The 68,993-nt window shown below is 51.4% G+C and overlaps 4 protein-coding genes and 3 long non-coding RNA genes across 8 annotated transcripts; 3 read left to right on the forward strand and 4 right to left on the reverse strand.

Moving 5' to 3' along the window:
* Positions 1-2,361: 2,361 nt before the first annotated feature.
* Positions 2,362-3,736, reverse strand: LOC109280997 (uncharacterized). The gene is made up of 2 exons (XR_009455703.1): positions 3,522-3,736; positions 2,362-2,791 (listed from the first exon to the last, which is right to left on the reverse strand). It is a non-coding gene; the product is annotated as an uncharacterized LOC109280997 (long non-coding RNA).
* Positions 3,737-3,813: 77 nt separating this feature from the next.
* On the forward strand, positions 3,814-5,679 carry LOC106737987 (uncharacterized). 2 transcript variants are annotated; one of them, XM_014600616.3, is made up of 2 exons: positions 3,814-3,901; positions 4,453-5,679. In XM_014600616.3, exons 1-2 carry the CDS (start codon positions 3,814-3,816, stop codon positions 5,418-5,420), a joined length of 1,056 nt encoding a protein of 351 aa, XP_014456102.2. In that variant the 3' UTR covers positions 5,421-5,679. The 2 variants fall into 2 exon arrangements, with proteins under 2 accessions (XP_014456102.2, XP_059571074.1); XM_059715091.1 differs by lacking the exon at positions 3,814-3,901 and adding an exon at positions 4,110-4,198.
* Positions 5,680-18,979: 13,300 nt separating this feature from the next.
* LOC132244096 (uncharacterized) lies at positions 18,980-24,225 on the reverse strand. Its single transcript, XR_009455704.1, has 2 exons — positions 23,992-24,225; positions 18,980-19,413 (listed from the first exon to the last, which is right to left on the reverse strand). It is a non-coding gene; the product is annotated as an uncharacterized LOC132244096 (long non-coding RNA).
* A 58-nt stretch (positions 24,226-24,283) lies between these two features.
* On the forward strand, positions 24,284-28,188 carry LOC132244095 (uncharacterized). Its single transcript, XM_059715092.1, has 2 exons — positions 24,284-24,371; positions 24,923-28,188. The coding sequence occupies exons 1-2, from the start codon at positions 24,284-24,286 to the stop codon at positions 25,888-25,890; spliced, it is 1,056 nt and encodes a 351-aa protein (XP_059571075.1). The 3' UTR covers positions 25,891-28,188.
* A 1,214-nt stretch (positions 28,189-29,402) lies between these two features.
* LOC109280998 (uncharacterized) lies at positions 29,403-32,415 on the reverse strand. Its single transcript, XR_002087506.2, has 2 exons — positions 32,325-32,415; positions 29,403-29,819 (listed from the first exon to the last, which is right to left on the reverse strand). It is a non-coding gene; the product is annotated as an uncharacterized LOC109280998 (long non-coding RNA).
* Positions 32,416-33,362: 947 nt separating this feature from the next.
* LOC102564998 (acetylcholinesterase) lies at positions 33,363-48,661 on the forward strand. The gene is made up of 4 exons (XM_014600615.3): positions 33,363-34,858; positions 42,970-43,135; positions 43,703-43,780; positions 48,345-48,661. Exons 1-3 carry the CDS (start codon positions 33,363-33,365, stop codon positions 43,760-43,762), a joined length of 1,722 nt encoding a protein of 573 aa, XP_014456101.2. The 3' UTR covers positions 43,763-43,780; positions 48,345-48,661.
* A 955-nt stretch (positions 48,662-49,616) lies between these two features.
* Positions 49,617-58,802, reverse strand: LOC102565229 (zinc finger protein CKR1). The gene is made up of 4 exons (XM_014600610.3): positions 58,637-58,802; positions 57,567-57,687; positions 54,306-54,419; positions 49,617-53,757 (listed from the first exon to the last, which is right to left on the reverse strand). Exons 2-4 carry the CDS (start codon positions 57,652-57,654, stop codon positions 51,785-51,787), a joined length of 2,175 nt encoding a protein of 724 aa, XP_014456096.2. The 5' UTR covers positions 57,655-57,687; positions 58,637-58,802; the 3' UTR covers positions 49,617-51,784.
* Positions 58,803-68,993: the final 10,191 nt, after the last annotated feature.

A 68,993-nucleotide genomic window follows, 5' to 3' on the forward strand; every position in this document is an offset into this window, starting at 1 on the left:
AGACTAACTGGCCTATAGTTTCCTGGTTTGTCCCTCCTCCCCTTCTTGAAAATAGGGACCACACTGGCCCTTTTCCAGTCCTCTGGGACCTGATCTGAGCACCTTGAGTGCTCGAACAGCCATACCAGTGGCTCTGCTATGACACTGGCCAATTCCTTCAGCACCCTTGGATGAAGTTCATCCAGGGCTGCTTATCTGACCACATCCAGCCCCTCTAAGTGCCCCTTCACTAAGTCTGCACTAACAGTTGGTGGGCTGGTGTCCATCCTGTGTCTATCTATGATCCAAGTGGGAGATTTGTCTTGGTCTGTGTCTAGGAATACAGACGCAAAGAACTCATTAAAGAGCTCAGCTTTGTCCCCTCTCTCTGCAATTGCCCTAGTTTGTCCTGCAGGGGTCCTATGCTACCCTGTGCCTTCCTTTTGCTCCCTATATACCTGAAGAAGGACTTCTTGTTGTCCTTAAGTTTTGTCGACAGCCTAAATTCTAATCCTGCTTTGTCCTTCCTGACTGATTCCCTGCAAGTGCGAGCCAGGAAGATATATTCCTCCTTGGTAGCTACCCCGTTTCCACAGCCTGTATATCTCTTTCTTTGCCCTTGGGCTTTCCTGGACTTCCCTGTTTAGCCAAGAGGGCTTCTTGGCCCCTTTGTCCCCTTTTATGTGCAATGGGATTGTCTCCTTCTGCGCCCATAGGATCACTCCCTTGAGGAATGACCACCCTTCCTGGACCCCCATTTCACCCATGCTCTTGAGCTTTAACACCTCACTAACTAATCTCCTGAGCACACTGAAGTTAGACTTTCTGAAGTCTAGCACTTCAGCCCTGCTGGTTAGTTTACCCGCCCTTTGCCAGACAGTGAATTCAATCAATCAATGGTCACTATCCCCTAGTTACCTTGTACCTGCAGATCCTGCCCCAGGTCATCCCCTGTAGCTAATACCAAGTCCAGCAAGGCTTTTCCCCTAGTGGGATCGTATACCTCCTGTGTTAGGTGGAGATCCTGTACGCAGGTTATGAATCTACATGAGTGGTTAGATTTGGCTGACTGCTCCTCCCAGCACGTCAGGGTAGTTGAGGTCACCCACGACAACCATATCTCTCAACCGTACGGCCTCTGAGAGCTGTCTGGAGAATTGCAGGTCTAGCTCATCCTCCTGGTGTGGCGGTCTATAGTAGACCCCCACTACCAAGTCCCTTTCCCCCCAACCCCCTTGTATCCTGACCCACAGTACCTCAGTTTGGCCCTCCTCTGATCAATCCAGGAGTGGTCCTGGTGGGGCTGCCCTTAGCATCACTTAACTTACTCAACTGGACCTTGGTCCTATTCATCACCACACCTTCAGTTCACTAATAACAACTATTTTGCTCCCTTCTGGCCCTTCTGGCACCACTCATGCCATGCTAGCACTAGGCTAGGCTTATGGACACCAGTTTGGCCCTAATCACCATAGAGGCACTAATCATGGCTTCCAGCCTCCCCCATAGCCACCCCCATGCCTCATGGGTCTTACTCTAATTCCATTCACTTGCTCAGGCATCAGCCCCTCACTTCCAGCCCCTCCACTTGGGCATCGGCCCCTTGGTCCCTAGCCCTTGCAGGGCTGCTTCCTCGCTCCTGGGTTTAATCCTCATTTCTAAGAAAGAGCAGGGTCTAATGAATCAGGGTACCACTGGGTTTCTCCCAGACTTATTTCTCTTCCCAGCCCTCTTTACCATTCCTTACTTCTGCCCTCCCTGCTTGGATGGGGACTGGTCTATAAATGCTATTTGGCCACCTGACATAGGACCCTCCAGATCCTAGCAGAGAGAAACCATCAGAGGAGAGTTTATCCGGAAGCAGCGTGCCTTTTCTCCTTCCCTTCAATATGCCTGCTCTGATGTAATTACAGGCTAATCTGAGTAGGAAACAGGGCAAAGAGCTGAACCCAGACCGGGCCCTCTCTGGGAAGCTTCTGAGAGAACAAAGACTCCATGGCTAGTGTGGCTTAATGCACAAGTGGACGGTGCTCAAATACAATGGTGATGAGCACAGACTCAAGCCTGATGCAGAACAGAAGTTTAAATTAGAGTAAGATGCGTGGGTCAGGATGCATCTCCACATATTCTGTGATAGCTCATGTTTCTCAAGCTGATGCTAGGGAGTGCTGTGCAGCAGGGAATGGGCTGGAGGTATCAGATGCGGAGTGCTCACAACAGTGCCCCTGTGCAGTATTAGAGGGTGCTGTGCGTGAAGATGAGTGGGGCTCAGTAGAGAGCCCTCTCCCCTCACCATCAGTGCTGACCTCAATGCCAGGGCATGGTGCTGGGGGGGGGGGGGGCTGCAGGGAGCCCCACGACTAAACACCACCAAGAAACAGATTGTAATTTGTAGCCATCAGAGGCATTTATTTGGGGAGGGACTGAGATGTCGGGGGACATCCATTACATTCACCTCTCTTTCCAAAATGGGGTGGAGACGTTAGCTTCCTTCTTGTTCTGGTCATACCACACCAGCACTGTGATACTGGCAGCTCCTGCTCTGAACTCTAGCCAGCACCCATCGGCCTGGACAACAAGCTGGATATTCTCTAAGTGCCTGTACATTGTGATGTCCTTCTTGAAGTCCACCACCAGCTCCAGGGCCCGGCAAATGGTGATGGCCAGGCCTTCAGTCAGCATCCCAGTCCTCTCTAGCTCATTCTTCTTTCCCAGGACATCAATTGGCCTCAGCTCATTCTTGCACTGCACAGTCTCTTCCATGCTGAGGCCAGAGGGTTATTTATGATCTGTCTGGGAGTTCTCAGAGCACCTGTTTGGACCCACAAAATGAAATCAGCATGAAGAAAGAAGAGGAAGGTGTTTGTGGGATGGGGGAAACAGGACATTGCTGTGGTTCAGAATCTCAGTTCACATCCAAAACAAAACTAAGGTTCATCCAAAACAAAACGCGGGGGCTCTGGGACCTCGGGTCAGGGAGGAGCAGGTCAGGAGTGAGGGGCACTGGGTTGGGACTGGCCAGCTATCTTTACAAATGGGTCCTGGTACAAAAAGTTGAGAAGCACTGATCTAGAGGCCCTTTGATTGCAGCACCACCCATGGGGCAGCTTCTGTGTCTCCCAGCAGTAGGTGCTGGGGAAGGGGCTTGGGGAACCCAGAGGGGGCTGATGCAGCCCCAGTGCAGTCACAGGTGCTGATTTATTTTTGCAGTGGGCCCCGGGATAGTGGGGGGAGGTAAAATGCACATGCACGGGGCCTCTTGCATCCTGCCCCCAAGAATTGCAAGAAGTCCCTAGCAGGCTGGAGCACTGCCCTCCTGCAAGGGGGAACCTGCCGCTTCCCCATCCCTGCACGATGCTGCAACTCCAGGACAAATCCTGTCCCGCAGTCATGCACCCCGGGACCGAGACTTGAGGTTCCCATTGTGGGACTGTCCCACCCACTAGGGTGGGCCTCTCCAAAAACCCACCCTAGTGCCCACACATGCCCAACTCTCTGCGAGTGCATCCAGTGGCAGGAGCCGTTCTCCCTGATAGACTTACCTGCAGGCAGCTGGGCCCTAGCTTGCAGACCTCTTCTATTCTGTTTGTCTTTCTCCCTCTTTCTTGCCCAGTTCAGGCCTCAAATTTGCTGTCCCCAGCCCCTGGGTGAAGCTGGGAGCTGATTCAGAAAGGGCAGCAGCTTCAGCACACATAAGGGAGCATGCCCAGCTCCCTGCCTTCAGCCTTAGCTCACTTGCTCCCAAAGGGCTCTCCCCCCTCCCACAGCAAAGAACTGAGAACCGAAACAGAACAGCCTGGAGTCCCTCCCCTTCTGGGTGTGTTTCGGAGAAGGATGTCCATCAGTTTTCAGTCTCTTGTCAGGCTGCTGCACGGATCAGAGGTCCAGGCAGCCCACATGCAGCTCATGGGCAGAGGCAGGGGTAAGCAGCAGCCCCCCAGCCATGCTGGAGCTCCCCAACCCACTGCCCTCCCCTCTCTGCGCTGCCCGTGCCTCCCTCCCAGCCTGTCGTGCTTTCAGCACAGCAGAGCGCAGCTGTTGTTGGCGCCAGAGACAGGCCGGGAGTGCAGCGCTGCAGAGACCCAACAGCCATTAGAGGAAGGAGCTGGGCTCTCGGCCTGGCTTGGGAGGGAAGGGGAAGGGAGCGCAGTGAGCTAGTGCTGCTTGTCGGGACTCCTGGGGTGTCTCCCCCAGGCAAATTGCAGGGCCACCCGACCTGGTAAGAACTGGGGTGTTTGCAGGGAGCCTAGGCACAGGGGTCTGCCTGCCTGCGCTCTGCTTTAGCAGGAGGGCTTGCCCTGCAGTTCTGGGTTAGGTGTCCAGCCGAACCCCAGAGAAACACCCGCGACTCCTGCGCTACCCAGGTGGCAAATATAAGCTTGGAGGTGGGAGGAGAGTGTGGCAGGTTAGGTGTGGGAGCCCCGGTTCGTTGTCACCCTACCTGCACTCCTCACTCCCCCTCTTCTCTCCCAGCTCTCGCCAGGATGAAGGACGACGAGAGCCTGTCAGAGCCCCTGCTGGTGCCTGGGCAGGAGGGTGGTCCCTGTGGAAACTCCTCCAAAGAGAAGCACACAGGAGTCTTTGGGAGAGTCAGGGGAGCCTGGGCATCCTGTTGCCAGGTGTCTGCAGCACCGACGTGGGTCCGAGGCCTGGCTCCTCTCACTTGGCAATGCTCTGTAAGGAAAAGCAAGCCCTCAGATGGTGTGTGGCTTCTGTTTTGCATTCTCCTGATCATCATGTTGGCTCTGCTTGATCAGGCATGGTTCTCGTCAAGCCTGTACAGGCACCAGAGCACAATGGTCATGGGGCGCTGTGGGCAGACCACGCCCTGCAGGCACCCAGAGCCGCCCCATCCCCAGGAGCTGAGTGTCGGGAGCCTGCTGAGAGCCCGGAGCCAGGCCCAGCGCCCGGGGGCTTACCGGGACTGCCTGGACGTGGCGCTGCGCGAGTTCCGCCGGGAGCCGGCCGTGGTGCAGAGCAACGCCCGGCTGATGCTGGACTGTAATGGGACAGCCCAGGCTTTCCAGTCTGGGAAGAGGCAGGCCCAGATCCAGGTGGCCTGGATCGCTGGCAAGGCAAAGTACAACATTCAAGTCAACAGCACTGAGGCCTATGTGTCCAGGCTGAAGCTCAGACAGTTCCCCCTCAATCTCACCAGCCTGCTAAGTGTGCAGCAGGACCTCACCTTCCGTAGGGCCCCGGAGCTGGTGGGACAGTGCCTGGAGCGGGCAGTGCAGGAGGTCTCACGGGTGCTGGAGTGCCTGCTGTGGGACGCTCAGCTGGTGGTGACGTGTGGGGGCGCCGAACTGACCTTCGTCTCTGGGGAGGGGCACAGAAAGATGAATGTGTATGCAGATGGCAATGGGACGGTCCAGTACTGGGAGCAGCCGGTCGGGTGGCTAGTGCGGTTTGCCCAGCTACTGAACGTGAACTGGTGCTGAGTGTCAGGCTAGGAGTGACAGAGCAGGGTGGGGAACTGGAGTAGGGTTGGCATTTGGCGTCATGGGGCCAGATCCCCACTGTGGTGAATTTGCTGTGGCTCTATCAGAGCCACTGGGACCAAATTCCCAGGTGGTGCAGGACAGGCTGTGCCCACTGGGCTCTCCCCTTGCACTGATGTAAACCAGGTAGCCACACAGTTAGAGTGTGTGGGCCCAGATCAGGTCGATCCCATCATGGTGGGCACAGCAGGTGTAGAAGTACAAAGCTAGCACTTCTGGCTGCATCTTTCCTATACCGGGCTTAGGAGGCAGGTGCTGGACTCAGGGTACTCCTGGGTTATGTTCCAGGCTCTGCCATTTTGGGTAGAGGTGCACTGATCCATTGTTCTGATATCAGATCGGCATCGGTATAAAGAAAATTTTCTGTATCAGTAATCAGCCCAATGCAGGTGATAATCTGTACGATCAATGCCCATGCATGTGCGCAGCCGCAGCGCAGCACGTAGGCAGTGAGGAACACGGCTAGCAGTGTGGAGAGCTGCCTGCACGTAGTAAGTCTGGTGTTGTGGAAGGGGAGGGAAATGGCACTGGGGGGAGGTCAAGGTCCCTGTAGTGAGGGAGGGTGTGGGGCGGGGCAGGGGCAGTCTAGCCAGGGTGGGGCAGGTGTGGAACAGAACCGTGGCTTGTCCAGGGGAGTGGGGGAAGAGGGGGGTGGGGGGTGGCTGCTGTGCTCTGCTAGTCCGGGAGGGCATGTTGGGGGGGGGGGGGGGGGATCTGCCCAGCTGGGTAGAGCCCGGCACAGCCTGGCCCCAGACCTCCTGGTGCAGATCCAGGGACACACACTCCCCACATGCCCTCCTGCATGAGTGGTGGGAGCAGTGGCGGGAGCCCCCTCCCCACCCCCTTTGCTTTCCAGGCATGCCCCAGCCCTGACCCCAACCCCCAACCCCACCCCGGATGGCATAGATCCAGAGGCTAGACGCCTCCCTGCCCCCAGACCAGCCACTTGCGGCTCTATCCTGTGCCCCTTCCCGCCCTGGCTGGGCAGCTCCTGCCCCAGCCTCAGCCCACCCCAACCCTTACCTCAGGGGCCTTGATATGCTTCCCTCCCAGCCCCCACACCCGCCACCCCCAGACTTACCACCTGCACACAGCTGTATTGGAAATTGGATTGGTATCAGCCAATATGTTCCCTGAAAAATCAGTTATCAGTCTTGGCCCCAAAAATCTCTATCGGTGTACCCCTAATTGCAGGCAACTGATTTTTCGTCTGATTCTCTTTTCATTGGATTCATTTAGACCAGTGGTGCTCGACCTTCTGGGCCTTCAGGCTGGGGGAGTGACATGGGGTCAATCCTTGGCTGGATCCAGCATGGCATCCACACACACGGGTAGTTCATGGGTGCAATCCAGCACTCTGGCCTGGCCCTGTGTGTTGGGTCATGCTGTGGAATGACACTGCGTGCCAAATTCGGCTACAGGTCAACTGTGCACACCGATATGGTCTGGCAGGAAGGGCCATGTCCCTAGCCAATGGGACTCCCCGTGGGGTAAGAAATTTGTCAGTGGGGCCTTGGTGGCAGGATTAATTGCTGTGAATCTGGGAGCAATTCATGCTACCACCACTCTTGCCCCACCAACATGTCATATTGAATGTAATAGTTTGAATGTTTGTAATAGTTGCCCATTAGCAAGTTTAGAAAAAGACAAGATTTATCTTCTTATCTAGGCCATTGTTTTGGTCTACAAATGGAAGGTCTTGACTTTGCTCAAAGTCTTAACTCTTGAATTTTATCTTTAGAGGCCTTTAACAAAGTTAACATAAAAATGACCCTTAAGCAAATATCCCAAATTCCGGAGATCAAACCCTAGGGCCTTTTGACAAGATTGGAAATAAAAAATCAATTCAGTGATATGGAAATTCCCTAAAGTAATTAGAATAGTCAAGAAAGAAACTGATTACCAAGCAAAAGAATCTGTTGAGTAAGATCTGAGCCCAAATTTGGGAGTAGTGACAGGTTTGGGTAGGAGGGGCCCAAGACGGCAACTCACTCAAAAAAAACTGTAACCTACTGTCCCAATTTGGAGGTAACCTCACTTGCAGAGCATCAAAGGAAGAATCGCAAGTGTAGGCTGGATCAGATTGATCACCTGAACCACCCTCTCCGTGAACACAAACCTCTTAGTTCACGCTGAAGCTGCGGAGCGCCCGAAAGGGACTGAAGGAAGGGGACTTGTTCCTTTCACTGCTGAGGCGAGCCCATTGAACCGTACTACTGAGGCCAACCCATTAAATTGTACTACTGAGTGTAGTGCGCAGGTTTGTTATTACCCTGAAATAGAATAGTTTTCTGATAGCATACTGTTAGGTTAACAATAATTTGGATTATTAAGAAGTATTAGCTTTACAGCTGAATACAAGGCATAACCTGTGGCCTAGCAATGCAGCTGACCACAAGGCAGAATGATAGCTAAGCCTTTGCTTGTGTCAAGTAATCATTTTAACTGTATGAAGCATTTTCTGAGTTAAAAAGTGGATCTGTGTCTGTGTGCTGAAAAATCAGCTACAGCAAGAAGCAAGATAAGACAGGGAAGCCATTGTTCTGGGTGCAGTGGATGTGTCCTTGAGAAGTATCTACTACTGTGTAAGGTTTTGCTAACATATTATAATGTTACTGTTACTTAACTTTTAGCTTTTAAAAAGTGCTAGTTCAGCTTAATAGAAATATGCTGTTACAAAGATTTGTAAAGCACCGCCCAAGTATTGCTTTTGTTAACCCTGTAAGTCTTGCCTTATTGTAATAAGTATAAAAGATCGCCTCACCCTGGAGGGTGGCCATTTTGCCTTTTGCTGGTTTTATGGTCTTTGCTTGAGCAAATAAACAGCTGTCTTTCTTTATCCGCGTTGTCTGTCTATCAAATTACAGCTAGACAACGGACCTTAGGGAGGTTTCTCCCACCACAATTTGGCACCCCAGATGGGACCCATCTAGCTTGGCGCCTTTGGAGACCTCCATCCCCTGACACCCCAGCACGCACCAGGTGAGTTCACCTATTGGGTTAGTCTCGGGAGGTGGATAGTCCCCTCAGGACCAATAAGGCGGGATCCTCAAATTGGGTAAAGGAAATGTACCGGTGAGTACCTCAGGTCAGGTATGTTTTTGGTTTCTATCTGGTTTCTGGTTTTCTGGTTTTAACCTCTTGAGGTCTCTGGAAGCAGTCTTTGAAGATATCTGTCTGCTGATTTAAATGCTGTTAGAGCCAGCAGCCTAGCCGAAAGGTGAAAGACACGGATATAAGGTAGAAATGCTGTTATAACGGCCAATGACTAGGATCTCGGACTCAAGACACCCCTCCTCACAGAGAAAGCCAGTGGGGTCCAAGAACACCGGTTGTTTTACGTGGACGAAACAACTTTTAGGCAGGTAGGACTTAGGGAAATAAGACTGCTTGTGCTTGGATATAATCATGGGTTCTGGCCTAGGATATTCACCCCTTGATTATATGGTCAGGAATTGAAAACATTTGGAGGGACGGGCAGAACTGTCCAAGTCTTGTATGGCAGAACTCTGTTTAATTAATTCGACGTCTCATACGTCTCAGTTAGATTTGGGAAGACAATGGCCAAAATATGGATCATTTGACCCAAATTGTCTGGCTGCCTTACGAAAGATGTTGGAGGACCTCTGTCTCGACCTAATGAATTATTGGTATTTATGAGACAATGTTGCTAGTAAACCTTTAGCTACCCTGACCCCTGCATCTTTCCTGAATTTGTTAGCTCCCCTTCAATGTCCAAAACCTGCTGCACCACCGTCATATTCAGAAGATGATTACAGACCCATGCCTTGGCCCCCTAATGTACCATTGATACCACCTCCAATGTTTGAACCCCAAAACATTGCACCCGGGCCGGCCGAGGGACTGGGAAATCTTCGGGAGGCATCACCTCGATTGTCTCTCTCGGAATCCCCGAGTCCTGGATCTGGAGAGGGATCCAGAGATCCCTCTCCAGATTCCAGTTCCACTGTGATTTCAAATCGCACTCGTCAAAAATTGTCTAAGCCTTCACTTCAGTTACCTCTAAAAGAATACCCTGTGCCTGGTGAGGGTGGAGAAGTTATCAGTCACTGAAAACACGCTCCGTTCTCCACCACCGACCTCTTAAACTGGCAAGAAAACACCCCCAGGCTCAGAGATAATCCCGAAGTAGTTCTAAGGCACTTCAAAACCATTTTCATGACTCATAACCCCTCCTGGTCAGATGTCATGCAGCTTCTTGAAAGCCTCTTAACCTCAGACAAGAACACCCTTCAGACTACTTTAAAAGACTCTGTAAAGCTATACGTCAGTACGGACACATGGACCCCGAGACACCTGCCACTTTACCTGTGTTAAGACTTGTATTCATAAGTCAGGCTAGCAAAGATATTAAAAAGAAGCTCCAACATGACACTGAGGGTGTTGAGAGTAAATCCATGGCAGAAATCTTAGCCATTGCTACTAAAACTTTTAATGGAAGGGAAGAAAAAAAGAAAGAAAAACAAAAGATGCAGAAGAACCAGTCTTTTAAGATCATAAAGCTGCCCGCAGCTTACTTCTCTGCACAGTTAGATCCAGTGGCAAAGCGGGGAGTAGGCTGCCTTCACGCAGTGGCAGCAGCTGCAACAATAGTCGAGAAAGCCCAGGAATTAGTCCTTGGATACCCCCTTATCCTAAAGGCTCCACACACAGTAGCCCTCCTCCTCCTCCAGAAAAATACTCAACATTTTTCTCATCAGAGAGTGAACAAATAGGAAACCACACTTTTAATGGCTACAAACCTGGTCATAGAGAGATGCAATACCCTGAATCCGGTTACTCTATTACCTCTACCCAGCGACGGGGAACCAGACTCCCACGATTGCCTTCAAGTCGCAGCATTTTCAGACAAACCCAGGGTAGATCTTAGTGACCTACACTTAGACAACCCTGACTTGATTTTTTTGTAGATGGCTCTTCAAAATTAGTCAATGGAGTTAGAAGAACGGGTTATGCAGTAGTAACTCCATTTGAAGTACTTGAAGCTGAACCACTGCCTGGGCAGTTGAGCTCGCAGGCGGCTGAACTTACTGCCCTTACACAAGCTTGTCAATTAGCATTGGGCCACTCTGTAAATATTTGGACTGATTCTAAGTATGCCTTTGGAATCTGTCATGCCACTGGACAATTGTGGAAACAGAGGGGATTTATGACAGCCTTTGGAACTAAAATATCAAATGCTAAACAAGTCAATGACCTCCTACAAGCTATAATGTTGCCAAAAGCCATAGCTGTAATGCATTGCCCAGCCCACACCAAAAAAGGGAGATTAAGTCTCAAAAGGCAATGCCCTGGTCGATGCTGCAGCTCAAACAGCAGCGTTACAGCCACTATCCGCCCTAGCCTTCCAAGCTCAAATTCCTCAGTCAAAGGCATATTTGGGAATATTGCTAGAGCCAAAAATGTACGAGTCTGCACCACCTTTAGAACAACAGAGATGGAAAGTGGCAGGAGCCACCTGTGAAAAAGATGGAATATGGCGATTGTCAGATGAAAGGATAGTGCTACCTAAAGCAGCCCTTAGACCCTATCTGCAACAACTCCATCAAAGCGAGCATTTAGGTTGTGAAAAACTTGCCACTATCACTAACAGGCTGTTCTACGCACCCGGAGTCTACCAGGAAGCAAGAAGGCTTTTAGAACGCTGCAGTATATGCAAAAGTTTAATATCAAAGGAGAAAAATCAGGACCCCCTGGAGCCTGCCCCGGGCTTATACTCCCTTTGAAAGACTACAAATAGATTTTGCTGATATGCCTAAAGACAATGGGTACAAAAACCTCCTAGTAATTGTTGACCAAGTCACGGGGTGGGTAGAAGCCTTCCCCACCAGAAGAGCTACAGCACAACAAGTAGTAAAAATACTCCTTAATGAAATCATACCCAGGTTTGGTCCTCCACCTATCATTGAAAGCAATCAAGGATCGCTTTTTACTGCTGACATAAACAAAACACTGGCCAGCTGCCTAGGAATAGAATGGAATTCCATACCCCTTGGCACCCAGAAAGCTCAGGACAAGTAGAAAGAATTAATCAGATCCTTAAACAAAAAATTGGAAAGCTGTGTGCTGAGAGCGGGTTAAAATGGACTAAGACTCTCCCACTGGCCCTTATGTCCATCAGATCAACCCCCAGGAGAAAACTAAAGCTCAGCCTTTACAAACTGCTGTTTGGACACCCTGTGCCCCAACATTTCCCCTTACTACCGGCTCACACTTCTTCTCTTTTAGGCGATGAAGGACTCACCTCTTATATTTTATCTCTACAGTCTCAGTTAAAATCTCTCCATAGGTATGCTGCTTTAAGCCAACCCCTCCCTGCCGATGTCCCAGCACATCGCATCCAGCCTGGAGACTGGGTGTATGTAAAAACTTGGAAACGGTCTCCCCTTGAACCTAAGTGGCAAGGACTGTATCAAGTCCTCCTCACCTCCCACACCGCCGTAAAAGTAGCAGAAAAGGACAACTGGATTCGTTATACTCGTACAAAGAAGACAGAAGTGTCATCAGAGCTCAGGACTGGCTCCAACGTGAGCTTCCCTGACCTGGAAAAGGGGAAGCCAGAAGAAGACGACTGCGGACTTTGCGGGAACACCGCACGCTCACCTGACCGCGACAAGGGTGAGCCAGAAGCAGACGAAAAAATAAAATCAAACACCTCCTGGACCTGCAGCCCATTAGATAATATAAAACTCAAACTAACCAAGGTCCACTAATAAACTGTCACCCTTTTGGGGTCCTGCCCAGCCCAGAGAGCACCTAAATCCAAGTACTGCATCCTCTAGACACTTTTGGATCGGCTGAAACCCAGCACTTTGAGACTGTAACGTGTCCCAGAAGATCAGTTATTGGAGCTGCAGGGTTGTGCATACTGTTTGTGCTGATTTTGTTATAATATGGTTTTTATAACTATGCTATTTCTAATCTTTCTCTTTGCTGGAGAAATAAGTCTCTCACAGGGGTCGGCTATAGCTGCCAGTTGCTGTAGATGTGCTAATCCTTGTGCCCAAGGTTTTCCTGTCTGGATAAGCGATTCAATCAAACTCTCTGATATAGACGGAAAGGTCAACATTGCCCGTTGGTATCCTCCCTCACATTGCTGTAGTTCAGCAGAAGTTCGGGTATTTACTTATGGAACAGAATATTGTGTAAAGCCTAGCCACCCAGTTTTCAGACAATTTACAGAGTCTCCTCAGGCTAAGGCTACTCTTAAACCTACTGTTGCCCATATCTCTGATAATAATATGTATCTCCAATACGTTGACAGAACCGCTAAAGCAGAAAACCAAAGTGATTGTTGGGTGTGCAGTCATTTTCCTCTCCACACCCCAGGAGAAATTCCCATGACTCCCATCCCTTTGGGTCCCATCGAGTCACTTTTAAACCCCTCTAATAACCAAGCTTGGGACCAAAGTCAGCAGGAGTTCCTTTTAATAAAGCCTGTTGTTGGAGATTGGTGTTTCTATGTAAACTGCTCAGTATCAGACTGCATTAATTTAGGCATAAGCATATGTCACCACTATTTTACTAGTTCAAGTGGAGAAGACTGGCATAATAATAACACAGCAACTCCTACCTATTGCAGCTCTTACAATGATTTCTACAGCAGCAAAAATTTAACCAAGGGCACTAATCCTATCTGCACCCCCATCTCCTCTTTAAATAATACCTTGTGGTATTGTTTGTACACTGATACCTCCCGGAGACAATGCTTCTTCAATGGAACTGCAAATCCTTCCTTTAAATCAAAGGGTGAACGCGGGGTGCTAGGATTAGGAAATGGGGGCCGAATACCTCCTAAGTATTCAAACCTTGCTGCTTTAAAAGGACAATATTGGGTCTGTGGCTCCCACGCCTACCATAAAATCCCTGCCAAAGGAAAAGGTATCTGCTATCTGGCAATGCTAAAACCCTCTACGTCCTTCGCCACGCACCTTCCATGGGGCAGGTGGTGAAACAAGAGGGATTAGCAAGAAAGCCGTGATATAGTAGACAAATATCAAAAAGCTCACCAAGGAATACTTACCAAGGAAGTATTACTCAGGTGTTCCCTTGCAAGTATGCTCCCAGGAATAGGCACTGTGTGTCTTGGAAAATTTACATTATGCCTCCAAGCTGTGATAGAAATCATAGCTCTCAAATTCAGCGAAGGTCACAAAGACCTCTCGAAGGCCGTTGCTGCCTTGGCTGACACCCAAGAAGAACTCCGACAAATGGTAATTCAAAACCGTATAGCCCTTGATTTTCTCCTCGCTGCTCAAGGGGGAGCTTGTGCGGTTATCGGACCAAATGTTGTGTGTGGGTTAACAGCTCTTTTACCATCATGCAAACCCACCTCAATGATATAGCTGTCCATATCCAAAAAGCTGAAGATATAGCTAAAATCCCCAAAGATACATCTCTTAGTTGGTTCACTAATTGGTTGCCTTCCCTTACAGGATGGCTTAGACCTTTTGTATTAAGCTTAATCGGAATTGTTATAACTATAATCTGCCTGTTGTGCTGTTTTCAGTGTTTATGCTCTCTAGGACAACAGTTTATGCAAAAGCAAGTAAAAATGTATGGTCAGTTTGTACAAATATCCAGCATCAATCATCAAAACCTAACCCCACAAGAAGTTGAATACCTAAAAGTGTGTTCCAAAATTTCCTCTGGAAAATTGGAACAAAGGGAGGAATTGTAGTGCACAGGTTTGTTATTACCCTGAAATAGAATAGTTTTCTGATAGCATACTGTTAGGTTAACAATAATTTGGATTATTAAGAAGTATTAGCTTTACAGCTGAATACGAGGCATGACCTGTGGCCTAGCAATGCAGCTGACCACAAGGCAGAATGATAGCTAAGCCTTTGCTTGTGTCAAGTAATCATTTTAACTGTATGAAGCATTTTCTGAGTTAAAAAGTGGATCTGTGTCTGTGTGCTGAAAAATCAGCTACAGCAAGAAGCAAGATAAGACAGGGAAGCCATTGTTCTGGGTGCAGTGGTTGTGTCTTTGAGAAGTATCTACTACTGTGTAAGGTTTTGCTAACATATTATAATGTTACTGTTACTTAACTTTTAGCTTTTAAAAAGTGCTAGTTCAGCTTAATAGAAATATGCTGTTACAAAGATTTGTAAAGCACCGCCCAAGTATTGTTTTTTTGTTAACCCTGTAAGTCTTGCCTTATTGTAATAAGTATAAAAGATCACCTCACCCTTGAGGGGGGGCCATTTTGCCTTTTGCTGGTTTTATGGTCTTTGCTCGAGCAAATAAACAGCTGTCTTTCTTTACCCGTGTTGTCTGTCTATCAAATTACAGCTAGACAACGAACCTTAAGGAGGTTTCTCCCACCACATGAGGAATGAAAGCATATCTAGGTGTTTGGTTTCTCGGAATTCTAGGATTATAAATATATTATGAAAAATAATAGTATTGATTCAAATTTAACTTTTAGTTGTAATTGTAGTTGTTTTTGTAATACTAATTGTTATAGCATGGTTTGGGAAGGAAGTGCATTTGGAGCATTATTTCTAATATATGTAGTTATTGTGTTCTTAATGTTTGTGATATTTCTTAAAGCTAAGCAGTGTTATATGCGTAGCAAAGAATTTTAAAATAAAATTGTGTTGTATGAATTAAGTGTGTAATCATTGTGAAATCGTGCAAGTAGCTAAAAATTTCCCCAGCCAATGCATCAAACGAATCAGTAAATTGTGTGGGATTTTCTCTATTCCATAACCCACTAGAGACACAACAGATTTTCAAACCCATGGAGAGCCCTATGTGCTCAATGACATGGCCTTGCTGGCTGTATGCCATAGCCCTGCTAGCTGGATTTGGCCAATAGGCTGGATGTTGATCACCACTGATTTAGACTGAAAGCTCTTTGCGCTAGGAGCTGTTTCTCCCTGTTCAGCGCCTCGCAGCATGGGGCCCTGACCTTCGTGGAGATAATTATGGATCCCTATCGTACCATTAATAACGTTATAATCACTATTACTAACAGCAGCAAGGGCCTGTGACAAGGCTTTTTTCCCCCTCCAAGTTCTGAACATTTGTGTTTTCTGCTCTTTGTTCATCATTCTAGTGGAATGTCAATAATTAAATTAATTAAAAGATGACAGAGCTTCCATAGTGCTACTGATCAGACTGCATGGGCTGTTCCACTGCATGACTTTGTGCACATCTCTTTCCCTGGTCAATGCCACAGTTTCCCTCCACACCCTTGGGAGTGCTGACCACCGAATGCAGGGTTAGGAGTATGTGGTCATGGCTGGGAGAAGAGATCAAGTGTTACTGATTCATAGATTCATAGATTGTAAGGCCAGAAGATCACCAGGTCCAGCCCCCTGCACCAAGCAGGAAAGATAACTGGGGGTCAGGCAACCCCAGCAAAGTGACTGTCTAGTCTCCTCTTGAAGAATCCAGGGTAGATGATTGCACCACCCCTAGAAGAAGCTTATTTCACAGTCTGGACACCCTGACCATGAAGAAGTTTTTCCTAAGGTTGAGCCTGAATCAGTCTTCCAGGAGTTTATGGCCATTACTCCTGGTTTTCCCCTCGGGTACTCTGGTGAACAGTTGCTCACTGAGCCCTTGATGTCCTCCCCTAGTGTAGCAGTAAGCTGTTACCAGGTCCCCCCTTCAGCCTTCTTTTCCTCAGGCTGAAGAGCCCCAGGTCCCTCAGCCTTTCCTTGTATGGCTTTTCATGCAAGTCTCTGATCATACAGGTGGCTCTTCTTTGTACTCTCTCAATCGTGTCCACGTCCTTGTTAACGTGCGGTGTCCAGAATTGGACGCAGTACTCCAGCTGCAGTCTCACCAGTACTGAGTAGAGCGGAAGAATCACCTCCTTGGCTTTGCTGGAGATGCATCGATTGATGCATGCCAGAGTATTATTTGCCCTACTGGCTACAGCACTGCACTGCTAGCTCATATTCATACTGTGTCCTATTATTACCCCCAGGTCCCTTTCATTTGCGGTGCTAGTCAGTTTGGTGCCGCCAAGCCTGTAGGTGTGTTGGGGGTTGCTCATCCTGAGATGAAGCCCTTGACATTTCTCGACGTTGAACTTCATCAGATTCCCATCCGCCCAACTTGTTAGCTTGTCTAGGTCTGCCTGTATCTGCAACCTATCTGGAGGCGTGACCACACTCCCCCATAACTTGGTGCATCCACAAACTTGGTCAGCAAGCTCTTCACCCCCACATCCAAATTGTTAATAAAGATGTTGAAAAGTTCTGGACTGAGCACGGACCCCTGCAGGACACGGCTGCACACTTCTCACCAGGATGACACAGATCCGTTCACTACAACTCTCTGTGTCCTATCCGTCAGCCAGGTTCTCACCCCCCTGCCTATCTTGGAGTTAAGCCCACAATCTCCCAATTTTCTTGCGAGGACATCGTGGGATACTAGATCAAAGACCTTTTGGAATTCAAGGTATACAATGTCAACCTGCTTTCACGTGTCCAGGTGGCAAGTTACCTGGTCATAGAAGGAGATGAGGTCGGTAAGTCAAGACCTGCCCGTGATGAAGCCATGCTGGCTGTCATTCAGAATCTTACCTTCTGCAAGGTTATCACAGCTAGACTCCTTGATGAACTTTTCTAGGATTTTCCCTAGATTGATTGGCCTATAGTTACCCAGGTCGTCCCTCCTGCCCTTCTTGTTTATCAGCACAACATTGGCCCTCTTCTAGTCCACAGGGACTTCTCCAGAGCACCGTGAGTTGTGGATGAGTTTCGCCAGGGGGTCCACAATGACTTTGGCCAGCTCCTTCAGTACTCTTAGATGAAGATCATATGGTCCTGCTGACTTGTATATGTTTAATTTTTTTAATTGATCATACACCAATTCTATGGCAATAGTAGGAAGGCAATTATCCCTACCCTGCTCATCCTCTACTCTACCTGGTGTGGTTTTCCCCTTGGACCGGTGAGACCAAGACAAAGTAGTCATTCAGGAGTTCAGCTTTCTCCTAGGTACTGGTAACCAGCTCTCCTGAGTTGTTGAGCAATGGCCCTGCACTCCCATTTCTTTTCATCCTGTTCCCTGTGTACCTAAATAAGGACTTCTTGTTCATGATTCCTGTTGCTAATCTAAGTTCAGTTGCTGCTTTAGCCTGTCTTATCTGTTTCCTACAAATGCGGGTCATCGTGGAATAGTCCTCCTTGGGGCCTGCCCTAAGCTTCCGTTGTTTTTAAGCCTCTTTCTTCTTTCTTTAGAGGACTGTGATTTCCCTGTTTAGCTAAGAGGGCTTCCCAGGCCTTCTGTTATCTTTTCTCCACATATGAATAGACTTTGTGCTTCAAGGATTGTGTCCTTAAGGAGCAACCACTCTTCGTGCACACCTTTCGCCTGGTCCCACACCACCAGCCCTACTAGTGACCTAAGCTTGCTGAAATTTGCATTTTTGATGCTGGAAGCACAAAGGCTGGGGGGCGAGGGAGGGGACCTGGGAAGAGCTGGGTGGGTAGGGGGACTGGGTTTGGGGAGAGGTTTGAGGTTTCAGGTGCAGGGTTGGGGGCTGAGGTGACCAGAGAAAGAAGTAAGACTAGGATTGCAGTTAGAGTCATGTGAGACAATTTCAGGGCTCTGGCGATGGGGTCAGGGGTCTCGATAAAGTTTAGATATCACAGTTGGAGTTGGATCTTTGAGGATGGCATCAAGTAGAGGCGTTCCAGTTTGAATGGTGATGCCCGTGTCAGGCAGGGCCTGCATTAGGCTAGCTGGGGAGAAGCTGTGGCAATAGGGTGAGAGTGTCAGCGGTAGAGTCCTGAGGCCAGGTTAGCACTGGATACTTGGTGCTGGAACATCTTCATCAGCACCAGGGTGACAGGGTGGGTGCAGGGCTACAGCAGGACAAGGGTGCCATACAGGGCTTGGCCAAAGGACTAGGCCAGCTTTCTGCAGAGGTCCTCCTTGTCACTGCATATTTGGTATAGGTGAAGCTGGACAGAGAGGATTCAAGCACAAGCCTGCCCTCCTCAGTGCCCCACAGGGGGGCATGCAGATGCCAGCTTGGAGAGCCTTGGGCACATCAGTACCATTCACTGAGGCACCTGACTTTGGCCTGGCACACACCCCTTCTCCAGCCTCATGGCTCCATAGCCCAAACTGGGATCTTATGCCCTTCCCTTCCCTTCCCTTCCCTTCCCTTCCCTTCCCTTCCCTTCCCTTCCCTTTGTCCGAAGGCAGGGACAGGGGGCTGGCAGTACAGCAGAGTCTGAGCTAGACCCACAGGCAGATGCCATGCATGGAGTCAGGGAGAGAGAGAGCACCCACCCTGCTCTCTGATGTACTCAGGTTTCAGGTGCGGGGTGCTCACCACAGTGCCCCTGTGCAGTACTAGAGGGTGCTGTGCATGCAGATGATGAATGGAGCTCAGCAGAGAGTGCTCTTCCCACACCATCTGTGCTGACTGCAATGCTAGGACATGGTGCTAGGGGGTTCTGTGCTGCAGGGAGCCCCACAACTCAACACCATTAAGAAACAGATTGCAATTTGTAAGCACCAGAGGCATTTATTTGGGGAGGGATTGAGAAGGGTGGGGGGGGACATCCATCATATTCACCTCTCTGCTCAGAAGGTTTTGAGGACTTTGACTTCCTTCTTGTACTGGTCATACCACACCAGCACTGTGAATTTGGCAGCTCCTGCTTTGAACTCTAGCCAGCAACCATCGGCCTGGACAACAAGCTGGATATTCCCTGAGTACCAGTTCGTTTTCCTGTCCTGTCTTAAGTCCACCACCAGCTCCAGGGCCCGGGAGATGCTGGTGGCCAGGCCTTCTGTCATCATCCCATTCCTCTCTAGCTCATTCTTCTTTCTCAAGATATCAGTTGGCATCAGCTCATTGTTGCAGCACACGATGTCCTCCATGTTAAGGCCAGAGGTTCATTTATGATCTGTCTGGAAATTCTCAGAGCACCTGTTTGGACCCACAAAATGAAATCAGCATGATCCAGGTTTTGGCAAAGGGTGGGCACGAGCAGCAACCCCTTCTCCTAGCCTCCTCCCTTGCCCACTGGTGAAGCTTGAAAGTGAAGCTTCCCTGCCCCAGGACAGCAGGGAGAGCAGCAGCTGCAGGGCAGGAAGTGGGAGAAATGAAGTATGGAGGAGGAAGGATGGGGGATTCTCAGCTATTTTCAAGACTTTAAAAAGTCCCCAGAGGCTCCTGCAGCATGGTCCTATCCGAAAAATGGGGTACAGCCCTGCCACTGCACCTGCTCTGCACCCGGCCCTGTTAGCAGGTACTCTGCTTGCATTCAGGGATAACTGCAATAAAGCTACCCCACTAGGCAGAAGACACTGCCCCTCTCTAGAGGACCTGCTTGACTGCTGCCATAGGTGGAGAGAAAAAAAATATTTGTGGGGGCTGAGCATGCGTGCACATCTGAGCACCCCCCTCCCCCCCCCCACCCAACAAATGGGGCCCAGGACCAAGTTGCTAGCGACTTGTCTGCGGGGGCACCCAGTGCGGGGAGGGGGTGGCAGTTCCCACCATTGCATGCACCCTGGGATGGCATGGGGGCTTGTGCCCCCAGATCTGTGGGGGGAGGCGGGGGTGTGGGCTGAGACCGAGGCTGCACTGGACTCTTCCCAGCGGGACAGGTTTGTCTGGGCTGTGCTCAGGGCGGGTGATGATGGTGCTGGGAGTGGGACTGGGGGTGGGGGTACAGCAAATTTTGGAGTGGCTGCAGCCCCCACAGCTCCCCACCCCATGCCACTGCTGCCTGCGCCAAGTGCAGCCTGGCCCAGTCCCTACCTGCTCTTGGAAGTGCTCGGTGCAGCCCTGGCCACAGCCCGCAGCAGCAGCCTGCCCTGCCCTGGCGCAGATCCAGGGGCACATGCCCCCCATGCCCTTCTGGGGTGTGTAGCAGCAGGAACCACACCACCTGGACAAGCTGCTTGTGGCTCTGCCCCGGGCCCCGCCCCGTCCCGGCTGTGCAGCGCCTGCCCCAGCCCCACCCCCACTCTTCCCCCACCCCTGCTGCAGCTGCCAAAAGCCTGTGGCTGGGCTGCCTTGTGGTAATACAGATGCCCAGCATTGGGGGAGGGGGGTTAGCCCCATTGCCCCCCCATCTACCACCTATGACTGCCACTGTGCTGGAGGGAGGCAGCTCTGCTGCCTACAGCAGTGTTTCTTAACCTGTGGGTCAGAACCCAAAAGTGGATTGTAAGAATATATGAAAGAGTTGTGAACAAACTTTAAAACTGGATTCCCCTTTAAAGGAGAAACGTGGGAAACATTGGCTTTTCCCTTGCAGGCTGGAAAAGCTCCTGCTTGTGGGGGGCTGCTTGCCCCCCCCCCCATTTCCCACAGCACCCCCCTTCTCACAGACATCCACCCCCTGTCCCATACACCAGGGGGCAGGGAAGCTGGGGCTGGGGGTGGGGGGAGTATCAGGTCAGGAGTGAGGGGCACTGGGTCAGGACTGGCTATCCATGTTTACAAATGGATCCTGGTACAAACAAGTCGAGAAGCAGTGATCTAGAGACCCTTTGATTCCAGCACCACCCGGGGGGCAGCTTCTGGAGGACAGAGTCAATGCCCCTCCACCCAGCAGGAGGTGCTGCTGAAGGGGCTGGGGGATGCAAGAGGGGGCTGACACAGTCCCAGTGCAGTCACAGGTGCCGACTTATTTTTGTGAGGGGTCCGGGGGGGGTGGGGGGGGTTAGATGCACATGCACGGGACTTTTATTTTTGCGGGGGCCAGGTGGGTGAGGGCTAAGATGATGTGCCCTTCCCCCTACCCCCTCCCCTCCAGCAGCATGGCTGTGGCAGAGCCCAGCAGAGCCCATGGGGGTGGAGGTGAGGGTGGATGCAGGCTAACCACTGCGGGCTTGGGGCTCTCTGCTCTGCTGCTCTCCCCCTGGGAGACCCATGCTAGCCATGCGGAGGTGCCCCTGCTTGCCCAGCAGCAGTGCGGGGCACAACTTTAGTACGGCCCCCACTGCTGCTGGGCAAGCAGGTGGCACCTTGCCATGGTGGCCCCTAGGAGAAAGGGCAGCAGTGTAGCAAAACCCGCAGTTTTGGTTTGTTTTTTTTTAAATGCATTCCCTCCCATCTCTCCCTCTCTATTCCCTATAGATAGGTATAAGTGAGCTAAGACATAGGATAAGCTTCAGCATTTTATTTTGGAAGCAAGTTGTATTTGTTTTGTTTTTTCTCCTTCTTTATATTGTCTAGTTATTATGTTTATATTGATTTTTACTGTTCTATATTACTGTTTTACTGGTACTATATGATTTAGGCCTACATATGTAAGTTAGCATAAGTCATGTCAAGTTTCCATTTTGTTTGTCAAGTCTCTATCCTGTCCCCAGGCCCAGTTGTGTAACCCATGACTCACACCTACCCCTCCTATGTAACTTGGTTCCTGAATGAATGGGGATCAATGAGGGCTCTTGAGAGACAATGGCAGTAGGTCTAAAAATAGCTCCCTCTGAATAACCGAACCATCAACACCCATACCTGGGCCAACAACCCAGCCCTTGGAACCACCCTCAGTGTTCAAGAAACAAAAGATGAGGTGACCCACCATTGTGCTAGGCGGCACATACTCAGTATGGACAGGACTGACCTTGCCTGGACCGGCCCTCCCCATAGGAGATCAGAGGTAGTCTGCCCCATAAAAGGGGTAGTGAAGACTGACTCCTTGGGATGTCCTTTCCATCTGAACCAGCACCATGCCACACCACCTATCCACCCAGAGGCCCTGACAGCGACCCTCCTCTGGATAACACCTATTGGACAAGGACCCCTTTCCAGCCTGGATACGTAGCTATCGCTCCCAACCCCCTCTTCAACCAAGGACTTGGACTCTGTTTCTCTTCCCTACCTGGACTCCAACCCTTCCACTGAGTCTCTTTCTCCTGCTGCCATTCTGAGTGCTTGTGTGCGTGTGCGTGTGTGCGTGTATGTGAACCAATAACTTCATGGGGCCGTGTAGCATGTTGTCTTTTTAATAAGCCTGTTATTTGGACCCCTGAGTTTGGTTGTGCTTTACTATGGTTCAGCCCTGCTCCAATCTCTGCTCCTCGCCCCTCTAATTTCTATCTCATTTCTCCCTCCTCTGCTTCTGACTCACCGCCACCTCCAACACCTGTCCTGAGCTCCTCTCTGCCTCCAACCCCCCTGTTTCTTTGCCACCGTCTTATCCCCACTGCCTTTTCCCCTGAGCAACCAGGTTTCTGCCTCAGTTTCTTTCCTGGCTGTCTCTTCCTTGCCACCACTTATTTGCCCCCCACCCAGTATCTCAGCTGTCTGCCTCAGTTTCCAACCCCAAGCTCCGAGGTTTCTGTCTCTCGCTCTTTTCTGGTTGTCTCCTCCTTGCCACCAGGCTTCTTTTTTTTTCTTCCCTCCCATGCACCAGTGACCTCGAGTAACCCTAGGGCCGCTTGATTTTAAGTAAACCCAAGCCTCAGGTCCTCAGTCAACTTTTCTGTAGTCCACCAGTTCTAATCCTGGTTCTGGCAACTTTCATTCCTGACACTTAAACTCTCTCTCTCTCACCTTAACCTTCCCCCAAGTACACACATATACCTATAACATCCAAGTTAGGAACTTACCTTTATGTATGTGTAGGTGGGTTGTATGTGTGTGAACTGGTGAGTGTGTGTGTACATACACATATATATACACATCTCATTGTGCGCATGATATACAAATTAGTGATCTGTGTATGTGTACTGAGTGTGCGGGTACTGGCAATTGTTTTTTGTCTAATTTTTAGTGTGCACGTGCTTGAATTGGTGCTAGGGATGCATGTGCCTAGGCTGATTTGGATGTGTATGTGCCTGAGTTGGTAGTGTGTGTGTGTATGCACATAATTGACTTGTGTGTTTGTATATGTGCAATTGTGTCACACCTTCCTGTCTAACAGCACTAACAGAGATCCTGAGAGTTGGCCTGACTCCACAGGGCAACACAAGCCTGCATGGAGCAGCCGCATCTGCCCCGCCTCACACACAAATCTTGTGGGGGGGACATGCCCTCCATGCCCCACTCCCTGGACGAGCCAGCTACAGCTCCATCCCAACCCCTGCCCAGCCCCAAGAACTTGTCTGGCTGGGAAGCGCCCCCAGCCCCTGCCCCATTCCCTCCCTCACCATGGGGGCCTCGATCTACCTCCCTCCTCCCCCGCCTTTACCTCCACCCCTCCCATAGACTTACCCTAACTGCCCAGCTGTATTCCTGGCCATGTGGAAGTGTGCGGGTGGGCACATGCATGGTCCCCCCTGCATCCTGCTCCTGGCAGCCCCTAGCAGGCTGGAGCACTGCCCTTCTTCAAGGGGGAACCTGCTGCTTCCCCATCCCTGCATGATGCTGCAAATCCAGGACAGATGCTGTCCCACAGTCATGCAACCTGGGACCGGGACTTGAGGTTCCCATTGTGGGACTGTCCCACTCAGACAGGGATGTGTGGTCACCCTAGTGCTCCCCCGTGTCCAACTCTCTGCGAGTGCATCCAGTGGCAGGAGCCATTCTCCCCGATAAACTTACCTGCAGGCAGCTGGGCCCTAGCTTGCAGACCTCTTCTATTCTGTTTGTCTTTCTCCCTCTTTCTTGCCCAGTTCAGGCCTCAAATTTGCTGTCCCCAGCCCCTGGGTGAAGCTGGGAGCTGATTCAGAAAGGGCAGCAGCTTCAGCACACATAAGGGAGCATGCCCAGCTCCCTGCCTTCAGCCTTAGCTCACTTGCTCCCAAAGGGCTCTCCCCCCTCCCACAGCAAAGAACTGAGAACCGAAACAGAACAGCCTGGAGTCCCTCCCCTTCTGGGTGTGTTTCGGAGAAGGATGTCCATCAGTTTTCAGTCTCTTGTCAGGCTGCTGCACGGATCAGAGGTCCAGGCAGCCCACATGCAGCTCATGGGCAGAGGCAGGGGTAAGCAGCAGCCCCCCAGCCATGCTGGAGCTCCCCAACCCACTGCCCTCCCCTCTCTGCGCTGCCCGTGCCTCCCTCCCAGCCTGTCGTGCTTTCAGCACAGCAGAGCGCAGCTGTTGTTGGCGCCAGAGACAGGCCGGGAGCGCAGCGCTGCAGAGACCCAACAGCCATTAGAGGAAGGAGCTGGGCTCTCGGCCTGGCTTGGGAGGGAAGGGGAAGGGAGCGCAGTGAGCTAGTGCTGCATGTCGGGACTCCTGGGGTGTCTCCCCCAGGCAAATTGCAGGGCCACCCGACCTGGTAAGAACTGGGGTGTTTGCAGGGAGCCTAGGCACAGGGGTCTGCCTGCCTGCGCTCTGCTTTAGCAGGAGGGCTTGCCCTGCAGTTCTGGGTTAGGTGTCCAGCCGGACCCCAGAGAAACACCCGCGACTCCTGCGCTACCCAGGTGGCAAATATAAGCTTGGAGGTGGGAGGAGAGTGTGGCAGGTTAGGTGTGGGAGCCCCGGTTCGTTGTCACCCTACCTGCACTCCTCACTCCCCCTCTTCTCTCCCAGCTCTCGCCAGGATGAAGGACGACGAGAGCCTGTCAGAGCCCCTGCTGGTGCCTGGGCAGGAGGGTGGTCCCTGTGGAAACTCCTCCAAAGAGAAGCACACAGGAGTCTTTGGGAGAGTCAGGGGAGCCTGGGCATCCTGTTGCCAGGTGTCTGCAGCACCGACGTGGGTCCGAGGCCTGGCTCCTCTCACTTGGCAATGCTCTGTAAGGAAAAGCAAGCCCTCAGATGGTGTGTGGCTTCTGTTTTGCATTCTCCTGATCATCATGTTGGCTCTGCTTGATCAGGCATGGTTCTCGTCAAGCCTGTACAGGCACCAGAGCACAATGGTCATGGGGCGCTGTGGGCAGACCACGCCCTGCAGGCACCCAGAGCCGCCCCATCCCCAGGAGCTGAGTGTCGGGAGCCTGCTGAGAGCCCGGAGCCAGGCCCAGCGCCCGGGGGCTTACCGGGACTGCCTGGACGTGGCGCTGCGCGAGTTCCGCCGGGAGCCGGCCGTGGTGCAGAGCAACGCCCGGCTGATGCTGGACTGTAATGGGACAGCCCAGGCTTTCCAGTCTGGGAAGGGGCAGGCCCAGATCCAGGTGGCCTGGATCGCTGGCAAGGCAAAGTACAACATTCAAGTCAACAGCACTGAGGCCTATGTGTCCAGGCTGAAGCTCAGACAGTTCCCCCTCAATCTCACCAGCCTGCTAAGTGTGCAGCAGGACCTCACCTTCCGTAGGGCCCCGGAGCTGGTGGGACAGTGCCTGGAGCGGGCAGTGCAGGAGGTCTCACGGGTGCTGGAGTGCCTGCTGTGGGACGCTCAGCTGGTGGTGACGTGTGGGGGCGCCGAACTGACCTTCGTCTCTGGGGAGGGGCACAGAAAGATGAATGTGTATGCAGATGGCAATGGGACGGTCCAGTACTGGGAGCAGCCGGTCGGGTGGCTAGTGCGGTTTGCCCAGCTACTGAACGTGAACTGGTGCTGAGTGTCAGGCTAGGAGTGACAGAGCAGGGTGGGGAACTGGAGTAGGGTTGGCATTTGGCGTCATGGGGCCAGATCCCCACTGTGGTGAATTTGCTGTGGCTCTATCAGAGCCACTGGGACCAAATTCCCAGGTGGTGCAGGACAGGCTGTGCCTACTGGGCTCTCCCCTTGCACTGATGTAAACCAGGTAGCCACACAGTTAGAGTGTGTGGGCCCAGATCAGGTCGATCCCATCATGGTGGGCACAGCAGGTGTAGAAGTACAAAGCTAGCACTTCTGGCTGCATCTTTCCTATACCTGGCCTAGAAGGCAGGGGTGGACACAGGGCACCGGGTTATGTTCCAGGCTCTGCCATTTTAAGCTATTCACTTTTCGTCTGATTCCCTTTTTATTGGATTCATTTTAACTAGTGGTACTCTACCTTCTGGGCCTGCAGGCTGGGCGAGTGACACGGGGTCAGTCCGCAAGCCAGATCTGGCATGACATCACCATGCAGGGGTGGTTTATGGGTGCAATCCAGTACTCTGGCCTGGCCCTGTGTTGGATCCTGCTGTGGAGCAACACTGTGTGCCAGATCTGGCCACAGATCCACCCTGTACACCAGTATGGTCTGGCAGGTGGGGCCATGTCACTTAGCTCACAGGACTTCCCCATGAGGGAAGAAATTTGGCAGCGGGGGAATGGTGTCAGGATTAATTGCTGCATCTCTGGGAACAATTCATGCTACCACTATTGCATTTAAAAATGGGTTTTAAAAATGAGTGCTTTAAGAATTGACACAACTCTCGGTTGATTAGTAGCAGGAAGGCTTGTTTTAATAACTACCAAAAGTCTATAAAACTAAATGACAGAAAAAGACTCTTTCCCAATATCAAATGAGCTATTGCAGAACTCCTAGTACATATTTAACTGCAGCAGTGTTTTCTTACCAATGCAGGCAGGGAAGCTGGTCCAATCTTGCATCCTTCACTGAGCAGGATACTTTGCTGGTCAAGCTGGGTGCAGTATGGCTTCTTGACCTTTCCTGGGCTGCAAACTTTGTTGGCAGTTCTGCTTTGTTTTATACTGTTTTAATTGTATAGTTTCAAAGCATTCCTTCTTCACAGTTGGTTAACAAAAGTCCAAAAAAAGCAAGGAGGAAAAGGGTGATCTCATCATATTACAATTGTTAAATAGCCTGGCTCCTGTTTTTGGATTTGTCTAGGTGTGGAGACTTGTGTTTCTCTCATCGCCTGAAGTTATAGGTCAATTAAATGTGATGGGCCTTGAGTGGTCAAACAGGATGCTTAGAGGTATTGATTACCAGACCTTTCTTCAGGTATTTGTTTATCAACGGGGCAAATTTGCAATATCTGGGGATGGTCTGTTTACAAAATACCAGACCTACACTGAATGATTGAGACATTTGTAACACCTAGATACTGGATACCTGTTTTGAGAAATGTGTGGATGCCCGGTACAGGAACTCTTTCCTGTATTCAATGCACCTTTTCAAGCATTTGCTTGAAATGTATATTTAGTCTTTTGTCTTCTTTAGTTGCTAGTTCAATTGAAATGTATATGTAGTTGCCTTGCCTTCTCTAGTTACACTGGCTCAGCCTCTTCCTCTGGCTTTCTTAGCTTGAAGATACACAGGTGATGAGTGTGTCAGGTCTCTGCAATTTTCCTTTTAAAGGAACCATGGCTGTTGTTATTTTATGGCATCAGTCTGGTATTGGGTACCACAAGCTCCTCTCTCTCTTATACCTAATGGGTTGCAAGCCATTAGTGGAGTTTTGATATTCTTTGTGGCAGGCTTGTTAGCACAACCCAGTCTTGCTTTAACCACTATCTTTCATTTTTGTGCAAGACACCATCCAAGCTTTCACAGCTTTCACAGTCAGCACCACCGCCCTCTCCCCCATCCCCACTGCAAGATTTCCAGACCCACGGAGAGCCCTGTGTGCTCAGCAACATGGTCTTGCTGGCTGTATGACACAGCCCTGCTAGCTGGATTCAACCCACAGTCTGGAGGTTGGTCACCACTGATTTAGACTGAAAGCTCTTTGGGGCAGGAGCTGTTTTTCCCTGTGTGTCTGTTCAGTGCCTCGCAGCATGGGGTCCTGACCTTTGTGGAGATCATTGTGGATCCCTGTCGTGCCACTAATAATGTTACAATCTCAGTTGCTAATAGCAGCAGGGGCCTGTGATGATGGGCTCATCTTATTTTTTTATCCAAATCCTGAGCTTTTGTGTTTTCTGCTCGTTGGTTATCATCCTAATGGAATGTCAACAATTAATTAAATACATAAAAAGTGGACACAGCTTCCATAGTGCTATGATCAGACTGCATGGGCTATTCCACTTCGTGGCTTTGTCCACATCCCTTCCCCTGGTCAGTCCCTCTACACCCTTGAGAGTGCTGACCACTGAACACAGGGTTGGGAGTATCTGGTTATGGTCAGGATAAGACATAAGAGTTATTGACACTGGAAGCACAAAGGCTGGGGGGTGAGGGAGGTGACCTGGGAAGAGCTGGGTGGGTAAGGGGACTGGGTTTTGGGAGAGGCTTGAGGTTTCAGGTGCAGGGTTGGGGGTTGAGGTGATCAGAGACAGAGGTGAGGCTAGAGCTGCGGTTTAGAGTCATGTGAGACAATTTCAGGGCTCTGGAGATGGGATCAGGGGTTTGGATACAGTTCAGATATCACAGTTGGAGTTGGGTCTATGAGGATGGCATCAAGTAGAGGTGTTCCAGTTTTAACGGTGATGCCAGTATCAGGCAGGGCCCACATTAGGCTAGCTGGGGAGAAGCTGTGGCAATAGGGTGAGGGTGTCAGCGGTAGAGTCCTGAGGCCAGGTTAGCACTGGATACTTGGTCCTGGAACATCTTCATCAGCACCAGGGTGACAGGGTGGGTATAGGACTACAGCAGGACAAAGGTGCCATCCAGGGCTTGGCCAAAGGACTAGGCCAGCTTTCTGCAGAGGTCCTCCTTGTCGCTGCATATTTGGTAGAGGTGAAGCTGGACAGAGAAGATTCAAACACAAGCCTGCCCTCCTCAGTGCCCCACAGGAGGCCATGCAGATGCCAGCTTGGAGAGCCTTGGGCGCATCAGTACCATTCACTGAGGCACCTGACTTTGGCCTGGCACACACCCCTCCTCCAGCCTCATGGCCCCCTACCCCAATCTGGGATCTCATGCTTACCCCTTCCCTTCCCTGTGTCCGAAGGCAGGGGCAGGAGGTTAGCAGTATACTAGGGTCTGAGCAAGACCCAGACGCAGATGCCATGTGGGGGGTCAAGGAGAGAGACATCACCCACTGTCTGCTCTGATGTACTCAGGTCTCAGGTGCGGGGTGCTCACCACAGTGCCCCTGTGCAGTACTAGAGGGTGCTGTGAATACAGATGATGAGTGGGGCTCAATAGAGAGCCCTCTCCCCGCACCATCCATGATGACCCCAATGCCAGAGCATGGTGCTAGGGGGTTCTGTGCTGCAGGGAGCCCCATGGCTAGACACCTCCAAGAAACAGACTGCAACCAGAGGCATTTATTTGGGGAAGGACTGACATGTGGAGGGATATCCATCATGTTCATCTCTCCTCAGCAGGTGTTGAAGACTTTGACCTCCTTCTTGTACTGGTCGTACCACACCAGCACTGTGACATTGGCAGCTCCTGCTCTGAACTCTAGCCAGCAACCATCAGCCTGGACAACAAGCTGGATATTCCCTGATAACCAGTGCGTTTGGATGTCCTGCTTGAAGCCCACCAACCGCTCCAGGGCCCGGGATATGCTGGTGGCCAGGCCTTCGGTCATCATCCCATTCTTCTCTAGCTCATTCTTCTTTCTCAAGATAGCAATTGGTGTCAGCCTATTCTTGCATTGTATGATATCCTCCGTGCTGAGGCCAGAGGTTCATTTATGATCTGTCTGGAAATTCTCAGGGTACCTGTTTGGACCCACAAAATGAAATCATCATGAAGAAAGAGGAGGGTGTATGTGAGGTGGGAGAAGGAGAACAGGATTTCTGCTCTGGTCCAGAATCTCAGTTCACATCCAAAACAAAACTAAGGATCTTACCCATCTGGAGAAAAAGGAAACCCCAGATTTGATTTCAGTGTAAGCAACACAGCAATCCCTGCCTGAGTTTAAGGAGAGCCTGAAACCATTGCTCAAGCAGGGTGGGGTGAAGTTCCCCTGCTTTAGCTTCTCAAATCCCAAATCTGAAACCTTCTTACCACTCTTTGCACACCACGTTTTTCCCTGTGGATCAAAGTGGGACATACAGCAGGAAGAAAATGGGTTGCTAATATCTCTCATGCCTGCAGTAGCAGCATTTTTGGCTTAGTTGTCATGTTCTTTGGGGGTTACAGAGCTGGGAGGTGCAGAGCAGGGGAAGGAATCCCATCCTCCTCCTACTTCTCGGTATCCACAGTGTAGCATTGCCTTTGGGCTCCAATGACAATTTAAGGCCCATGATATTAGTAGGCAGATGCAGATCCAGGATTTGGCAAAAGGGTCATGGGCATTGGCAGAATAACACATGGTGCAGCGGGGGCCAGGTACAGGGATCCCTGCCAATCAGGGATCCCTGGATGCCTGGGTTCCCTCAGGAAACAGCAGGTTTCAGGGGGACGCGGGGCAGGAAGCAGAGAGGAGAGAGCAGCATGTGCCACCCCACCCCCAGCCCAGCTGGATCCACCCAGCCTCCCCAGGGGCAGGGTCTCCACCCACCAGTTAAGCAATGCTGCTCTAGGCAGCAGGGTGGCCTCAGGCCCACAGTGACCAAGCAGGGAGGAGAGGAGCGGTATCTTTAGCCTTGTGAGGTGGCTTTGCTTTAGCCATGCCCTGGATGCAAACTTGGTTGGCAAAAGACTGTACTTCTGGTTGCTTTCTGGTTGGCAAACACTACTTACTAGCAGAGCCGGGTGCCGAGCGGGTGCAGTGGCAGGGCTGTGCCTTGCTTTTGGACTGGACCCTGCTGCAGGAGCCTCTGGGGATTTTTTAAAGTCTTGAAAACAGATGAGAATCCCCTGTCCCTCCCCCTGTACATCCTCTTCCCCTGCTGCTGCTGCTCTCCCTGCTGCTGTCCTGGGTCAGGGAAGCTTCAGCTTCAAACTTCACCAGTGTGGGAGGGAGGAGGCTGCGAGCAGGGGTTGCTGCTCCCCTGCAGGTGGGGAGGGGGATGGGGCCTTCAATTTTGTGTTTGTCCACAGCCCCAAAATGGATTCTCCTTTAAAGGAGAAGCACAGGAAACCGTGGCTTTTCCCTTGCAGGCTGGCAGAGCTCCAACCTGCAAGGGGCTGCTTGGGCCCCTCCTGCCTTACACACTGGGGGCCTGGAGGCAGGGGTAGCAGGCCAGGAGTGAGGGGCACTGGGTCAGGGCTGGCCACCAATGTTTACAGATGGGTCCTGGTACAACAAAAGGGGAGAAGCACTGATTTAGAGAGCCTTTGACTCCAGCACACCCAGGGGTCAGCTTCTGCAGTGAGGAGTCAGTGCTTCCCCCACCAGCAGTAGGAGGTGCTCCCAAAAGTGTCTGGAGGACCCAAAATGAGGCTGGCACAGCCTCTGCGCGGTCACAGGCACTAACTTTAATTTTTGTGGGGGAGAGGGGGCTAAGATGATGCCCCCCACCCCTGCCCAGCTGGCAGTGCAGCAGGATCAAGACCCACAGGCAAACGGGATGCAGGGAGTCAGGGAGAGAGACAGCACCCATCCTGCTCCCTGATGTACTCAAGTCTCCCGTCCTAACTACAACCAGACCAAACCAGGGTGAACACAACTGCCCTTAACACCCCTCACTGATTATCCCACAGGATGGGCCCAACCCACAGAGGTAAGGGAGAAGCAGCACCATGACCTGCAGAGGCAAAAAAGCACCGCATTTGCTATTGATTCCTGAATGCAGATCCTACTCGGAGCATCCCACATTCAGACCCTAACCTCACCCTCCCTGCATTCACTTCTGTTGCTTTGGAGGGGCAGGCCTGGTCTTGTTCACATGCTGCTGTGCAGAAAAGGTGTATGTGAGCAGGAGCGGCTGGGGAGATTACTGAGAGGACATGGAGAACAGAGAAGACAATGCTGAGCCTTCATAACAGTATCATCACTCATCACCAGAACAGAGCTGAGATCCCTGGAAATGTATCACAAAGCCTGGAACTAGAGACACCCAACAAGCAGAAAGACACCCAAGGGCAGGGGCTCAAAGGGCTATGGGACACCCACATCCAGGTGCCAGCTCTGATTTGGATGGGGGATTGCTTCCTGGTTGAACATCCCCTGGCAGCCCTCATTCCTCCAGTTCCCTTTTCTCTTGTTCCCCCCATTGACATCCCAGTCTGTTTTGAGGACCTTCTTTCCAGATGTATACAAGAGCTTTTGGCAGCAAGACTCTTGTGCTGAATCAGCTCGTTCTGACAAAGAAAAAAATCTTTACAAACAGACAGACCTGTTCACTCTAGGCGTCCTGGCTCCCAGAGGCTGGTACCATCCATAAAACCATGTCTCTGCTAATCTGGGTAGAGAACCCAGGAGTCCTGCTTTGCTGCTCTACCTGCTAGGCTGCACACCCGCTGCCAGATGTTACGTGGAAGGCAGGAACAAGCCATTTCCCAACAACCACTGTTTCCCAGACTGAGTCTTCTGGACTTTGACTCATGATCTACAGTCCACCAGATCAGTCCCGCCCCCTCCCTGTATGTGCCTGGCTCACCAGAGTTACTGATTTGAAGACATATATACCTTCAGGGGCTGTTTCCTAGCTGTTTCCTAGCTGTTACTCAGAGTATCTGAGGGCTGAGCTGTTGGTTGAGCTGCGGAACATCAAGATCCACAAAGTCACTACCCTGCTGCTGCCAAAAGAGGTGGGTCTGGGCTGCTCGGTGTCCCACCAGGACAGGAGAGGGTTAGGGGGTGATAAAGAGAGGTAGCAAGGTAGCAAGTTCTGGAAATGGCAGCACTCCCCACCCAGACAGCCTGCTGATACTTCTGTCTTGCACAAGACATGGGGGAAAGGAGTCTAGCAGGCTTGAGGAGGTAGGGCTGAGACCTGGGACACCAGGGTTGTATCTCCAGCTCCAGGAGGGGAGTAGGGTCTGGGCGAATGGCACGGGGAGGACACCACAGGGCCATCGGGGTGGGTCTCTTGTGTATGGGTCCTGTTGGTGCCTCAGCCGCTCAGCATAGAGGCTTGTGGCCAAGCCTGTCACAGTCCAGGGTCTGCCCCGTCATGAATAAGGCTTGGCATGCACAGTGGGGACAAAGGGTGAAAGGTCTGAAGCTTACGTGGGAGAGCAGGTCCCTGACTGTGAGGGCAAAGTAGTTGCTAAAGGGGGCCAACGAAGGGAAAGGGCTGGCTCAGAGGTGTCACTTCCAGAGAGGAAAGCCCACCTCTGAACCAATCATCCCCTCCAGCTAAGGGGATATAGGAGCTGAGCCCCTGGCTCCACTCTACAACCTCTGACTACTTTCCCTTCCAGCTGCCATCATGCTGGAACCCCTCCCTGTATTAGGCTGCCTGCTTCTCCTCTCCTTGCTGGGCCCTGGCTCCCCCTCTGACAGTGATGGCACCATGGTGAACACCACCAGTGGCCCTATCCGGGGCAAGCGTCTCCTGGACGGCTCGAGCACTGTGACGGCCTTCCTGGGCATCCCCTACGCTAAGCCCCCCGTGGGGACCTTGCGCTTCCAGAAGCCACTTCCCCACCAGCCCTGGACAGATGTCCTGGAGACCACCAGCTTCAGCAACTGCTGCCACCAGCTTATATTTAAGACTTTCCCTGGTATGGAAGTGTGGATGCCCAGTGGACCATTTTCTGAGGACTGCCTCTTCCTCAATGTCTGGGTTCCCTATCCCCAGCCATCTGCCCCAGTCCCCATCCTTATCTGGATCCACGGTGGGGGCTTTGTCGGTGGTGCAGCCTCCCTGCCCGCATACGATGGGCGCTTCTTAGCTGCTACTGAGAACGTGATAGTGGCCTCCATGAACTACCGGCTGGGTGCTCTGGGCTTCTTGTCTCTGCCACCAGCTGCCCCAGGGAACACTGGTCTATGGGACCAGCAGCTGGCACTGCGCTGGCTGCGGGATAACGCAGCTGCCTTTGGTGGGGACCCTGATCGCTTGACCCTCTTTGGTTCAAGTGCCGGAGGCGCCTCAGTTGACTTCCACCTCCTCTCGCCAGTCAGCCAGACCCTGTTCACCCGGGCTGTGATGCAGAGTGGAGCTGCTACTGCAGCCTGGGCTTGGGTGGCCCCAGAGGAAGCAAAGCAGAGAAGCCGGACCCTTGGCCAGCTGCTGGGCTGCCCTGATGGAGATGACACTGCCCTGGTGAGCTGCCTTCAGGGAAAGGAGGCAGAGGAGATCATCAAAAACCAGGTCTCTGTTGTGAGAGACCCAGCACTGCTAGATTTCTTCTTCTTGCCCACTGCAGATGGGGAATTCCTCCCAGATGTACCTCAGAAGCTTCTGGCGGCTGGATACACGCAGTCTATACCCATCCTGATGGGCTTTACTGCCAATGAAGGATCCATGTTTTTGTTTTTGAATGACTTCCCCTTCAACCTGGGAAATGCCAGTGAGATTGGCTGGGAGGAGCTGCTGCTGGTGGTGAGGAAGACAGTCCCTGGGGCACCAGAAGCAACTGTGAGGGCCATTGCACAGCGGTACAGCCAGGAGGGGCAGGGTGTGGAGCAGCACCGATGGGCCATGGATCACGTGGTTGGTGACTATTACTTTTCATGCCCTGTAGCTGAGGCAGCCAGATGGGCAGCAGAGGCCCGGAGCCCTGTGTATGCTTATTACTTTACCCACCACACCACTGTCTTCCCATTGCCAGAGTGGACTGGGGTAGCACATGCCTCTGAAACACCCTTTGTGCTTGGCACCCTGGCGGCTACAATTGGAGCCAACCAGAGGTACACCGAGGCTGAAGGAGAGCTGAGACGGAGACTGATGCGGTACTGGGCAGAGTTTGCCAGGAGTGGGTAAGTGAACTTTCTCAAACCCCACTGACACCATCCTTGCCCCAGCCCTTTCCTGGCCCCATGTTTGGCCTCCCTGAACCCAGCACAGCCATCATGCCTGCAGGTCATGCAGTGTCAGGTCCAGCAGGGGCAATGGGAAACTTCCATGCATCTTTACTTATGGTGACTTGACTATGTTCTGCCCAGGGAAATGGCCGTCATCATTCCTGATGGAGGCCCCTAGCCCAGCCCCACTGGCATGGCCCGAGGGGAAAGGTCCTCCCACAGTGAGGAGTGCAGGGCACCAAGATGGGACTGGTCAGCAAGACAGCTGCCAGCACTTTTCCCCTCCAGTCCCCAACCTGGATCAGCATCCACTGCCAACTCAAGGCAAAAAGAATACAGTAAATATTTAAGGTCAAAAAGGAACACCCTGGTCAGTTCCTGCATCTCACGCAACATCCTGGGAACCTGGGCACTTGATAATCTGCATTCGGCCCGAACACTGAGCAGCCAGCCAGTGAGTGGCCTGCCCCCACATTAAGATGCCACCTTCTAGTAAGGTCCCTGTCTGTCATTGAATCATAGAAAATGAGGGATGGAAGGGACCTCAGGAGGTCACATCTAGTCCAACCCCCTGCTTAAAGCAGGACCAGCCACAGCTAGATCATCCCAGCCAAGACTTTGTCCACCCAGGTCTTAAAAACCTCCAAGGATGGAGATTCCACCACCTCTCTGGGTAGCTTGCTCCAGTGCTTTACTACCCTCCTAGTAAGAGAGTTTTTCCTCCTATCTAACCTAAACTTTGCTTGCTGCAACTTGAGACCATTGCTCTGCGTTTTGCCATTGACCACGACTGAGAACAGTCCAGCTCCATCCTCTTTGGAACCCCGCTTCAGGTAGTTGAAGGTTGTTAGTATATCCACCCTCAGCCTTCCCTTACAGATTCATAGATGCTAGGGTCAGAAGGGACCTCAACAAATCATCAAGTCTGACCCCCTGCCCTGAGCAGGAAAGAGTGCTGGGGCCAGATGACCCCAGCCAGATGCCTATCCAGCCTTCTCTTAAAGACCCCCAAGTTAGGGGAGAGCACCCTTGGAAGCCTATTCCAAATTCTGGCCACCTTTACCATGAAGAAGTTTTTATAGATTCATAGATTCATAGATGTTAGGGCTGGAAGGGACCTCAAAGATCATCAAGTTCAGCCCCCTGCCCCAGGGACAGGAAGTCAGCTAGGGTCAAAGGATCCCAGCAAGATAAGCATCCAAAAGAGTCCAGAGTAGGTGTCAAGAAGTTAGGGGAGTAGAATCAAGAGTTTCTTGAAAGAGTCCAGAGTAGGTACCTGCACCACTTCTGGAGGGAGTCTGTTCCAGGTCTTGGGGGCTCTGACAGTAAAGACATTTTTTCGTATGTCCAGCCTGAAACAGTCTTGGAGGAGTTTATGACCATTGGTCCTTGTTTTACCATGGGGCGCTTTGGTGAACAGATGTTCTCCCAGATCCTGATGCACACACCTTATGTACTTATAAGCGGCCACCAGGTCCCCCCTGAGCCTGCACTTTTCCAGGCTGAAGAGCCCCATGGATCTCAGCCTCTCTTCATAAGGCCTGTTCTCCTGCCCTCTGATCATGCACATGGCTCTCCTCTGGACTCTCTCAAGCTTTTCAACATCCTTCTTGAATTGTGGAGCCCAGAATTGGATGCAGTAATCCAGCTACAGCCTCACCAAAGCCGACTACAGTTGGAGGATGACATCCTGAGATTTATTTGAGAAGCATCTATGGATGCAAGCCAGAGTTTGGTTAGCTTTACCAGCTGTGACATTGCATTGGTGGCTCATGTTCATCTTGTGGCCAATCATCACCCCCAAGTCTCTTTCAGCAGTGGTGCTAGCAAGCGTAGCACTGCCGAGCCTATAAGCATGCTGCGGGGGTGGGGTTCCAAGGTGGAGTACCTTACATTTATTGGTATTGAACGTCATCAGGTTTGTATCCTCCCACTTACTAAGTTTATCCAAGTCAGCCTGGATCACCAGCCTGTCCTCAGGTGTGGACACTATGCCCCAAAGTTTAGTGTCATCAGAGAACTTAGTCAGTGCGCTTCTGACACCATGTCCACATGGTTGATAAAGATGTTGAAGAGAACCGGTCCAAGGGCAGAGCCTTGGGGGACACCACTGGTCATGGAGCACCATAATGATTCGTTACCATCGACCACTACTCTCTGGGTTTGACCTTGGAGCCAATTTCCCAGCCATCAAACTGTGGGGTAGCCAAGGCCACAGTTGGCCAATTTTTCCATGAGGAGGTCATGGGATACCAGATCAAAGGCTTTTTAAAGGCTAGATATATGACATCAATCTTTTCTCCTTTGTCTAGGTGGTATGTCACCTGGTCATAGAAGGAGAAGAGATTGGTCAGGCAAACCTGTGCTGGCTGTCCCTCAGGATGTTGCCTTCAGCCAGCTTATCCAGAAGGGTCTCTCTGATAATTTTCTCCAGAATCTTACCAGGGATTGAGGTCAAGCTGATTGGCCTGTAATTCCTGGGATCTACTTTCTGCCATTTCTTGAAGATGGGCACCACATTGGCCTTCTTCCAGTCTTCAGGTACTTCACCTGAGCACCATGAGTTTTCAAATATTTTTGCCAATGGTTGGGCTATGACACCTGCCAGCTCCTTGAGTACTCTAGGGTGTAATCTGTCAGGACCAGCTGACTTGAAGGTGTCCAGCCTCTCATGGTGATCCTTTACTAGATCAACACCGATGCTGGGTATAAATACGCTCTCACTCTGGCCGTCCCACGTCTCACTCTGGTGGTCCCACTGGACTGATGAAAGACCGACGTGAAGTACCCATTAAGTAGATTGGCTTTTTCCTGGATGTCGGTTATCAGCTGTCCCATTTGGTTCAGCAGGGGTCCAATGTTACCCTTGCTTTTTTTCCAACTCCCTACATATCTGAAAAAGGACTTTTTGTCATCCTTGATATGTGAAGCCAGGTGGAGCTCGGTTGCAGCCTTGGCTTTCCTGATCCGCTCCCTGCAGGTACGAACCAGTGCTGAGTACTTCTCCTTGGTGGTACTTCCATCCTTCCATTCTTTATAAGTCTCTCTTTTGAGGTGTAGGAGGTTCTCTGCAGAGCCAAGGGGGTTGCTGCACCCTTTTGCTACCCTTCCTCCGAGATGGGATGGCCATCCCTTGTGCTGTCAGGCTCACCCCTTTGAGGAGCAACCATTTCTCTTGGACTCCTCTTCCTGTTGAGTCATGGTCACTTAGGGCCTCAACAACAAGCCTCCCAAGCTTGTCAAAGTCAGTGTTCATGAAGTCGGGGACTTCTGCATTGCTGACTGACTTGCCAGCTTTACAATGGATGTAAAGATAATCAGCTTGTGGTCACTATCACCCAGCTTCCCATCGATTCTTAGGTCACTGAGTAGGTCATCCCCTTTGGCCAGTACCAGGTCCAGCAACACTTTACCTCTCGTCAGCCCATAGACTTCCTGAGTCAGGTAGAGCTTGTCCATGCACATGAGGAAGCTTTGCGACCGATTGGATTTGGCTGAGTGCTCTTCCCATGAGATGTCCGGGTAGTTAAAGTCTCCCATGACTACCATGCACTGAGAGTGTGCAGCCTCAGCCAGTTCTCCGGCAAATTCCTGGTCCAGCTCTTGTTTCTGGTTAGGAGGTCTGTAGTAGACTCCTATCATGATGTCCCCTGTGCCACATATGCCATGTATTTTAACCTAGAGAGACTCCAGTCGTCCTTCCTGGGTGCCAATGTCAATTTGCAGAGATGTGTAGCTGTCCCCGACATAGAGAGCTACACCCCCACCCCTTTTATCTACACAATCTCACCTGTACAGGATATAGCCATCTATACTTGTGGTCCAGTCATAGGTGGAGTCCCACCAGGTCTCCGTTATCCCTGTGATGTCGTAGTCATTCTTGTTTAGCAGGAGGACCAGTTCCTCCTGTTTATTCCCCAAGCTCCTGGCACTGGTGTACAGGAAGGCAAGTGTCCCCTTGGGGGCCCTTGCCTTTTCCACTGATTGTTCCAGGGCTGTGGCAGGGGTGGGTTCCCTTGAATGCTTTAGGCTGCTGAATTTACAAAGGTTGCCCAGTGAACTTGCAGTGGCAATAATCCCCGCATCCCCCGGCAGGCTTAGTTTAAAGCGCGGTCGAGCAGGTCAGCCAGTCTGGCTGAGAAGAGCTTCCTCCCCAGCAGAGTGAGGTGGAGGCCATCCCTTCCCAGCAGACCACTGCCTCTCTCACCAAAGAACGGACTGTGATCGTGGAAGCCAAAGTCTTCACAATGACACCAGCACTGCAGTCTTTGGTTGACTACTTTGACCCGTCTCTCCCTCCTCAGCCCATGACCCACAACTGGGAGGAGTGAGGAAAAGACCACCTGCTCCCTCAACCCCTTAAGCCCTGCTCCCAGAGCCCTGTAGTCTCTCGTGACCCAGCTGGGATTGCTCCGAGCCATGTCGTTTGTGCCCACATGGATAAGCAGCATAGGGTAGTAGTCGGAGGGCTGGAGAATCTTTGAATCTGCTATGTCCCGGATGCAGGCCCCTGGGAAGTAGCAGACGTCCTGGGCTAGGGGGTCGGGGTGGCAGATTTTCCTGATATCTAGCCTAAATCTGCTCTCTGTCAGTTTGTGACCATTGTTCCTTGTTATCCCAAGAGGCGCCCTGGTGAACAGAGCATCTCTGATCCCTTGTTGCGCCCCCCTAATGAGTTTGTAGGCAGCCAAAAGATCACCTCCCAGCCTTCTCTTGCAGGGGCTGAAGAGTTCCAGGTGCCCCAGTCTCTCCTCGTAGGGCTTGGCCTGCAAACCCTTAACCATATGAGTGGGTCTCCTCTGGACCCTCTTGAGGTTATCCACATCCTTCTTAAAGTACGGTGCCCAAAACTGGATGCAGTACTCCAACTGTGGTCTGACCAACGCTGCATAGAGGAGAAGTATCACCACTTTGGTTCTAGTTGTCATGCATCTGCTAATGCACGATAAAGTGCGGTTAGCTTTGCTGATGATTTCATCACACTGACGACTCATGTTCATCTTAGAGTCCACTATGACTCCGAAATCCCTTTCTGCTTCTGTTCTGCTGAGAGGGTCACTTCCCAGCCAGTAGGTGTGCTGGATATTTTTATGCCCTAGGTGCAGCACTCTGCACTTGTCCTTGTTGTACTGCATCCTACTGTGTTCTGCCTACTTTTCCAACCTGTCCAGGTCTGCCTGCAATCTTTCCCTGCCCTCCGGAGTTTGCACTTCACCCCATGATTTAGTATTGTCCACAGACTTGGACAGAGTACACTTTACACCCACATCCAAGTCACTGATGAAGACATTGAAGAGTACAGGTGCAAGGATCGAGCCCTGCGGGACCCCACTACCCACATCCTTCCAGGTCGATACCAACCTGTTTACTACCACTCTCTGGGTGCAACCCCCAAGCCAATTTGCCATGCACCCAACTGTGTAATCATCCAAGTCACAGCCTCTTAATTTATTTATGAGAATGGGATGACATACCATATTGAAGGCCTTCTTAAAATCCAAGAAAACAACATCCATCTCTACTCCTGCATCTAAGTGTTTTGTGACCTGGTCATAAAACAAAACCAGATTAGTCAGGCATGACCTGCCTGCTATGAATCTATGCTGGCTGCCATTCTCCAGACTAGTGTACTGCCACTTTGTCTGAGACAGGAGGGACCCAAGGCTCCTGGCAGAACCAGACTCACTTCAAGTGGCTTCAAGATCAAGTCTTTCCTAGCCTCCAAGTATGAACACATTAGGACCTTTGGTATTAGGGTGACTGGCCCTACCGTACCACATCAGGTTGGGTTGGGTACTGTGAAGTACCACCTGCTGACATAAGCCAGGTCCTGGTAGAAGCAGACAAGGGCAGGTTTACTGCTGAGAATGGGAACTGCACAGGCAGATTAATGGATGGGTCAATTGGGCATGAACCCAGGGGCTTCTACCAACTTGGGCCCCCAGGATCCTCATCAGTAAGGAAGGGAAATCTGTGGTTTTAAAGTTGGCTGGACCCGATGATCTCATACGGTCCCTTCCAGTCCTAATGTCTATGCAATCTATGACATCTATGATTTTTTTGCCTTTCAGCAGGGAGATAAAAATGGCACCAAGTTTTAAAATCGTGGCTTTGACATTTGATTCCCTGAAGCCAGGAGCAGTTTCCCTGCCCCAATGGGGCTGGGGCCAAGCTGGCTGGGAGTCTGCAGGTGGACAGCAGTGCTGGGGAGGACTTGGGGGTCTGTAGCCCCCCCAAATTCACCATAGCCCCACATAGCCATCCTTCCTAGCACTGCCACCCACCCGCAGAGGCTCAGCGCAGTGCTTCTGGCCTGGCCCGACCCGGTGCACGTGCACAGCCACAGACACAGCTGGGCAGCAGCACCCACTGGTCAGTGTAACAGGGGCGCATGGGTAGGGGGGTGGGGTGGGGTGGGGGGGGGGCTGCCTCAGAGTGATCGAGAGTGGGGATGGGGGGAAATCCTGTGAGGGAAATGTGTGTGGCTGGGTGTGCATGTCTCTGTCTCTGTGTGTATGTGTCTGTGTCTGTCTGAGTGTGCATGGGTCTCTGTGTGTGTACGTGCATCTCTGTGTGCATGCGCATGTCTGTGTATGCATGTGAGTGCATGTGTGTGTGTCTGTGTGTGTGCACATCTTTGTGTATGTGCACATGTGTGTATGCACATGTGTGCTCATTTTTGCATGAATCTGTGCTTGTGTGCATCTATTCTTCTGTGTGTATCTGTGCGTGCATCTGTGTGTCTGTGTGCATGTCTGTACAGCTGCATAATCTGTTTCTGTGTGTGTGCGTGTCTGTGCATGTGCATATGTACATATGCATGTCTGTGCATGTATGTGTGCATCTGTGCATGTGCACATCTGTGCATGTGCGATTGTGTGTGGGTGTGTGTGTATCTGTGTTCAAGGCAGGGAGAGTGTGTTTGCGTTTGTGTGTCCATGTGCAGAGAGTGAGTAGAATGCACACCCATCTGCGTGTGTGTGCATGTGCATGCGTGTGTCTGTGTGTGCATGTGTCTGTGCGTGTGTATGTGTATGTTCATGGCAGGGAGAGTGTGTTTGTGTCTGTGTGTCTGCGTGCAGACAGTAAGTGAGATTAGAGTGTGCACCCATCTGTGTGCATGCCTCTGTGTGTGTGTGTGTGTGTGTGTGTGTGTGTGTGTGTGTGTGTGTGTGTGTGGCCATAGCGGGGGAGGGGGCGGGGAGGAGGGAGAAGAGCTGGGATAGACATGAATCTCAGGGAGCTCCATGCAGGCATTTAGTCTGCTACCCATAGTATGAAAAGCTTTAGCAGAAACATTGGAAAGAAAAGTAAGTGAACACATGTAGGGAAGTAGGGCATAGGAGAAGATATAGCCTGGCTTATGAAAAACAGACATGCCATAACAACATGACACTTCTTGTCTAAACAAGAAGAGATTTTTATCTTCCATAAAGCATATGATACGGTGCCATAGAGAAGAGAGTTACTTAACTGGGAGTTACTAGACCTGCAAAGGGAGTAGGAAGCTGTCTAAAAGGGAAATGTTAAAGGGCAGCAGCAGATGGGGGATACTAGCCCACAGGGAGGTCTTCAGTGGTGTTCCTCAGGGATCACTCCTGGGGCTGATCTTGTTTCACATGTTTCCTATTGACCATGGCTCAACTGTAGATGAGTGGGGATAAAAATCTGCCAATTAGAAAAGTGAGGAGGCATTTTCCATGAAGGGCAGCATCAACATATCAGACAGAGGGGGCTCCTGGCCTTGGGGATCAGGGTAGTAGTGATGGCATGGGACTCTACAGTGAAAAGTCAAGGTCATCCACCTAGACCCCAGGAACAAGGATTTCTGTAGGAAACTAAGACTTTCCCACCCAAGAAGGACCCATGCTTGTTGATCACACAATAAGTGGTGCTGCTGGAACCATGAAAAGGGCAGTGCCATGCATTTGGTCACCATTGGAGCTGCCAGGTTGCTGCCTCTTCCGTGGGGGTTTCCAGCTGCAAGGTGCACAGCATTGCCAGCAGCGGTGTTTAAGGCCCTCCAGCCTCATCTGCAATGGAGGTATGTTGGATCTCCCCTGCAGGAACCCGATGGCGGCAGAGGGCAGTGAGGAGCAGTGGCCCCCCTTCACTGCCACGCAGCAGAGTTTCCTCTACATCAGCACGGAGCAGACCCAAGTCAGGGACGTGTGGCCTGCCCGGCACTGCAGCTTCCTGTCATCGCTCCTACATAAGAGTCAAGCCCCTCAGGTGAATACAGTTGTACAGCAGGCCTCAAGCAACAGGGTCTCATGCCTCCCCACCCTCAGCCAGGCAGTCATACAGTCCACGGGCTGGATGGGAGCCAGCATCCCAAAAGGGGAGGGACCCAGGTCTCCCCACAACCTGCCGCTTCCTGGGTCCTGGGTCTGATCAGAGCTGGCAATCCCTAAAGGGGAAAAGCCCCATGTCCCTTCCTCACCATAAACCAGCCGCTCCCTGTGACCTGGGCCTGGATCAGACCTGGGGCTCCTATAGGAGAAAGGCTCAGTACTCTATGCCTCACCCCTTATCGAGGTGGCATCGTGCCCTGGGGATGGATCAATCAGAGCAGGTGCCCCATAGAGAGAAAAAGCCCTGAACCCATCGTTCCTTCCCCAGGGACATGGCAGGCAGCGGCCTCCAGGAGTGTCTTTCAGGCTCCAGTCTAGCTGCATCTGTGCCTTCCTCTGGGGTCTTCAGAGCCCCCCTGCTAGGAGTCAGTCACAAATTGCAGCCTGACCTTGGGTTACTCAGGTCTTATTGCATGGAACAGTGTCTCCATGTTTCCTCTCCCAGCCTGACCATGCAGACACCCAGTCCCAGCTGAACAAGCAGAGACAGATCCGTGACCTCTGAGGAGGGGACTGCTGGATGGTGAGTAGAGTGGAAGCTGTGATCGGGGCAAGGGGTCCAGAAAGATCAGGGAGAGAAAGGATGAAATACAGCTCTTCTGTGGGAGAGGCGGTGGGGAGCAGTTTAGGTGAGTTCTGTAGAGACTGGAAATGACACATACTGGGAAGGGAACTCGTGGTAGCTAGAATTGAATCAGGCATGCTGGGATTCAGGCCAGACCCCTGGGGTCCCGGGTCTTGGTCCAGTGTCCCCTGGAAAACAGGGAAACCTGCAGCAGAGCATCCTTCACTGCAGCCATGCGGTCAGAGGGGACTGTGAGAAGAGCGTGTCACACTGATGGGTTCCCTTGCAGGTCTCCCAGCCCAGCCCCAACCAGAACAAGCCCTACTGGACCCATGCAAAGCCCCAACCCACTCCACAGATCTAGGCTGAGTCAGAGGTGACCTGCAGCAGTGAGGAGAGCAGAGCCCACCCCCCGGCAGGGTGCCCTGCCTGCACACACAAGGGGAGCACTTTTTCCTGCACTCCCATAGCATTGAACTGCTGCATTAATGAGCTGAGTAAACTTCTCATCATCTTCTCAGATTTCAACTAAAAGATACATTCTGGGAAATGTTTTCTTGATTCTTCCTTGAGGTCTTGGCTCGCTCTCACCCCTGGATCAAATGTCCATATCTCTCTGAAACTTAGAGAAAACCAACCCCTGTGCACTACCCACTCCTGCCCCAGGTGCACTGTGGACAGCGAGGAAGGGCAGGGTAAGGCAAAGGGTCTCAAACAACCTGGAGTCAGGACAATGGCTTCAAGCCATTCTGTGATACCAGGCACAGCTGGGAATGACTGTAGCCCCGTGCACCCGGCAGAGGCTGCCAGCATGGGGGGTGGTCACTGCTGGGGGGGGGGGGGGGGGGGGCAGGGAGGTGATGAAATTGTCTACCCTGCTTGGGGCTGGGCTGAGATCTGCTCACTCATGTCTGTGGTGGGAACAACTTCCAGACGCTAGGGAGCTGGGGCTGGAGTCAAAAGGGTAAAGGTCCATATCCCCAGCCAGTTCCCCAGCCTGGATTCTCTAGCCGGTGTCAACACTAGGTGGTAAAGGCCCTATTCCCCACTCCTTGAGCCAGCCAGTTCCTTGACCTGTGGCCATATCAGTGTTGGTGTCCTCTACAGGACAAATCCCACTACATCCTGGAGCCCAGCTGCTTCAGCAGCGCTTGTCTCCAGCCTCAGGTCACTGTTTTCCCCTGACACCAACATGGAGATGCCCATGGAGAGCAGCTTGCTCTCTGAGGACTGGCTCTTCCTCAGTGTCAGGGTGCCCCTTCCCTGGCCATCTCACCCTCTGGATTCACAGCACAGACTTTATTACTGGCACAAGCTACCCACATCTGCATGATGGGTGCTTTTTAACTGCTGCTGAGAACATGATTGCAGCTTCCATGAACTGCAGCCTATATGGGCACTGGGCTTCCTGTCTCTGCTGAGCGGTGGTCCAGGGAATGCAGCCTGGGCACCAGCAGCTAGACCGGGGTGCCACATGCTTCCAAGACACCCTGTGTGCTTGGCACTTTGGCAGCTGCACTGTGACCGAACCAGACAAACAACTTATGCAAAAGCAGCACTGAACCTCAGGCGGATGGGTGGAGTTTGCCAGGAGTGGGCAAAGGGATTCCTCCAAAACCCACTAAGCCCCACTTTGTCCCAACCCAGGGGCAGATCCAGAAGGGGGTCTGTGGGGTACCTGTGTACCCTCCCCCCCCCCCCCCCCCCTTTATGGACATGCTGCTGGATCATGTCAGGTCTGAAAGTCTCAAAGATAGTCAGTATTGCCCCATTCCTTCCCCTCCCTGCTCAAAGGAACATCCCCTCTTGCATGCTCAAGGGAACGAACCCCCTGGTCTGCCCTGCTGGGGGGGAGCAGAGGGAGGAGGCTGCACCCTCCCTCCTGCCCACAAAATCCCGGCTCCACCCCTGTCCCAACCCCTCTAGTCTCTTCTAGGCCCCACATCTGGCCACTCTTAATCCTGACAGCACCCAAGTCAGTCATCTTGTCTGTGGATAGGGCAGCTTTAAGTCTAGTAGAAATAATGGGGAATTGCCTGCCCTCTTTCTTAGGGCTTGGACAGAGCTGTGTGGGAGCTCTCACATAAGTCAGAGAGTGAGGGGTAAAAGGCCCCAGCTGGTGCAAACTGAGCGTACCTCCATGGGGGTACAAGGGGCGCTGCTCCATTCGAGTTGGCAGACCACGTTCTCTTGCAGCGTGTCTGTGACGGGCAGACCCCACTATCATGGGTGCAGCGGTAAGGCCAAAGCCAGCCATTCACCCTGTTCTTTTATCTTCCTTTGAACATGCTCCTTCCCCCATTACCCATCTCCCCCACAGCACTCCCCTGCCACTATGGTTCCAGGAACAAATCAGTTAGGCCCAGGCAGTATGTCTGGTTTCTCTCCCAGTTTCCCTGCCCAGCTCCTGCAAGATGCCTGATCCCCAGCCAGACACTATTTCCAGGGCCAGTTCTGCAGCCAGTGCCCAGAAGGGTTGACTTCTCCCTGGGCTGGTGAGAGCCATGGCACCTGTTGAATGGGGATACTTCCCTGAGAGATTGTATTGGTTGCACCTGTCTGGATTGTATTGACTTTCCAGTCAGTATTTGGTGAACTGAGCCTGTCTGGAAATAATTAACCCAGCTAGGCAACATGATTAGCAGTGACTGGACAACCCTGGAGAGATCTGACTTACCCAGCTGCATCCCTGTATGAGGGACCATTGCTGATGAGAAGGGTGAGATTAATTTACTGTTGCATGATTCTGCCAGTTCACTAGCACTTTTGCAGGCAGAATACGGAGCACCCTTCAATGCTGCCAGTAACATATCTGGAACATAGCCTTTCAAACTGGATCTGTGGTGTGACAAGAATGCACATGATGATTGCCTCCATTAAAGACAGAGTGAGGAAAGCTGGCTACAGAGAAGCTTTTTGGCACAAATCATTGATGTGGGAGGAAGCCGGTAGGTAGGGAGAGGAAGGAACAGAGGCCAGTGCCCTTTTTAAGCACTGCAGAAGAATGTTTTGTTCTGACATTAAATTGTGGGGAGACAAACTGATCCTTTCAGTAGAAGGCAGGGTAGAGATGGCACTTTAAAGACTAACTAAACCAAGTAGTGACAGCTCTCCATGGTCCAGCTGGAACTGAAAAAGGATTCTCCAGAGCTCAACTTCAAAAAGAGGCAAGCCCTCCCAACACATCTGGTTACACAGTGTGGTCTCCTATTGCACCAGAAAGTCCTGTGCCCTGAGAGGCCACTTCACAAGGTGATGGTCCATGACAAAGAAGAGGTTAGGAAGGCCCCAAGAGAGACAGAAATGAGGAGAGGTGGCCCCAATTGCATTGACTTGCTGTCGTAGCTCACCCCACGGGCAGTCACTCTCAAAGGAGGGGTAGGAAAGTGTCTTAAGAAGAACCTCCCCAGGTGCTGGGCCATACAGCCACGAATGGCTCTAAGCTCCCAGGGGCAAAGCTGAGGCAGGGAACAGGGCCACTGTGGCACACCCTGGGCCTTTCTGGAGCTGGATTGTCTTCCTCCATCTCTGTCGTCTGCCTCACCAGCAGTGGATAGGCTGCCAGCAGGGCCCTGTAAGAGGGCTGCCTGGCCAGTGCATGTCTGCTGGGCAGGGTCTGTCTGGGGGCAGCCAGAACCAATGTGGCTGGGTGCTGGGGGGAAGCAGCCTAGACAAACAAGCTCTGTGTGTCTAAAGGGTCACCTCACATAGGCAGGTAAGCAGGCAGGCAGATGGCTGTCTACCGGTGGGTGTCCAACAGTCTCTGGAGAGCTGTGTGGGCCTGAGCAGCCTCCTTTGTGCAAAGTGATGTTGGGTGGAGGCCACCTGTGTACACTTGCACAATTAAAACTTTCTGAGCGGGGATACATGTCAGTGTTAGTGTGTGCCTCCTTCCCTGACATGCCGGAGGGAGGGTAGTGCCCCCTTTCTTCTCCCCTCACTCTGGGGTATTTGGGCTGGGGCTCTGACCATGGGCAACTGGTGCTGCCTTAGTTGGGGGGGGCACATGCCCCCCGCAATGACCAGTCAGCAACTGGGGAGGGGTCCCCCACAGCCAATCCCACAGACCAGGGTGAGGGTTCCCTCCAAAGCAAAACTTACCAAACGGTGAGTGGCCGCACTGCTCCCAAAAGCTCCTGGAAGTGGCCGTGGCCTACATCTGGCACTCATGCTCCCCGGCTGGCGCTCACAGGGGGGGGCACTGGCACTCCCGCCTGTCCCCCCTGCCCTTTGCATGAGAAGGGAGTGCAGCCTGACAGGGGGGTGCACCGACCCTCTCAGTGGGTGCACGTGCACCCCCGTGCACCCTCTACGTGTCACCACCAGCTCTGCAGTTAGTATTGGGAGGGTGGCTGCCACTTCAGCTCTGCCTGCACCATGCCTCCTTTCCTGCCCTAGCTCTGTAACCCCACTCTGTTGGCTTGGCAAGGACCACAAGGAGTACAGGCAGTCCTTGACTTACAATGTTTCGAGTTACAACGTTTCGGACTTGTAATGCTTATAAATTAACACCCTGTTTCAGCTTTCTGATATCAGTAGCAACTTTACAATGCTTGATCCAATGCCATGCCACGCCAGCGAACAAGTTTGCTGCATCGCTCATCTCTCTGGAGAACATCTGTCCAAACCTCCTTGGACACTTCCTTTAAGAAAGCAGGCAAGACTCCAGAAAAAACCTGCAGCCAGGACTTCTGAGAAGACGCCAGCCAAGAACCCTTCAAAAAGTCCAACCAAGAGCCCTTCAAAATGTCCAGCAAAGTCTCCTCAAAGAAGTCCTTCCAAATTAATGTGATTATAAATTAATTATATTTACAATATAAATACATTACTGTAGCTATATTACACATCTGTAATTGACTGAGTACAACATTCTGGGTTATTTTTGGTGAAAATAGGGTATCGGGCCTTGGTTCAGGAACCAGTCCCTCATTTATAACATTATTTCCTAAGGGAAAATTGGTTCTGAGTTACAATGTTTTGACTTAAGATGAGGAACCAATTGTGTGGTAAGTCTGAGGACTGCCTGTACTCCCATTGAGGACAAGGTGGTCCCCAGGGGTTGTGGGTCCAAGGCTGGCAGATACCAGTCTCCCTGCAGGGCTCAGGCACAAGCTGGGGTCAGAGACAAACCTCTCAGAGCAAAGACATGGTTCCTGCAGCATTGGTGGTTCAATAGTAGAATTCCTGCCTCCCATGCAGGAGACTTGCATTCAATTCCCAGCCAATACAGGTGCCCTAGATGAATCCTTTGCATATCTTAACAGCCTAAGATAGTCCTTGACAAAGATGCTTGGGGATTGGACTTGAGGTCCCTTCCAACCCTAATTTTCTATGATTCTCTGGCAGGACAAGAAAGGTACCATTCCAGCAAGAGGTCTTGCAGGAGTTGTGCAAGCCACAGAGGGAGGGCAGCCCTGCCTCTGCCACCTTGGCACTCCCTGAGAGGAGCCCCATGAACCTCTTGAACACAGTTGTTCAAGGGCACAGCCGACTTGGGGAAGACAGTCTTTGATTTGCTCTGGGATGAGGAGGGGAACCTCTTCCATAATGAAAGAAAACCTCACCTGATTTATTCACCAGACTACACCCCCCTTCCCCCAACCCTAGCACAGAAACAAGACCAAAAGCCTTCCCCTTCTGTATAGAACAAATGGGACCCAGGCATCCAGCTCTCCATGCATTAGCTGCTGGAGCAGGCTGCCTTGTGGTTGGTATGCTTTCCCTCTGCCAACATGATCATCCTAGCCAAATACACAGAGCAACTTAGTAACAGACATTCTTCCAGCTTGGACAATTGCAGCATTTGTTATGTTTTAATCATAAGAGACCAATATAACAGTGGCTATGTACTGAAATTAAAAAAAGAAGATAAAACTAACTAGCAGGAAACCTTAATACACTGCATTAAAAAAACCCAACCCAACCCTATAATTAGAACTGTTTGCTACACTGTCCCCCAGCATTAACCAAACTTTTCTTCATGGACAAGGAGAGTCCTTGGATCTGTTAGAAAGTGATGGTGGAGAATACATGGCATTTATTTCTAAGCCTATCCACTTAACAAGGCTCAGGCCCCCTGAAAAGAAATGGGATAGTTGCACTGTTAGGACTGAGACAAGGGTTGGATGCGCAGACTTGCAAAGCCAGTCCCAAAGAGCTGGCAGTCTAAATTTTAAGAGTGGCAAAGAGGAAGAGGCACCAAGAAGGTGGTCCATGGCACCGGCTAGGCCTCAGCTAGAGTCCTGTGTGCAATTCTCCACATTTTAAGGAGGTGGAGAAGTTAGTCTAGAGACAGGCGATCAGAACGATAAAGGGGATGGAAGGCAAAAACTGGGCAGGCTTAACTTGAAGATAAGGAAATCAAGGTGGGGACACAATAGCAGTTTGTAAATATTTAATATAAGGGCTGCTCTATGGGAGACAGCAACCATTCTCCCTTGCCACAGGGATGAGGGTGCAAAGCAATAGGATAAAACTGCAGCATGGCAGATTGAGATCCAGGGAAAAACTTCACTGTTAGAACAATGAAGCAATGGAACAGACTTCCCAGGGAAGTGGTGGCATCTCCTTCACTGGAAGTTTTCCAGAGGCTGGATAAGCACTGGACAGGGATAGTTTAGGATGAGCACTCTTGCAGTTGTGCAAGGGGTTGGACCAGATGGCCCCTGAGGTCCTCTCTGGCTCTGTGACTCTATAGGGAGTGATTTGCCCAGAGTCACTCAGTGGTCCCAGGTCCTGCCTTCCTTGGGCTCCTGTGTTATGGTAAAATAGGCTGTTTCCTAACAGAGGGAAAAGCAAATACCAGGAGAAAATAAACCTCAGCAATGTAATTTCTAGTGTTAGTAGTCAGGATCAACACATGCCTGAGATGGGGGCTGCCAGGGGACTGGATTTGGTAATACCCTTGGGTTCCTGCTTTTTTCTTCCTGTGAGAGACACTCACCCCTGCCCTGATGGCAGGTGGCCTCACAGGCAAAGGACACATCAAAGCAATGATGGGCAATGGGTGTCCAGCAGCAAAGGGTCTTGGTTCAGGGCTCTTGCCAAGGAGTGCCACTTCCATGCCATCTTTCTCAGCATGGCTCACGATTGTCCTCTCAGGACTGAAGGCCACCTCCTTTTCTCTTCCCCCCCCAAAGTGACCTTCAGACTGCACCTGCTTCCTTTCAAACCATGCAATGAACTAAGTGATCTCAGCCATCTGGGCTCCAAGACTACTGTGTCTGAGCTCTAGGTCCCTTCCTGTTTTGAAACATCCTGAGTCAGCAATTCAAATATACACTCAGTTTATGGGAGCAGCTATACTGGGGCGTTCAGACTACTGGGGAACATTTGTAATGGGACACTTGGGCCAACAGGGAATGCTACAGTACTATGGGGGGTATAAATGGAGCACTTGGGCTAAATGGAAAAGAGTATAAACAGGGCAATGGGGCCAGTAGGGGCACAGTATAAACAGGATGCCTGGGAATTAATGAATCTTAGTGCTCAGATGGATTCTCCTGTGCCCAGAAGGAAGTGCTCCCCCAGAGCCACCTCTCCTACAGCAGCAAGTCCCATGAGCTCACACAACCCCTCCTTTCCTATGCTTGCAGGGTTGCTTCTGCTTCCCCTGGTTCCCAAGGGACAGAAATGACACCTTTCCCTACCTATGTTGAGTCATTAATAAGAGGAAATGGCCCTGAGTCCTGCTTGATAGAGGGAAGGGAAGAGTGTGTGTGTGTGTGTGCGTGTGTGTGTGTTGGGAGAGGTAGATGTGAGGTAGAAAACGTGGCAGCTCCTTCATCGCTGAATCTTTGGTTCCCTCGCACACTCCCCACCCAGCTTCTCCCTCTCCGTGGATCAGGCTCACTGGCCTGGTGCAGGTTGCTGTCATGGGCAGAGCTCACACTGGAAGGCTGTGAGGTTCCCTTCCCTCCATGGGTTCTCCGGTGTCCTCCTTTGGCAGAGGCCCTCACCCCATTAGTCAGCCCCTTGAGGGGTGGGTGCCTCCTCCAGCTGGCTCTGCTGTTGCTGACTGCGCCCAAACCGCTTCTTGCAGGCCCTGCCCTGGGAGGGTTTCTTATGGTTACCCTGGGGCTGGGCTGGCCCCGCACCCGGGGCAGCATTCTCCCAGTGGTCTGGGCACAGCTGGGGTGTCTCTGCTGCAGCTGGTTGGGCCCCTGCCTGCTCAGCACTCACCCGGCACCTCCTCCCCTTGGTGTGGGCTGCCCGGTGCTTGATGAGGTGGGCACTCTGGCTGAAGGCCTCCCTGCAGTCTGCACAGGCGTGGGGACGCTCACCGGTGTGCACGCGCCGGTGTCGCTGCAGGTGTGAGCTCCAGGCAAAACCCTTGCCACAGTCCCCGCAGCGGAAGGGGTCCTCACCCCGGTGGCTCCTTCGGTGCCGTGCCAGCGCTGCGCCCTGCCCGAATTCCTGTCCACACTCAGGGCAGGACTTGGCAGTCTCTCCTGTGCACAGGCGTTGGCGCTGCTCCAGCTGAGCACGTCGGGGGGAGCGCTTCCTGCGGCTGGGGCAGGGTTGGGGGGGGCTCCCCCCAGGAGGGCTGTCTGGCTTGGCACCTGGGCCCCCCTCAGGCTGATACCCTGCCTGGCTCCGCTGGTGCCGGGTCAAGGTGGGGCTTGGAGCAAAGATCTTCCCGCTGTCAAGGCAGGCATGTGAGGAGCTCTCCTTTGGGGGCTGCCCTTGGGCTGAATCTGCCCTGCGGCCAGGCTGGCCTCTCACATGGCTCCTCTGGGGCTGGGCCAGTACTGTGCCCTGGGCAGCGCTCTCCCCACAGTCCAGGCCTGGCTGGGGAGTCTCTGCTGTGACTGGCTGCACCCCCACACGCCTCGTGCCCACCCGGCGCCTCCTCCCCTTGGTGTGGGCTGCCCGATGCTTGGGCAGGGCCGCCACATCGTTGAAGCCCTTCCCACAGTCCCCGCAGCCTTGGAGGTGCTTGCTCACGTGCACACGCCGGTGCTTTGCCAGGTGGGCACTCTGGCTGAAGGCTTCCCCGCAGTCCGGGCAGGTGTGGGGGCGCTCCCCCGTGTGCACGCGCCGATGTCGCTCCAGGTGCGAGCTCCAGGCGAAGCCCTTGCCACAGTCCCCACAGCGGAAGGGCTTCTCGCCCCGATGGGACTTGCGGTGCCGTGCCAGCGCGGCGCTGCGCAGGAAGCTCTCCCCGCAGTCGGGGCAGCGGTGGGAGGGTGGTGGGGCAGCATGGGCACGCAGGTGCTTGCGGAAGAAGGCACTGCTGTTGAAAGCCTTGCTGCAGTGCGGGCACTCCAGGGGCTGGCCACCAGCGTGGGCACGCTGATGCCGGTACAGATGGGAGGAGCGGCCGAAGCACTTCCCACAGTCGGCGCACTGAAAGGGCCGCTCACCTGTGTGCAGGCGCCGGTGCCGGGCATAGTGCGAGCCCCAGTCGAAGCCCTTCCCGCAGTCGGCGCAGCGGAATGGCTTCTCCCCTGTGTGCTGGCGCAGGTGGGTGGCCAGGTGGGAGCCCACGCGGAAGCGCTCCCCACACTCTGGGCAGCGATAGCGCTTGCCACCGGGCACTGGGAGGCGGCGACCCGGCCCAGGCTTCTGCTTCATGTGGGACACCTGGTGCGTGCCCAGAGAGGCCCTGTCCTTGAAGTTCTCCCCACATTCAGGGCAGAGGCAGAACTCCTCACCAGCCAGGGGCAAGGCTTTGTTCAGCCCCACTTCAGGCCTCTCCGTGCCATGGTCCTTCCCTGTGGCTGCTCCAGCTCTCAGTCTCTTGAGGCTGCCATTCCATGGAGCTGCCTGGTCACCTTTCTTCCCCAAAGGGCTCCCCTCTGGCCTGCGAGGCTTTCCCCCGTGCGGCTTCGGCGCAGCATCTCTCTCTTCTTTCCCCACCAATATTCCACATTGGTCCATCTGCTGGCAACCTCCCTGCCCCAGATCTTCCACCTCATCCTCGCTTGCTGTCCCTGCAGTGAGGGAAGAATCAAGACGTGAGTCATCCCTTGGCATACAGGAAGGCAGAGGGGCATTGGAGGGAAACGAACTGGTAAGGACCCCTGGGTGATAACAATAAGATCCGCAAAGCAGACACCTGATTAAATACTAGCCATTTTTCACTGACGTTAAAATGCTTTACTGACCTTGTCCCTCAAACGATGCACTTAACTACAAGGCTGACCTTGCCTAAGTGGTGCCCTAGCCCAAGTGACCTTATCCCCTCCTCCTGCCCTTCCACCCAGCAGATGCTGGTCACTTTGGTTCCTGCTCCAAAACTCCTACTGTCACTCCAACAGACCTACTTGTCTGCATCCACAGCTCAGGTTAGATGACTGGAGGGCGTTATTTGGCTTTATAAATCTATCAGTCTGCAAAATTGGAGCTGAATCCCAGGCCCCCTTGCCCATCTTAGAAGCCAGAGGGAGGTCAGGCAGGATGGGTAGGAAGACCTGAGGTCATGAGAGCTCGGGGTTTTGCTCCTGGATGGTTCCTGAGATGGTTTAAGTGGTTGCCTCACCTGCGCTGATTCCTCCTGGGTTCTCCTTTTCCCCAGAGTCCTGGAGATCTGGGACACACATTCCTTCCCCTTGCTCTAGCCGAGAGATGACATCTGGTTTAGAGATGGGGTACTCTGCTCATATGCAGAAAATATAAAACAGGAGAGAGATGAGGGTTTGTCCAGCATTGCTGCTTTCCACTCAGAGTGATCTTTCCTTTTCTCACACAGCCTCATTGCCCTACAGTCCTGCAGCCCTTCTGCCTCATCACAGCTTCCCTCTCCATCCTCATACCCTGGACATCCCACCTCCCATATCTCTCCCTATTGGTTCTAGTTTAAGGTGTGAATACATCTCCTTCTACTGGCTACAACAGCTAGGAATTACAGCTAGGGATAGAAAAATAAGTATGATCTCTCACTGACTCCCTGTGACACCTGCTTAAGTGTACCCACATTTCAAGCCCTGTTATAGCTTGTTTGCAAGCCCATGGCACATGGCAGCCTTCAAATGTACCAGCTTTTACTTAAATAACAACACTAAAAAACCTAGGAAACAGAATGCCAAAAAAGCATCACCCCCCCCCCCCCGGCACCTCCCCAAACTCTCACACCTTTGCAAACACTACGCGTAAGTCAAACACTGATGCACTTGTAAAGCAGGCCATGCCAGGATGCCTATTCCAGTTAAATCTGCACAGCGTACTCTAGGCCTGACTGAAGGTGTACCTTATTTCTGCTCCTCTGTGCACACAGATGGCAATATGGGGCTAAATCCCAATTCCCTTTGTGGTCCTAAACAGCTTGTACATAGCTGTGTAACTGCAGTTTTGACACCTACAGCTTGCAATTCAGTATCACCCATATTAGCCTACGAAGGGGGAACTCAAGGGGACCTGTGCTCCAGCTGCTCAGAGAAACAGAACCAAGCAGGTATTTGTGTAAAGGTAGGAAAGTCCCCGAGCTTTAGTCAGGTAAAACCCACTCCTAGACAGAGGAGGAGAAGGACTCTTTCACCTTTTAGCCAAGGCATTTGCCCAGGGAGTAAGAGACTGTTCCTTATACAGACTCACACAGATGAGGGCTGCTGAAGAGCCTAGGTAGTGCCTAGCCCATAGCCTAGTAGAGTAGCACCCTGGGGCGCATACACGCATACTAAGCCGACTTAATATGATGACTTAACTAAGTCAACTTAAGTTAAGCCACATGGGAGTGTACACATGTACAGGTCCTTGACATGGTGGCAGTCATCTTGTGAGCTAAGTTGACTTAACTAATGTGGCTCAAGATAATACACCTCAGAGGTGTATTATCTTGCACTGCATTTAAGTCGCTTCTGCTCCATATACATGAGTACACTCTGACAGTTAAGTTAACTTTAAAAAGTTAAGTCAGCTTAACTGTCCAAAACAGGGATGACTGGTGCCTCCTGAGTCTGGGGAGGGGCGCAATTTGTGGGCAGGCCCAGTGGCAGGCCAAAAGCCCCATATCCACTCTTATACTTCTGTGCCATGGCTTAGTGCCTCCCCCTCAACACTGCCGGCCCGCACAGCAAAAAAACTGCCCTGTCCTGAGAGGTGCTGAGTTGGGGGCCAATCTTGGGGGGGGCATGTGCCCCACCATGTCTTCCCTACCAGTCACCTGTGCTCTGAAAGTTAGTAAGTGTACATACACCCCTGGAGACTAACTGGTTTAGAGAGGCATAAGCTTTCATAGGTGACAACCTCCTTCATGAAATGTAGTTGCCTACAAATACTCATGCCTCTCTGAACCAATCAGTCTCTAAGGGCATTTATACATGAGCTTCAGGAAGCAGGGGGATTGCTTTAATTAGAGCAGCTCCAAGAGCCGCTCTAATTAAAGTGCTCAGAGCATCATGTGTATTAGTGTCTCTGCACTGAAAAATGGCTGCAAAAGCACTTTAACTAAAGCTTGTCAAATAAGCTTTAGTTAAAGCGTACCCACCACCATTTTTCAGCATGGGGACACTGATATATGTGATGCTGGAGTCTGCTGGAGCATGGTAATTACCACACAATGAATCAAGACTGCTCCGCCGTGCTGTAATTACAGTGCATCAGAGCAGCTTCAATGCATGTGTATAGACACCCTAAGTTGTTACCCTGTCTTGCATTCTGCCTGACTTCAGGGAACAGTACTAATCATTTCTTTGATAGATGGGGGTTAGCATACTGTGCTAGGAAGCAGCAAATTCAGATTCAAAGTCCCTTTAGGCACTGGGGCGGGGGTGGGGCTGAGAATCTGGGTCTCTTAATTCCTCAGCAGGTGCCTTAACAATTAGTTAGTGCACTAAAGGTGGGAGACAGAAGTTGCACACGTAGGGTGATTCTATTTCACAACCAGAGAAACAAAATCCCAGTATATTTAAGCATCAATGCTGCGGTGGTGTGGCTACATACAAGCCATTTAGGCACAAGAAGGGAAACAGAATATAGCCCATAGTCTTTCATTGTCAGAGCTGGTCAATGTTGTCCACTGGAAGATGTGGTTTCACCAAAATGGACATTTCCAGTAAAATATCAATCTCAACCATTTCTAAAATACCGCTTTTTCCAATGCAATGATGTAAAACTGTTTCCTCACAGGACATACAACATGAAATATTTATCCTAAATCTATTCAGTATGCTTTCAGGACAAGAGCTGAGAAAATGACAGCTGTTTTTATTTCCTGGCAGTTCAAAAAACAAGCTTTGAATCAACCTGAAACAATTTTCCCCCGATATTGTTGGTGAACCGAGAAATCCAAGTAAAGTAATTTCGTGAAACACAAAGCTGTCAAAGCAAGCATTTTGTTTTTTGTTTCTCTCCATCTTTTAACCTTTTTAAAAAATAAAATTGTAGCTGTTTTCAAAATGAAACATTGAAAAATCAAAACACCATTTCAAAACAATTACAATGGTTCTGATTTTTTTGTTTTAAGGGCCACCCGCAACCAAAAAAAAAATTAGCATAGTCAATGTGAACTTGTGTAAAATATCTGCTCAGCTTGAATCTGTGTGATTTGACCTAACAGTTTGAAATGGAAATTTTCACCCAAGTCACATCTCCATATGGCTTCAGAAGGGGTCTTGCCCTCATTAAGACTGCAAGATTCACATCTTTGTACCAGTTATTCACTGCTTTGCAGAGCCCAGAGAGGTGAATAGCAAAGCATAACTTAGGGCAGCCTTGGGGCTGCCCTAAGCCAGACCAGGCAGGGTGCTGTACAGCTGCATTATACCGGGGACCTCTCAGTTCCCGAAGGAAGGCAGTTCCTTACTGAGTGACATCAGGGTCTCATAGCTCTCTTGCATGACATCTCTGTACAGTGCCCTCTGCCGAGGGTCCAGAAACACCCAGTGCTCCATGGAAAATGCTCTCTGCTGTCTCCGGGAAGATACCTGCAACAACAAATCCCGCCTCAGTGCCTGCTGCTCCTGCCCCATCTCTTACGCTGGAGCAAAGGGACTCTGAGCAATGGCCCTGGCCCCTTATCCGCCACTGGGAAAAGGGCTGGGGAAAGCTCTCACACACCCTGGTTCAGCTCCCTTTCTAAAAGGAATTAAGCCCTGAGGCTGATTTTTGAGCCACATCCCACCCACAGGGATGTTTTAGCCCCTGCCCCTGGGTATTTTTTCCTCTTCCTAAAACTCTGGCTTAAGAGGAACTGAGTCCTAGAAAGATTTTCACACCCCAGGCTGAGAACTTTGTCACCTGGAAGGATAAGATGGTCTGGAGGGAAACCGCAAGAAGGAGGGTTGGGGAGGTCTCAGAGGGTGGCTTCAGCCCATGTCACGCCCAGGTTCCCCTGTGCTTAGCCATGCTGGGAGAGCACCTGGGCAGATTCCCCAGGGCCGCCCTGGTATCTCCTCCTCCCAGTTGCAGCATCTCTGAGCCATATGCTAGAAAAGGACCAGAACTAAGCCAAACAAGGGTGCAGAGAGGTGACATTGCCCTTGAGAGCAGCACACCCCCCCAGTGCAAAGCCCGCAGGGGCTTTCTTCCTCTTGACCCCTCACTATATGCCCCCAGGAAGGTCACCAAGGTGGCTGCAGGGGATGGAGCTGGGCAAGGCTAGGGGCAGGGGACCTTTTGCCCATTTCCTGCCCCTGCGGCCCCTTTTCTTCTCCTCCCTTCCCCCTTGGCTCCGGCACTTGCTCTCTGCTCAGTCCCTGGGAGCAGCTGCTCTCCCACAGCTGGACTAGCTCCTGCCTGGGCGACCAGGGGAGAAATCCTGTGCATGCCCATGAGGGCAGCAGCTCCGGGTCTCACAGCACCCTCGGTGCACAGGGCTCCTGTGTGCAGACAGCCCCTGCCCTGCTGGTCCCCAGCACTTTCTCTCTCCATCACCTGGAGTCTCCGGCTCAGGAGCTGGCGCTGCACAGCCCAGGGATGCAGTCCCTGGAGAAAGTGTCCCCTGGGCTGGGCATGGAGGGGCACTGATGAAGGTCTCTCCCAGCAGCTCCCTGGTGGTCCTGGATGCAGGAGCGGGCACTGTCTAACCTGGGAAGTTCATTCCCCGGATAGGCTAAGCACAGGAAATGCTTGGGCTGGGAGAGAGGCAGAGACAGCCTCTTGCCTTCCTGAAAGAGAACCAGAGCCCTCTAGCGGGAAGCCCCCTTCTCCCACAGGCACAGCTTCCTCCTGCCAGCGCCACACATGTCTCCTCCGTTTCTTTAAATCTCTTTTGAGGCAGGTGGTTTGCATCCACTTATGCAGCAGCATCAGCAGGCATCACGGGACCACCTCCGATGCTAACTGCAGGACAGGAGGCCCCTCCTGCCACCCAGCTGTTGGCTGTGGGTGACTGCAGGGACATGCAACATCACCCTCTCTGCAGCCCGGCTGGCACAGGCTCCACGGTCTGAGGACATGTGGGGTCTGCCTGGTGGGAAAGCATCAGCCACAGGCTGTCCTGGGGGTGATGGAAATGTCCCATCGCAGAGATGAAAGGGGAGGGGAGCCAGCAGGGGTGTGGGATGACAGATAATAAATTACATATGGTTTAGTGCAGGCCTGATGTGCAAGAGATAGTGAGGTATGTATGAAGAGAGAGAGAGACAGATATGGGGGTGGGGAGACAGCTAGATAAGGGGTTTGAAGAGATCAAAAAATAGTGAGTGAAGATGAGATAGAGACTTTGACATCACAAAGTTTAGAGCAAAACCCAGGGTGAATGAGCTGGTTCTGAGAGATTTCCTGTTTGCAGATGACACCGCCTTGGTTGCCCACAGTGAATCTTTCCTGCAAAATCTCTTGAGCAGATTTTCTGCCACATGCAAGAGCTTCGGGCTGACAATTAGTCTCAAGAAGACTGTGATCATGTTCCAAGAGGTGGAAGAACCAGTGCCTGACATCACTCTGGAGGGTAAATCTCTTGGTGCCATCAACAGATTTGCTACTTGGGTTGTAGGATCACTGGGAATCTTGATCTTCAGACTGAACTAACAGAATTGGAAAAGCAGCTAGGAATTTGGGGTTGTTACAGAAATGTGCACAGAATAACAACAAATTATTGATTAAGGTGAAGATGTGAATCTATGAAACTTGCATGCTGCAGTCCCTGCTTTATGGTTCAGAAACGTGGAGTGCATATGCTAGGCACATCAGAAGACTGAACAGCTTCCACATGAGTTGCCTGCGCAAGATCCTGAAAACAAAGTGGGAAGACAAAATGCCAGTGCCGGAGTGCACAGGACTGGCACACTTAGAAATCACTATCAAGAAGAGGAGGTTGTGATGGCTCAGCCTCATCATGAGAATCGGAGGAGACCATATCCCTAAAAACATTTTGTACAGTGAGATTCAGGATGGCTGTAGAAAGTGGGGTTCACCCTCTATGGCTGTACCGTAACATGTGCAAAAATGATATGAAGTTCAACGCCAACGTAGAAAGCTGGGAAGTGTGTGCAGAACCATGTCCAATCTGGAGGGAACATCTGGCACTGGGTGCAGCTCAGTGCAAAGCAGCTTTGATCTCGAGGATGGAAGCTAAGTGAGAAAGAAAATCACAGCATGCTGTAAAGTTGGACTCTACCTCAGACAACACATGCATCTGTGAAACTTGTAACAAGCTGTGTCACTCTTAAATTGGGTTTGTCAGCCACAAGCAGATTCATCAGGCACCTGACTAGGCTTCTTACACGTACACTATGATTCAGAGGGTCAACGGTTGCCTACATATTCGGTGAAGATGGATGGACTGGTGGAGACTGGGATGGACAGATCAACAGATTTACAGATGAATAAAAAGACAGATGCAGAGATAGATAAAGCATTAAGTGTGAGAAACAGATGGATAAAAAGCTGGGGGAAGAAAAGAACTGCATATGTAGAGAAGGACAGATAGATATGGCAATAGTAGATCAGTAGACATGAAGAGAGCTAGAGAGCTGATATAAACAGACCCTGAGAGCAGCGCTGATTACAAATTATCTGTGAAAAAAATTATTTTTGATAGATGTTTTTCTTGACAAAATAGACTTTTATTGCAAAAAACCTCCCACCTATTTTTTATGAATATAATGGACCATTAAGCCACTGCTGCTTTCCCTTCCCAAAGCTCACCTCTGCCGTGATACAGCCAGGGTGCTGCAGTCTGTCACTACAATCGCTGCTACCAGCTGGCTAAAAACTGAGCACAACTGACTTGATATTTCTCTCTCTGAGCCCCTGCTTACTAGTCATTTGCTTCATCCATCTGTCTTGCCTTGCCTTCTATGTGATAAACTCTTCGGAGGAGGAGATTGTTGACTCATATGGGTCAGATATTTAGGGGGAGTTAAGAGGTAGATGGGTACCTTTGGTGGCAGATAGGCGTCTCAGAACATAGATAGACAAGGTTCTTTGGGTGAATCTGATATCTTTTATTAGACCAACTTAAATAGTTGGAAAAACATTTTTTTTTTAAATAGATCAGGACATAGATATAACTTTTACACCAGCATGTAGGAAAGGACAGAAGATGCACCCCCTAAACTGGGTTTGCTTTACTTGATCTGGTAGAGGATTACTTGAAAGAATCAGGGAGGAAATTATACCTTGTTTCAGCAGTATTGGGGTCCACAACCAAACTTGGGATATTTGTTTGCTCTAGGTGAACAAGCTATTGTGTGTTCTCCAACATGCAATGGTTAGGCACACTAATAATAGCCCACCGGATGAGATGTTTTGGTATAACTGTCTCTTCTGGACGCTGATAAAACTCACACTGCCAGTGAAAGTTGCACTGGAGCAAGTATTCACCTGCCTTATGTCCCGACTCCAAATAAAAGGACTTAGATGCCTGTCTTGAAGGCACAGAGTCAGAGACCTCGGTGATGGCCCACTCTCTGGTACTTAGCGCCCATTGCCATGCATCCTACCTCTGCAACAAGAATGATTGTACAGGTCCATGACAAAATTCTTGGTTATGTGCCCATGCAGTGCTGGGCACAATGGACTTCTGGATCTTAGTTGGGGCAGAGACCGTCTCTCCTGGTGGGTCGGTGCAAGGTGATGAAGCCCTCATTGTTTGGGTTGTTCCCAGTCCCCGCGGGCTGTCTGTATCAAGGCTAGCTGGAATTCATGGGATTCAGCATGGCAAGCTGCTTGCCCTTGAAGCAAGGGTCCTGTGTGGCCTCTGCTGCCAAGTCAAGTGCAGGAGTCCACTCATGCAAAAGCCTCAGTTGGTTTGGCTGCTCCCCCTGGTTCAAGAGATTCCCACTCCTCTCACAGGGCAGCAGCAGGAGATCCCGTGTGCTCCGACTCGCTTCCCCTGCCTTGCACAGCTCACCAGGGCCTTGTGCTCTGGGCTGTTCCTGGGAATAAGCATTAGCGAGGGGATGTATAGTACAAACTGCTCCCCAGCTCCTTCTCAGCCTGAACTAGCAGCAAGGACATGAGCAGCATTTTGCAAGAAAAAAGGGTGATTTGGGAGGTCTTCAGCCCAAGTTACAACCCAGATCCCTGAAAGCTGATTTTCTACAGACAGACATGCGGACTTGGTTGGGAACATGCCTTGTCACTATATCCCAGGACAGACCTGGTCCCTGCCCACAGGACCAAACCCACCAAAAATCCTGTTAACCTCTCTCTGTCTTAGGGCCTTGTTACACCTTCCACAGAGAGCAATGCAAATGTTGATCAGCTTAGCACTAGCTTGGAGTGTGGAGCAGTCTTACTTCTAGTCTAGAAACTACCCGCACAGCTGTAACTTGCCACTAGAGGCCTGGTGAGCAGGGAGGTCCCTTCCAGCCCTACTTCTCTATGCTTCCCCTGTCCCTGAACCACCACCGCAGCTGTTCCACACTGTGGGGAGGGGCGGCTGGGGTCCCGCCAGAGAGGATGAGGGATTCGTGGTCGCTGCCTGCTTAGCTCTTGCCTCTGATGGTGAAGCCCAAGAGCCTGCAAGTGGGGAGCACTGGGATCTGGCTGCCCCAGGTGGGAGGGGGGAGTTTTCCTGGGGCTGGATCGTGGGATTGGGTGCCAGCAAAACAAGCAAGGGGGCATTTCCCCAAGCTGGGGGGAGGGGCGGGGGTTGCCTGTGATCAGAGCTGCTTGGGTGCCCACTCTGCACACAGCGCCTGGCAAATCCTAGAGCCTGGCTCATGTAAAACCAGAACCACAGATCAAGGGGACAGAGGCGCTGCCTGACACTAAGCTTGGCTCTCCCCACTTTCCCAGCACCTCTCCCCCAATCCCAGCCTGCCCGAGTCTTGGGGTTAACCTGTCTGCAGGCACCTCCACCAAGCTGGCTCCCTCCACCTCTGCCCAGCCCATGCTACAGCAGTGCCTGTATAAGGGGCTCCACTTTCATTTGCCTGTAGTGGAAGCTGGCTCCTGCCCCATCCGAGCTCACCTCTTAATCCATAGTGATCAGCACACCCGATGGGCTGCCCACTGTGGGCAAGACAACCTGATCAACTTTCAGCCATGGTGACCAGCTCTTAACATGGTTACTGGGGGGGAAAGCACTGCCTGGGACCCCCTTCCCTGTGTTAAGGATGCTGCTGGCTTGTTTAGAACCAACTTGGACCTGTTATAGCCCAAAGGGAGATCTGGCATTAACCTAAAGGTTAGCCGCGGGGCGGGGCGGGGCAAGCACCAGCAGACCCCCTTTCCCAGCTCCCTCCCTCTCCTGCATGGACAGTCCACCACCAGAAGAATTTCACCTACTACCTCTGGTATAGGATGGAAATAAAAACAACAACTCATCAGCTGGAAAATAATGTTAGCAGAAGCAGCCAGGGACATGAGAGCCCACATGCTCACCAGGGGAGAGAGAGGACAGACCTGCTCCCCAAGGGAGAGGCTTACAGCTGTCCCCTCTGCCCAAGGGCCCTGGTACAAGGGAGGGTTAAGACACCGAGTACAGGGAAAGCTTTGTTGAGGACCCCCGGACAGCAGGAGAAGTGCTACTCAGGCCTTGAGTACAGGGAAGCCATCGCCTGTTGCTTGGCCCTCAGCACCCACCAGAAGACCAAGCAGGTAAGTGCCCCTACACCTGCCCTGACTGCAGACAGAACTTAACCCAGCCAGGGCACTTGGCCGAGCACCACATGGCCCACACTGGGGGCTGCCCATCAGTGGCAATGCGTAGGCGGTGCACATGCACCCCCTGAAAGCACTGGTGCACCCCCTGACCGGCCGTGCTTGCCACTTAGCCGATGGGCAGGAGGGGCAGGTGGGAGCACTGGTGCGTGCCCTGCAAGTGCCAGCTGATTGCTGCAGCCACTCCCAGAAGCAGCTGCAGCGATAGGCCCTTGCCAGTTGCTAGGATCAGCCACATGTGTACCCTCCTGGTTGGTAGGACTGATCGTGGGGGGTGGGGCACCCCCCCCAAGGTGGCACCAGTCTCCTATGGTACCCATACCACTGCCCCCAGTGCACATGGAGCTCCCAGGCAAGCTCAGAGGTGCTGGCGACCAGCACATGCACTCCAGGGAGTGCAGTGACACCTGCCCTGACTGCAGACAGCACTGGCATCCACTCTGACTCGGCCAAGCACCAGGGCACCCATACCAGGCAGTGTCCCTGTGCCTGCCCAACTGCAGGAAGACCTTTGCTTGCCACACCCACCAGGTCCAGTAGTGGCGCATCTGCATGGGCAAGCACCCCTACCACTGCTCGCACTGTGGGAGGAGCTTAGGGGACAGCTGTTGGGAGCCACAGGCAAGAGGAGCCTTGCCAGCACCCCACCGACAGGTGGGAGAGGTGCAGCTTAGCTCAGCCCACCCTGCCCACTGCGGAGCCTATGTGGGGACTCCAGGGAACAGTACATTGGTAGCATGCAGCATAGCCGCCCTACCACGTGGCCTGGGGCAGGAGGCAGTGGCAGGCCACCTCCAGCTGACTCTGGTCCAGTAAAGCCGAAGGCAGAGGAGAAGCGGCCACACTTGGTGCCTCCTCGTGGCTGTGCTGTGCCCTGTAGGCCCCAGCCAGAAGAGCCAAGCTGCCCTCCCACATCTCACCCCAGTGTCAGGCAGAGGCTGGTTGAAAATTAAGCCTATCTCCACTCTCAGGGCTACTCCCACCAGTACTGACCCTGGAGGTTCCCCATCTCCTCTGAGCACAGACTTGTGGCTGGAGGAATTCCCTGGGCAGCGTAGGGTGGGTATGAATGAGACAGATTCACACTGGAGTGATTTATGGCTCTCTTGTACCCCTGGATGAGGATCCAGAGAGCCCCTACATGGTCTTAGAGCCCCTACAGCATGTAGGAACACGTGGGCTGACCTCCAGGGTTGAACAGGAGCATCTTCCATAGAAAGACCGATCCAATCTAGATGTAGAAGTCTTCAAAAAGTGGAACGTCCATAAAATAAGAAGTTTGGGGGAGGTCCTTTTGGCCTGTTTCCATTCAGAAGCCAGTAGGTCTATGTCTCTACATATGGTACTGTGGGAACACAAAATGGTACAAACAGGGGCACCTTGGAAATACTGACTATTATTATACTTGCATTGTGCAATTGCTCAAGGGCTTAGTTACAAACCAGGGCCTCATTGCTCTAAACATTGTCCACATGTGAAAAACAATCCATGCATGGAAAGCCAGTCATTAAGGCCTGATTTTTTTAAATAATAATATTTAGGCTTCTATTTCCAGAGCTTTGTAAGAGCCTTTTCTAAAGCACTTCATGTGGTTAGATGCTTATTAACCACGCTGAGTTCAGTTTCCATATTGACACAGAACCTCCTTGGGTGCTTTTCAAAGTCCCAATAAGTGCTAATCTTTTAAAACCAGATTAACATTTGAACTGAAAAAATGCAGACACAGACATTAGGGCTGGAAGGGACCTTGCAAGATCAATCGGGTCCACCCCCCAATGTTGCTTAAAAACACTTTCAGATACAGGGTGAACTTGCCAGGTTGTTTTCATCCCCCCCATAAAAAAAAAAAAAAAAAATTCTGAAAAATCAAAACATTTTATTTAAGACATACAAAAAACCTAGAACTCTTGGTTCCAAAATTATATCTTTTATTAGACCAACTGGAAAATAGCAAGAAAACTGTCCTTTTCTGCAAGCGTTTGGGATCAAAGTCCCTTCGTCAGGCTCTGGGAAAAGTGTAGATGGCACAAGATGGTAAAAAGTCCCCATAGGTAGGAAATAAGCTTCATTTGAAACATTTCATTTAGACATTTTTAAACAAAATGCTTTGCATTTTTGGAGTGATATTTGTTTTAACCTTTACTTCAATTTTATAATAATCATAAGGAAAAAAAATATTCACTAAAACATCAATAATATTTTGTTCAATCACAAAACACTTTTTGTCCAGCTTGCTGAACAAAAGTTGGAAATATTTTCATTTTGGGTCAGGCCAAGGTTTTGATAATGCAAAGAAAAGGAGCCAGGGTGGGACAGGAAACAACACTTAGTTATTTGCACAGACCTACTACCATCAATATACACCTCCAAAAATCAGGCCCATAACATAAATGTGGCATTAAGCCAAAGATGATTAAAGTCAATGCAATGCGAGGTATTTAGTTAACTGGATTCCAAGTCTAAGCTCTACTTTTAATTGCATTTATTTATATGCCTAGTATACACATATGGCCAAAATAACTCCCTCACCTGCCCCAAAACTCACTTTCTGCTTCCCAGATACGTAAATATTGCCATGAGATGCAAGTTTGGGCGATGCCAGTCTTTGATGGAGCAGGGGAATCCTCAGGATTTGGTTCTTATGAAGCACATACTACAAAAAGAGCCCCTTATCCACACTGGCTATGCACTTACCTCCAGTTTACTGTTTAAATGTTGAAGGGGCGTATTCATTGAGGGATTTTGTCTTACTCCAGTAAGAAACAGGGAGGGAAAACTGAGGCACATGATAGTTCAGTGGTTCTCAACCTTATTAGATTCAAGACACCTGCAAATGCCAGCTCTTGTCACTTGATTTCCCCCCCCCCCCCCAAAAAAAAATAGAGCAATACTGTTACAAAGAACTCAGAAAGACCACAGCAGGTCAGAATATATTTGACACTATGGATTCCTTATGGAAGTCTCTGGGTTTGTCTTGCATGTTAGTTTGTACACCCAACAGTGTTAATGTCACATGGTACCCCACAGAACTCCTGAAAGGCTCTCAAGGCATCTGAGTTGAGAATCGCTTGGCTAGATCATGCTGGTCAAAGGTGTGATTCAGGTGTGTGGTCTAATACCCCATCTGCTAAACCGATTTGTCTCACCTAGGATGGAGGGCCAAGCAATTTGAGATGGCAAGAGAATGAACAATAAAGGTTGAAAATTCTCCAGCTACCCAGCCCACCCGTACACTACAAAGTCTGCCAACTTGGCAACATTCTCTGCCAACTAGAAATCCACACACAGAGATTCACATCATCAGTTTATGAGCATTTGTATCACTGCATTTTTTTTATTCCCAAATTGTAAAAATCAGAGAGGGCAGTGTAACAAACGGGCGTCCCAGGGCCGCTCTAAACGTAGGCCCATCCACTTTAGTCTTAGGGCCAGCCGCCAGTCTTGCCTTGATGTTACTAATTATCAGATGTTAATCAGGCGGGAGGCTGCCAGGTAAACTGCCCTGATGACAAGGGCCTATGTATATGATAAGGGAAGGCTGGAGTTGTATCCCATGCCTCACTGATGTTTCTTCTAGTGGCTCACACTGGGACCTGAGCTCATGGTCCCAGCAACCTCACACTCGGTTCTCTCTTTACAAACAAACAAACAAACAAACAAACAAACAAACAAACAAACAAACAAACAAACAAACCTCTCTCTCTCTCTCGGGGCTCCAAGCCCACTTCTGGGATCAGGGCTCCAAGCCCTGTCCCCAAGCCCTCCCTGGGCAATCCCCATATCCTTGGTCCCAGGAGCTTCCTTAATAGCTCCCCAAGGCTCAGGGCCCAACCCGCTTCAAGCTTCATGCTGGCTCCTATATGCAGCCTCAGACCTCTACCACAGTCTGGGCACTACCACAGGTCCCTCCACTGACCTAGGCCCTGCCTCAGTACTCTTGGTGAGCAGTGGGAGCCCAGACTCAATCTTACCTACCAGGGATGTGGGGCTGGGGTCAGGAAGCACCCCATACTCACCTTTCACCCAGGCAGTAACTGGTTGGGCATTTCTGGGGGACTGTCCTGCCATGGACAACCCCACCAGGCCATCTGTCCCCAGCAGGGTGTGGGTTTTTTTGTCATGCCCAGGACCATGGGGCCGCCTCCTTCCCCATAGCCCCAGCTCTTACCCAAAGGGGTTGTTCCATGAGCGGCAGCTCAACTGAGTGCTGTTCCTTTAGCTGCAGCAACAAACTGCTGCCTCTTTGCAGTTCAGGGCTCAGCTCTTATAGAGCACAGCTGAGCCCTGCTCCCCAATCAAGCCACTCTGCCTAACTGGCTGTCACAGGTTCCTGCTAATAACAGATCACAGGGTGCTCCATTACAGGCAGTTGAATGCACTTTGACTTCAAATAAGGGGTTGCCAACTTGGAGATAAGAAGGAAGGTTTACAGCAGTATGTACAAGAGCAAAAAAATAACTCAGCATGAAGTCCTCGTGCTGACTGCAGGGGAAAAGCATGGGATATTTCACAGTAAACAGTTCGGATACAAGACCAGAACAGAACTCAGACCTCTCTCCCTCCACCCCTCTCAAGGTAAGTGCTCAGACCACCAGGCTACAGTCAACCTCTCTTACATGCTCTGCACTGCTCAATGAACCTTGAATTCTTTGTTGCCGGGTGGCACAAACTGAATAGGATACAAAAGCTGTCCACACTCAGCATAACCGCTATGCTGATCATGGATAAGGCAAGCCATTAAGAGGAAGGAGATGTATATCTGAAATCCATCACAGGAGAAAGTTTAAGCTAACCCATTCCCAGGAGAAGGAGACATTGATCCAGTCTGTACTAGGCTTGCTCTTGGAACACCTGTTGGATTAGGCCCCTCTCCTAATATATGTATCTCCAATATATACCCAAATATTTGCACAGAGAGACAGGATGCAATTCAAGGAGCAGATCAATTTCAAGACGTTGATGTCGGTAAATACAAAGGCTTTTCCAGCCTCAGCTCCTATATTAATGTGTTTTGCTTTGAGAAAAGATGTGTCAGGGAATACTTTCAGATATCCCCCTGCCCCTATTTGTCAGTATAAGAAAGAAAGAAAGAAACAAACAAACAAACAAACAAAACAACTGACTGAAATGTAATTGCCAAAAACCCCCCTTTAAATATATTGGTGCAGGGGACAAA

The sequence above is a fragment of the Alligator mississippiensis genome, chromosome 11 (assembly GCF_030867095.1).
Source record: "Alligator mississippiensis isolate rAllMis1 chromosome 11, rAllMis1, whole genome shotgun sequence".
Taxonomy (NCBI): Eukaryota; Metazoa; Chordata; order Crocodylia; family Alligatoridae; genus Alligator; species Alligator mississippiensis.

Coding starts and splice junctions, on each gene's coding strand:
- LOC132244095 (XM_059715092.1), top strand. CDS start 24,284: ATGTCCATCAGTTTTCAGTCTCTTGTCAGGCTGCTGCACGGATCAGAG. Junction 24,372..24,922: donor GCTCATGGGCAGAGGCAGGG/GTAAGCAGCAGC, acceptor CTTCTCTCCCAG/CTCTCGCCAGGATGAAGGAC.
- LOC102564998 (XM_014600615.3), top strand. CDS start 33,363: ATGCTGGAACCCCTCCCTGTATTAGGCTGCCTGCTTCTCCTCTCCTTG. Junction 34,859..42,969: donor GCAGAGTTTGCCAGGAGTGG/GTAAGTGAACTT, acceptor TCTCCCCTGCAG/GAACCCGATGGCGGCAGAGG. Junction 43,136..43,702: donor ATAAGAGTCAAGCCCCTCAG/GTGAATACAGTT, acceptor TTCCTCTCCCAG/CCTGACCATGCAGACACCCA.
- LOC102565229 (XM_014600610.3), bottom strand. CDS start 57,654: ATGGAGCACTGGGTGTTTCTGGACCCTCGGCAGAGGGCACTGTACAGA. Junction 54,420..57,566: donor TGAGACCCTGATGTCACTCA/GTAAGGAACTGC, acceptor GCATATGAGCAG/AGTACCCCATCTCTAAACCA. Junction 53,758..54,305: donor CCCAGGAGGAATCAGCGCAG/GTGAGGCAACCA, acceptor CCCTCACTGCAG/GGACAGCAAGCGAGGATGAG.
- LOC106737987 (XM_014600616.3), top strand. CDS start 3,814: ATGTCCATCAGTTTTCAGTCTCTTGTCAGGCTGCTGCACGGATCAGAG. Junction 3,902..4,452: donor GCTCATGGGCAGAGGCAGGG/GTAAGCAGCAGC, acceptor CTTCTCTCCCAG/CTCTCGCCAGGATGAAGGAC.